Source organism: Hevea brasiliensis, chromosome 10 (assembly GCF_030052815.1).
Source record: "Hevea brasiliensis isolate MT/VB/25A 57/8 chromosome 10, ASM3005281v1, whole genome shotgun sequence".
In the NCBI taxonomy this organism is placed as follows: domain Eukaryota; kingdom Viridiplantae; phylum Streptophyta; class Magnoliopsida; order Malpighiales; family Euphorbiaceae; genus Hevea; species Hevea brasiliensis.
In genome coordinates this window covers 84,391,417-84,463,505 of record NC_079502.1, presented here as the reverse complement: position 1 = coordinate 84,463,505, position 72,089 = coordinate 84,391,417, and the positions used below count along the sequence as shown (strand labels likewise).

Here is a 72,089-nt window from a genome sequence, read left to right as displayed (position 1 = left end):
ATGTAACACTTGGCTCTCATATCATGCTCCTTCCACTTGTCCAAAGTTTCATGTTCCTCTTGAGTGGCCCCTGGAGGTAAGGGACTAGGAACATTTGAGTCTAGAACATATCCTATATATTTAAGGTTCAGGACAAGTTTCAAATTTCTTAGCCAATCAGATAAATTAGGTCCTGTCAACCTATTGCGATCAAGTATACTTGCAAGGATATTGGATGGTAGTGGTTGTTATGTGCTCATTATTATTAGAAAATTAATTGCATAAAATAACCAGATTAATTAGTAAATGTATCATATAATTAACCAAAATAATTATGGTCTTTTAATCAAATTGGTCCTCCCACTAACTTAGCGAATCCTACACTTCCAAAGTAGAAAACAAAAATCCTAGTTGGATGGATTTCTAGTGGGTGATTGAATTCTTATAATTCTATTGATCATCCTCAGGTACATCCATTATTGGAATTACAATAAACTATAAGTGAGTAACTCCTTGCCCATCACATCTCATGTGAGGTTCAATCCTTTACCTAGCCCCTAATGCTCAAAATCTCAGGTACATCCATTATTGACTTATCTTGCATTAGTTAAGTTGATCCTATTGAGCTAGTAATTATACAACTAATTTTAATGTCCTCAGGTACATCCAATATTGGCCACCAAACCATTTACATATTTACAACTTTAGGAATGGAAGCGTGAAAAACACAAGTTTATACCATTGAATTCAAAAATTTTCACCTAGGGTCCATGCATCATGCAAGATTTATTTTTATCTATTTGATTTCAATGATAAACAACATATTAAAACTCTTTTAATATGTTTTTGGATCTGTATTTGCCATTTAAGATTTTAAAATTAATCAAATTAATTTTAGAACCCTAGATTAAATCAAGAACAAATACACTAACCTCTTGATGCACTGCAGTGTATTTGCGCCTTTGAGATTCATCTTCAGGACATCAAATGTTATCTCTCTAGCTTGTCCACACCAAGAACACCTATGGCAGCCCTTGAACAGCTTCTAAAGCTTTTTCTATTATTTAGAAAATCAAGTTCTGCCTTTTAAGAGATTAAGGATGTAAACAGGACACTAGAAACAATTTCTGGTGTTCTTAATTCAAGAGATTGATGGCTAATCTCTTTGAATTGATGAGAGATGTATAGCTAGGTTAACACATTAAACCCTTGCCACATGTCACCCTCTGATTGGTTCTAGGTTTAATTGACCCAATCACATTGTGCCAAGTGTCAAACCTATATTTAATATAAATTTTAATCATCTTACATGATTAAAAGAAATTTGGCAAGCTTATGTGTAATGCCATGTGTCACCATCTCATGGTGCCACATGTCACCCTGTGAAATAACCAAAATGCCCCTGTGTCTTTATTTTGAGTTCTCAACCCAAAATAATTATTTCTCTTCTTCTAATCAATTTATATCAAATATAAATCAATTAATTAATCTTTATTAATTAATTTCTCATTAATTAAATTCATATTTAAACACTTTAAATATAAATTTAACTTATACTATACATCCAATAATCTAGATTTGGTTTCAAGTCATGCTAGGGACTTTGCAATCTAATTGCAAACCAAACCTATTTAATTAATCAATTAAACTCTTTAATTATTTAATTAGGTGATAACTTGTGTATGTGTGTGACTTACTAGGCTCATCACTAATTGGCAATGAGATATGATATCAACTCTTAATATCATCAGAACTCTTTCTTACCATAAATGATTTCTCTAAATCATTTTATGCACCTCATAGACCATGGTTAACACCTAGCATAGCATGCCATGGCCACCCAATTAATAATAAGGTTTACCTTAAATGAACCTATAATCATATGCTACCATGCATTGGAATCTCTCTGTTACAAAATCCCAACTCAAGCTGGAGTCATGGTTTATGTCAAACTCCATTTGCTATGAATATTATGTTCTCTTTTAATTCCTGTTCTTGATTAAAAAGATTTTTCTCATCAGAAACTCTTTTCTGAATAAATCCATCTGTCCTGGCCAGGAACTTGAAACATCAAGAACAATTAAATGAACATAGGATTTTATCTCTATTTACTTAGAGGAACAGATTCCATCTTGATCAACACCTAACTCCATATATAACTAGTAGGAGCCAACGCATGCCCATATACCCATACACAGTACAAGTATGAAAGCAGTATCAAACTCAAACTACCTATATACAAGATAACTATGCTATCTCAGGTCTAAAGATTATATGCACTGATATGATTTATGACAAAACATTGACAAGAGTAAACTCCATGTGCTTGTCATAAGTGTCACTGGTTCGGCCTACTTATCATTTGTAAGTGCCTATCATGCTTGTCATATGGCATAAGACTCACCATTCCATCTTATTTATATCTCATATAAATAACTTGGAAACAAACATGAATACAATCTTTCTGGATATGTCATGTCCTTATTATGAAGTATCCTCGATTGTGAACCTATTTATGATACTTTGTACTAGAAATACTGTCATTCATATTCTTAACAACTTAATAATAGAATTTCTAACAAAATATCAATGGACCTTTTCTATTACACATAAATATATTATGTAAACGGAAAAGTGGAAATGCCTTTTATTAATAAAAATATGTACAAGATACATACTAAATGATATGCTCTAGGGCATACTACTAACAACAACATCTCATGCTTAACAATTATTCTTAAGAAAATCTCTTAAATTAATTGCATCTTATGCAAGTATTTAAAATTTCTTAAAATAATTGCCTCAATGGAGGGCCCATGTTATAATTACTTTAATTATAGCATTTCCAACTTAATCATTTGTTTGGAAGATTTTATGGTCATCCTAATTACTATTAAGGTCTCACTTTGCACATTATCTATTTAGCATGTATATACCATATACTTGCATACATTCACATACATCTCATGAATTCATGGATAAACAGTAAATATGGTATGATCATGGACTTTCTAAGGGATTCAATTCTGAGCCACCAAGAATTGAATCAGGGCATTCCTAGGTGCATTTCATTCATTCATATTACAAGAGTTGCTGAAGGAATACATAATCAACACTTGATATTGAATTTCTCCCACTGGTCCCACTAATGCTATTGACCTCCTTGATCTTCTTGCAATCCAATTACATAGTAATCCTTGGCATACCAAGGCGAATTTACAAGAACTTAAATAAATGAAATTACAACCCAAAATTATTACAACCTTAATAATACATGCCCAAAATAAATTAAAATAAATTAATTAATTTACAATCCCAAAGAAACATAAAAGAAATAAATCTAATCACATTGGTCTTTTATAGTCTATGATCATCCATCATGCATATCACTATTTAACAATTAAATAAAACATACATACTTAAATTAAATTGAATATCTCATATTCAACTTAAAAATCTAGATTTGAATATGATTCAAACAAATTTAAAAATTCAGATTTGAATCATATTCAAACAAATTTAAAATTCAGATTTGAATCACATTCAAACAACCTTAAAAATTCAGATTTGAATCATATTCAAATAATTTTTAAAAATCATATTTGAATCACATTCAAACAATTTTTAAAAATTCAGATTTGAATATTATTCAAATAACTTTAAAAATTTAGATTTGAATATGATTCAAACAACTTTAAAATTTTATATTTGAATCACATTCAAACAACTTTTAAAATTCATATTTGAATCACATTCAAACAATTTTTAAAATTCTAATTTGAATCAAAATTTAATTGTGTGATTAAAACTCTAATTAAACAATTTAATTAGACATAGGATGAGCTTTTAGATCATACAACAATTGTAAATTAAAAAACTAAACCTTGAACACACCATGGGAGGAGCCAAACCATGCGCACCCATGGTGCACTCCACCCCTTTCATTCCAACCAGCAATGAATTGATCAACTTTCGATCAAATCATATAATAGAATAATCTAAATGGCAAATATAGTGGCTCTGATACCAATTGAAGGAGCGAAAGCATGAAAAACACAAGTTTATATCATTGAATTCAAAAATTTTCACCTAGGGTCACATGCATCATGCAAGATTTATTTTTATCTATTTGATTTCAATGATAAACAACATATTAAAACTCTTTTAATATGTTTTTGGATCTGTATTTGCCATTTAAGATTTTATAATTAATCAGATTAATTTTAGAACCCTAGATTAGATCAAGAACAAGTGCACTAACCTCTTGATGCACTGCAGTGTGTTTAGCACCTTTGGGATGCATCTTTAGGACACCAGATGTTGTCCCTCTAGCTTGTCCATACGAAGATCACCTATGGCAGCCCCTAAACAGCTTCTAAAGCTTTTTCTATTAATTAGAAAATCAAATTTTGTCTTTTGAGAGATTAGAGATGTAAACAGGACACTAGAAATAATTTCTAGTTTTTTTAATTCAAGAGATTGTTTGCTAATCTCTTGGAATTGATGAGAGATGAAGAAGAAGAGAGAATGGTAGCCTCAAGGGTGGTGGCACAAAGGGAGGCAACAGCTGGTTGTGTTTTGTTCTTTCATCCTTACACTTATATAGCTAGGTCACCACTTAAAACCCTTGCCACATGTCACCTTCTAATTGGCTCTAAATTTAATTGACCCAATCACATTGTGCTAAGTGTCAAACCTATATTTAATCTTAATTTTAATCATCTTACATGATTAAAAGACATTTGGCAAGCTTATGTGCAGTTCCACATGTCACCACTCATGGTGCCACATGTCACCCTGTGAAATGACCAAAATGCCCCTGTATCTTAATTTTGAGTTCTCAACCCAAAACAATTATTTCTCTTTTTCTAATCAATTTATATCAAATATAAATCAATTAATTAATCTTTATTAATTAATTTCTCATTAATTAAATTCATATTTAAATACTTTAAATATAAATTTAACTTATACTATACATCCAATAATCTAGATTTGGTTTCAAGTCATGCTAGGGACTTTGCAATCTAATTGCAAACCAAATCTATTTAATTAATCAATTAAACTCTTTAATTAATTAATTAAATCATATTTAATTTGGTGATTACTTGTGTATGTGTGTGACTTACTAGACTCATCACTAATTGGTAATGAGATATGATATCAACTCTTAATATCATCAGAACTCTTTTTTACCATAAATGATTTCTCTAAACTATTTTATGCACCTCATAGACCATGGTTAACACCTAGCATAGCATGCCATGGCCACCCAATCAGTAATAAGGTTTACCTTAAATGAACCTATAATCATAAGTTACCATGCACTAGAATCTCTCTGTTATAAAATCCCAACTCAAGCTGGAGTCATGGTTTATGTCAAACACCATTTGCTATGAATATTATGTTCTCTTTTAATTCTAATTCTTGATTAAAAGATTTTTTCATCAGAAACTCTTTTTCTAATTAAATCTATCTGTCTTGGCCAGAAACTTGAAACATCAAGAACAATTAAATTAACATAGGATTTTATCCCTATTTACTTAGAGGAACATATTCCATCTTGATCAACACCTACCTCCATATATAACTAGTAGGAGCCAACACATGCCCATATACCCATACATTGTACAAGTATGAAAGCAGTATCAAACTCAAACCACCTATATACAAGATAACCGTGCTATCTCAGGTTTAAAGATTATATGCACTTATATGATTTATGACAATACATTGATAAGAGTAAACTCTATGTGCTTGTCATAAATGTCACTGGTTCTACCTACTTATCCTGTATAAGTGCCTATCATATTTGTTATATGGCATGAGACTCACCATTCCATCTTATTTACATCTCATATAAATAACTTGGGAACAAACATGATTACAATCTTTCTGGATAAGTCATGTCCTTATTGTGAAGTATCCTCGATTGTGAACCTATTTATGATACCTTATGCTAGAAATACTGTCACTCATATTCTTTACAACTTAATAATAATATTTTTAACAAAATATCAATGGACCTTTTCTATTACACATAAATATATTATGTAAACGGAAAAGTGAAAATGCCTTTTAATAATAAAACATGTACAAGATACATACTAAATGATATGCTCTAGGGCATACTACTAACAAGTTCCTTTTCATCAGAATCACTAGTATCCAGGGCAATTATTGGTCCTTCAAAGTTAACTTTAGGAATATCAGAGTTGATTGGATCATTATGGTTGGTTAACGAAAATGGAAATGGGGCGGTTAAAAGAGTAGAATTAAGTGGTTTTATTAAGCAAAGAAAAGGCTAAACAAAAAGAAGTAACTGGATATGAAATTTTGGAAAAATGCGCTATTAATTTATTAATACTTAATAATGAGAGAAGGTCCATTCACAATTCCAATTGACACTTTGGACGAAGTGGTCAAGTGTTGGTAACCAAATATTCATTACTCGAAGAAAAGTATAGGGATATCCTTTACCCCCCAATTATCAAGCTCTTGATTTCCTTTTATTTGCACAATCAGCATTTCTGGTTCCAAAGCATCCCCTATGCATTCTATCATGTTCACATTGCCTCCTTTACCAGTTTCGTGGTTAGGCAATGGATTAGTTTCAACATTAGGAGTTGCACTTTCACTTTCTATCTTCAGCCACCCATTTCTAATAAGGGACTGTACCTTACCTTTGAGAGCTCCACAATTATCTATTGAGTGACCAATTGCCCCCCCCCCCCATGGTATTCGCAACGAGCATTTAGATCACACCTCATCAGATATGGGGATTGTAAAAGGTCAAATGGTATGGGGACTATCTGGTTTATGCTCAAAAGGTAGCAATAAATCTCGCTTAAGGGCATAGGCAGTGGTGGGTCGGGAGGGTAGCCTTAGATTGGTTTGTGAAGTGGGTGATCAGATGAACTAATTTGTTTGAGTCGGCAGATATGAAGCGTAAGCGGTTGGTTATGGGACTTATTGTGGTTGGGGATAAGAATGATTTGGAAACTGTGGTGGAAAATTGGCTACCATTAGGTTTTGGGAAGGAAATCGAGAACGGTAGGTATTTTGTGGGGGGCATGGTTGATAGGCTTGTTACATCACATTGTGCACTTCTCCTTCCATTTTCTTCCTAGAATTTGTCGTACTTTTCACTGAACTTTCTCTTACTGCTTCATGTTACCTCCCTTAGTATCAGATTTGCTTCAATTATCTCTCCAGTCTATATAATGTCGGTAAAGTTATTGGAGGTGTTCTCGATCATAAGGAGCTTTCAACAGGGAACAAAGCTCACTGTCCATCACTGGTGGATGTACTTCTATGGCTTTGTATTTCCACCTCTAAGCATATTCCTTGAAGCTTTCTCCTTCTTTTTGCACCAAGTTTTGGAGGTCCCTCCTTGTCATCATAAGATAGTGCTAACATCTTTGCTATATAAGTGACCAAATGTATGCGAGGATCAGCAGTGCCACTATGCTTCTCAAACTCGAGGATTTTGAACTTGGGAGGTATCACTACATCTAGTGAGCCATACATATTCAACCCTTCAATGGCTCTTATTTGCTCCTCTAGAGCAGAAAATTTCTCACTCTTCCTTTCTTTCACCTTATTAGCCCTAGTAGGTCCATACGCAACCCCTCTTAATGCTGGTGAATTGGTAACTGGTTGTGTTGAAGGGTTTGGTAGGATTATAGGATTATATGCTAATGAGTAATGTTCAATGTAAGGAATGCCCTGGGTATAAGGCATACTGGTGGATTGGGCCATAAGAGAGAAAGATGTCTCATTAGTCTGGAATATAAAGACATGGGGATTGGTTTAAGTATTAGCAACGGTTGTTGGATTAGTATTTAGTGGTTGGAAGGAGGTTAAGGGTTGGTCTTAGGGACGCTGAGCACTAGAATCTCTAGTCATTATTGAGACATTTGGGTTATGAGTGGGAAATATAGTTTCTTTCTTTTGGGCCGTCTTCCTCATTAACTTTATTAGCTCAGAAACTTGCTCCTTCAATTCAGAGACTTGACCTTATAAACTATGAACTTGTTCCTACTCCTCCATCCTTATCCTTCTTGTTCTTGCTCGAGTTAAGTAAACCTTTGACAGACCAGTTGATTGCTTCACCAGATCCACTTTGAATTGAGCAATGTTAGCTTTTCTTAATCTGTAGGTGGGCAAATATATTATTGTATTTACTTTGCTTTTTTATTTAGTTATTATTTTTATGATCAAATGGATATAGCGACAATTTAATTGTCATGTTTGCAGAAGGGTAATTTGAATCATTGAGCCAATGGGATCATCCAATAGTCCAACCATGAATGGCGGGGTCATGCTCATGACTTTTTGCCTAACTCTAACGAGGATTAATCCTGTGGGAGTTTTGCCATTCATTCATTATTGTGATCTTATCAGTTGACTAACGTGAAGATACCATTGAGTCTTCTCTTATTTACCCTTTACAAATGAAGATATTACGATACCTGATCATGTGAGGATAAAAATGAAAATACATGATTTAAGTAATCTCAAGTCGTACGGTTAAGGTAAATATTTTATATACATTTTTCAAGGTAGGAAGATGTTTTAGCCTACTTTAGCAGTATGATTCAAAATTACCTTTTCTTAAAGATGGAATATGCTCAAATGATAAATAAGGTAAAAGAAGAGAATGGGCATCCCTTTTGTCCTATGAATGGGAAACTCCTAATACCGGGTAGGTGCTATCTAATTGGATGGTTCTACCCTTAGAGATGGCTTACTAGAGCTCTTGACTAGCATGATGGTTTAGCTCAGATCTAGCTCTCTAAAGTTTAAAAGTTCCCAAATTGTCCCTACTGTAAACAGTAAAGCCTCATTCCACCACCATGATACTAATGGGAGAATTTTACGGGTATCATAGTAGATGGAACAAGTTTCAATCTGAGCAGAAGCCTTCACGGATACTAACGGGGTAAAACCCACGGGTACCACTACATGACTCCCTCCTATTTCCTAAAAGGGTAAGAAAGCCCGAGTATAGGGCTGAAGTGTGTGAGGACATTGTGTAAGTATTCAGTGTACGTAGGGACATATTTACCTCTTTCCTTTATGGGGGGAGTTTTTTTTTAGACGAAAATTATTGTAATAAATAAGACAATCAAAATAAGCAGAATGGTCAGAAAGAGATAACAAAAATTAACAAATTAAGACTTTCGAAGTTTGCACACTAAGGCCCCTAATTACAATTTTAATTTACAAGAGCACAAAATTAAATCTGCTTTTAGACCTCTAAACCAGGGTCAAGGTGAAAAGTAACCTCCCCAGTAGAGTCGCCAAACTGTCGCAAGGGTTTTTGTGGTCACCTGGACGAGCTCTCACCGAAGTGGGAAAAGTGAGGAGTCGCCACTTTAATTTTGAGGGAAATTAAAGAAAACCATTTGTAAAGGTGAATTAAGAAGAAACCACTTCGAAAACAATGATTCTAGGTTCAGGGTCCGTATGCGGGTGGGGAAGGTGTTAGGCACCCCACCTCATCCCTCAACGAGGGTAAGCAGATTTAACATTATGCTCTTTATAAATTAAAATTGGTAATTTGGGGGTTGGAGTGATGATGTTAATCCTTCATAAGGGTAAAAGGAATATTTGATATTTCACTATTCAGGGCTGCCCAAGGACATGAGTAGACATGAGTACATGAGATGACCCTTAGTGAGTAAGTGTCGGGTAGCAGATTTTGTTTAGGGGTTACTTTATGTATTGAAGTTGTGGTATTTTAATTCAGGTTTTAGTTAAGAGAATTCGAGTAAGGACTCTCTCCTGATCCCTTGATGTATTAATTTAAGTGGGAAGTTTCGGATAAGAACTCTCCTCCGATCTCCACATATATTTTTTTTTAAGGTTTTGGCTGAGAATCAGGTAAGAACTCTCCCCCGATCTCTTAAAGTATTCTGTTTAGAGTTTTTAAGCGAAGGATCTCGGATAAGAACTCTCCTCCGATCTCCACACATTTTTTGAGGTTTTGGCTGAGAATCAGGTAAGAACTCTCCCTCGATCTCTTAATGTATTCCATTTAAAGTTTTAAGTAAAGGATCTCGGATAAGAAATCTCCTCCAATCTCCACATATTTTTATTAAGATTTTGGCTGAGAATCAGGTAAGAACTCTCCCCCCGATCTCTTAAAGTATTATGTTTAAAGTTTTAAGCGAGGGATCTCGGATAAGAACTCTCCTCCGATCTCCATATATCTTATTATAATTTTGGACGAGAATCGGGTAAGAACTCTCCCCTGATCTCTTAAAGTATTATGTTTAAAGTTTCAAGCGAGGGATCTCGGACAAGAACTCTCCTCCGATCTCCCTATATTTTATTGAAATTTTGGACGAGAATCGGGTAAGAACTCTCCCCCGATCTCTTAAAGTATTCTGTTTAAAGTTTTAAGTGAGGGATCTCGGATAAGAACTCTCCTCCGATCTCCCTATATTTTATTGAAATTTTGGATAAGAATTGGGTAAGAACTCTCCCCCGATCTATTAAAGTATTCTGTTTAAAGTTTTAAGTGAGAGATCTTGGATAAGAACTCTCCTCTGATCTCTTTAATATATTGCGTTTAAGAATTAAGCTGAGCTCGGGTAAGAACTCTCTCCCGAACTCTTAGTATTTGCTAGAATGGCATTTTGTAAGGACTTTGAGACTAAGAATTCAAGTAAAGGGTCTCTCTTGACCCTTCTTTTTTAGGGGGTGGGGTACCGAAGACACAGGAAGTCCAGGTAAAGCTTTTCTTAGCCTACGGGACCCTATAACTAGATAGTGGATGAAAGACTGAACTCTTTGTCGATCTTCCGCCTGATCATTTTATTAGAACTCTTCGATTAGCAATATCTGATCTCTATTGTCGCTAGCCCGGGGTCCGATCTCATCTTAATTCCCAATCTATAGTACTTTTGCCTAGTTTTGTTCTGAGGCTCGATCTCATAACTTGTTTATTTGACCTATTCTTATTTCTAATTTATTCGACCTTTTGCTACGCCTATCTTTTGTCATTTTTATTCATTCAGGCCTGAAGCTCTCATGTTAAGATACTTCTACCAATATCTTTTAGCTTATCTACAAGTTGTCCTTGACCTGAACTTCTGTTCTTGAAGGAAATGAAAACTAAGAGGAGATAAATAGAGTTTACAAATGAATAGAAAATGAAGACTCGGGGAAATGACTATTGTCCTGGACAATCTACTTTGGGATTTTAGTGCGACTGAATATAAAAAAAAAAATTTTAACAATAAAAACAGAGAAAATAAAGCACGAGTATTTGACAAAATGACAGTATAGACACTTACCTATGAGAAGTTGAGGAGACCAATGAGCTAACTCCGGTGTCCCCAAATCTTGTAGAGGTGAAAGCTGACGGCCAAAAGACTAATGCTTACCCGAAGTAGCGAGAACCAGGTCAGAATGAAGTTGAACTTTGGAGCGTAATGTACTGATATCAGGGTAGTGAGAATGAAACTGAACAAAGAAAATGGTCTTATAGAGCAATGAACGAGCACTGAAAATGCAAATTTTAGGGTTCAGAACTCCTTCAATAAAGGTACTTAAGAAAACTGGTTTTTGAAGTTTCTCAAAAGCTCAGAATGGCAAAGTAGCAAGACTGAATCAAATTTCAGAGTCTTTCCACTATAATCACTACCACTTTTTTTATCCGTCCCCTCTACAGTATCGCATGCGGGTATTTATAGAGAAAGGGTGCTCACCATGAAGGGTCAGGATCTCATCAGGGGAGACGAAGGGTTTAGATTCAAAAGGACACAATCCGATGCTTGAGAATTAAAGAGAATCAAAATGGAGGGTTGGGATTCCATTCAGAATATCCGTCCTTTCTTCTTTTAATCCAATAGCTCAGGGTCTTGCCTTACAAGATGGATCCGAAGGCTAGAAATAAAAAGCACCGAACTTGTCGTCTGCTTTTTGATCCAAGGGCGCCGGGTCCATCCTTACAATTATGATCCTCGGTGGAGATCGAAATGTACAGGACTGCCATAACTGTTTTGGCGACTGTCAGCTAGGTAGGCATTTCTGCAAATGAGGCGTGTAGTGAAGATTTGATCACCCCTGCAACGCTTTAACCAACTCAACTCTGATTATGAAGAAAGTTGATTGAAAGTTATTCAATCTCTCCGTGCTTTCCGATCTCCCTATTGTGACACTCTACTTTTCCAATCTCTCTCGTATCAGGTCCTTTCTCATTTCCCAATCTCTCCCATTCTAGATCTTTCTTCTTTATCTAACTTGCTTGGTCAACGCAATTAATTCTTCGGTTACCGATGCATCCACTTCGGTTTCTGTATGCAATAAATGCCTAGCCCCAATATATATGCACCAACAGGGAAATCCCCTTCACACTTCACTTTTCTTCTTGAGTTTTTTTTTTTCAATGCTCTTTTCTCCAATTCAAGCTTTTTCGGTAAAAATTCTGATTATGACTGCTTTTGATCTTTTCCTGACAGTTTTCTTTGCCCTTCGCCTGAAAGTTTATGACCCTGGTGATTGGAGAACCATAAGGATGTTATCTGATGACATTGATGAAACCGAACTAATTTACCGATCAAAATCGAAAGTGACGAACGTGCCGATCTCGAATCGGTCTACCGGTGTAATGGGTGGACAGATCTCAGGCAAGAGGACTGCTAATTTCAATCTTAATGTCAATGTCTGCCACTTGAAGTTCATTTGGCCCCTCACCACATCGAGCATCCCGACTGCAGCTCGGTTCTGGTCGATGACATCAACGATGACTCCGCTCACTATCATGAGAGTCATAGTCACCCTATCTTAGCTACACATCTATCTAATACTTGTGGCTAGCTTTCTGATCAAACACATCTTTTGATTCAGCCACAAGACTAGGCTTTAACATAGGCCATTACTAGGTAAGATGTAGTGCTGATCTTTAGAGATCGCCCAAATGATGTAATCCGATCTTTTGGAAATAAAATGAAATTTTATTTGAAGGTTTTTATTTTATTATTGCATTAGTTATATTTTTGATCTATGATATGCATGTCCGATCTGATCCCTAAATGTATCGCCATTAGCCGATCCATGGTTTCAGAAGTTTGTTGGATCCGAAGACCTCGGCTAACCAATCTCTTTTATTCGATTTTTATTATGTTTCTGGAACCTTCTTGCGATGTGTCGAGGAAGCGGCCGATTCTGCTAACCGATGCGCCGCTTGGGACTTAGCAAACATTTAATGCTCAGATGAGTATAAATAGGGGTGAGGAGCGTCAGTCATTTCCTTATGTCATTTTCAGAACCTCTCTAGCAATCCCAGCATTTTCTCTCATTTTCTCAAGTTTTTTCGGAACCGATCACATTCTGGTAAGGATTTTTATTCTTTTCTTGGTTAACTTCTTTTTGTTTTCCTGAAAATGAGAGGCGCCGAAGGTCAGAGAGTTGTGAGCCCTCCTTCCGTTCACATTTCATGGGCGTTGGATGAAGTTGAGGTGGTTAGGCCAAGTGGACGACCTGAACCTTCTGCAACCTCTGTCCCAGCTCATGGTCGGGCGGCCCAATCCAAAGGGGCCTCTACTTCGGGGAAAGAAAATCTTCCCGTGGATGAGTTATCGTCGGTCCTTTAAGAAACCGATCTGCAGTCCACTAGTCAAGAGTATAACCTCCAAACCGACTCTTTTTGAGCTTATCCGATGCCAAGGGCGATCTCCAAGCCGATCATTTCTTTGAAGAAAATGACGTGATCATGGTGTATGAGGAGCAATTGAAGGCCGGACTTCAGTTTCCCTTGGATGATTTCTTTAAGGCCGTTCTGAAGCTTCATCATGTGAGCATAGCCCAAGTGCACCCTAATTCATGGCAGATCCTGGTGGCTTTCAGAGGGTTATACCGAGCCAAAAAGCTCGAGCCTACAGTAAAGGCTTTCGCTGAGTTGCATAGGCTCACTCATCGAAAGGACAACGAGTACTGGTTCTTCCAAGCCAAGCCGCACTATGTGCTTTTTAACAACCTCCCCTCTTTGCTGAAGAATTGGAAGAATCGGTTCTTTATATTGAGGAGCAAGATTCCAAATGGCTTCGAGGGTTTCCCACGTAGTTGGCAATACTTGGTCCCCTCGATTCCAAAGAAGGCCGCCTTGAATAGAGACGAGGACGCCATGGTAAAGGAATTGAAGAAGCAGGCAGCCACCCATAAGTATTCATATCTAGATGCCATAATGGCCGAACTGAAGTGGTGGCTTATGCAGATGATTGCCAATAAAGATTATGAACTGCAGCTCTCTGACCTCGGACCCAGGATCGGTATAACCTGAGTCTTTAGCCTCCTGACTTAGGTGATCTCACTAACTTTTCTTTCCGTACAGGTATGGCTAGAGGCGAAGGCGCGAAGGAGAGTCGTAAGCGAAAGAGAGAGGTCGCTCGGAAAGTACGGAAATGAAAATTGTTGTGGTATCCCAAACGCCAGGGCGGGACTCAGCAGAAGTGCCGGGCTCTTCGTCCCGTCCTTCGAAACAGTCGATCCCAGAGGTGGAGATCGCTCCTTCCCCTCCTCGACAGGAAGAACCGCCACCTCCGCCTGTTTCCTCAAGTGCTGAGGGAGGATCTTCTCAACCTGCTGTAAGGACCCTTTCTCGTAGCGCCCAGGTCCTCATTCACTCTCTCTAGAAGAATCACTTAGTTTGGGGGAACCCTGGTTTAGCCAAGGTTTTGGGTGCCACCATATGCCTCCAGGATGACCGAAATAGGCTGACCCCCGATAGTATTGATAATCTCCTAGCTCAGACGATGAGTTTGAGCGTAGAGAGCCTGGTGAATCAACACATAATCAGGGAAAAGGCTCATCTCCTGAGGCAGGAAATTCTGAAGGCGATCCAGGACGCTGCTTCGGCCCAGCCCACTTTCGTCCGCTCAGGACTATATCACTGAGATTGAGGGTCGGATGAAATCCTACGAGGATAGGTTAACCAAACTGGAGCATAAACTAGAAGAAGCTCGGGCCCTCCGAACTGCCGATGTCACTCGCCTTACCAAAGAGATCAGAGTGAAAGAAGAAGAGGCTGTGACGAGGGAAGCTGGTGCTTATGTGAATGCACATGGCGATCTTTTGGCCGAGCTCAAAAGGCGTCATCCTGAGGAAGACTTCTCCTGGATGGTGGATCTTGCTCCTAGAGATGAAGAGGGGAGTGAAGAGGAGCCCGAGAGAGAGAGAGAGAATGAGAGAAATGATGATGTACCTGGAGAGCAGGCTGGGGGAGACCCTCCAGCCGAATGACTTGTAAATTTTTACTTTGAAATTTATTGAAGTCCTCTTTTTTGTTCAATTTCTTAATGAGATCGAAAAGTGTCCAAATTGTATGAGTACTTAATTGTTTGAATGTATTGGGCATCAAACTTGAAACAACGATTAACCTAAGTATAAGAGATCAGAAAAATATTACATGTAAACATGAGATCGGACTATGCCATGACCAAATACCCGGTAAAACTTTAGGACACTAGAATTGTAAAGACTTGACATTGACTTGAACTCTTAAGATCGGAATCGTCATTAGACCGGATAGCAACCCCAACTTTGTTTTAAGGAATATCTGGGGCATTCAAGTGAGAAGCCCGATCATAACATTAACCAAATAAAGTTTTACAATATTTGTACAGAGGGATCTGAGAATATCAGTAGGCAGGATTGGATAGTCTAGAGACCGGATATTGTTTCGAACTCATCTGACAAACACCAAGAGGTCGAAGAACAATCTAATTTAAGCTTGAGGTCGGTTTGTTCCAAGGACGAGCTATCAACGAGTTCGGAAAAGCTATTCGCGATTGGGGACATCGATTGAGAGCGGATAAGAAAGTTAAAAGTTTAAAAGTTTCTTGACTTCGGAGGTCGGCTAAAATATGGTGTCTACACCTACATAAGTGTTTTATTCAATTTCTTAACAATTTCTCATTCATTTCTTAACAATTTCTCATTCACTTTAACTTCTTAACATGGAATAAAAAGAGAGATGTAAGAGTTAGCACTAACCTTATGTTGATCACTCTTTCAAGCTTGTAAAAACTTCTTAATTTCTTTTTTCAATTGCTGCCTAGAGGTGGTTTAGGGTATAAGGAGGAGTTTTAATGAAACAACCTTTGGAATTTATAGTGATTTTTCAAGAGAATTTCTAGTGAGAAGTTTGCATGAAAATGGTGTGAGGAGAGAAAAGAGAGAAACGGCTGAATGAAGGGGATGAGATGCAGATTGTTGTTTCATTTAATCCCATTTTATCTCTTTTTTAAGAACTTTAAATATGCTTGTTGTGTTGTGATTGATGGAGGCCTTCTTAATGACATCATGTGATGTCAAAATTTCAATTTTCTTCATTTTTCTTTTCTTTTCTACTCATTTTCAATTAAATTTTCAGCAATATTTATTCATATTTTATGTCATAATAATTATTTGCTTAACTGGACAAGTCGGTCAAAAATTATCTCCGAAGACGAAATGACCAAAATGCCCTCCGTTTGGCTTATTAAGCCAAAATCGTCTGTGCTGATCAAAAAATTTTTCTATGCTTTTTCTTGGCATTCTAATGCCATAGAAACCTCAATGACTCTTCTCTGGAGTCCCAAAAATTATTTCATGAATTTTCTCTCAGGTTTAGGGCTTCTAGCTGCGAAGACCGCAACTTTCCACTAAGTTACCCATCGCTAGGGCACCGACTCATTTAACTTGGTTGTATTTTATTTTTAAAATTTTTTCTAAATTTTTTTATTATTATTATTTGAGTAATTTATGACTCCTCACTCTAGTTTACATATAGTTCCAGTCATTCTAGCTATCCGGATAAACATTGGTCATCAGAACAGTAGAATACACGAAATTACTACAATGAAGGTGTTATAACTCTACTGTTTTATAGGCTTACGTGGCACGTAAATAATTCTTTAGAAGCTCACAGTACCATCAATAGTGTTTTCTGGGGTGAAGGCCTTCTTTAGCTCTATATCCTTGTGATACACTTGTATTATATAGATGTTTTTAAGTTCATTTGTATAATATTTCATAGTATTTAGATAAGTAATCTCATGCATAATCATCAATTTTGTGCACTTTTGCAAATTCCATTGTCAAACTCTGAATTCTATGTTTTTTGTATGTTTCCAGGTGTTTTGAAGAGGTTCCAAGGCATAGGAATAGAGTAGAAGACTTGAAAGGCCAAAGAATTGAGAAATGTTGCTGATACACCTTACACGGGTCGTGTAATCAAAGCCACAGACTCGTGTAACTTACTGCTAGGAGAAAGACAAAGAGCCAAGGAAGAATTAAAGTACACAGGCCGTGTACCATGCCCCATGTAAAGTATAGAGACCCGTGTAAGTCTCTGCTGGGCCAAGCTTAAAGACTTCCCTGAAGTACAAAAGTACACTGGCCATGTAACCAAGCCCGTGTAAAGTCCTGTCCCGATACAAGATGCAACAATTCAAGCTCCAATAGGTTACACGACCCTGGGCCGTATAGTGACACACGGGCCGTGTATCACACGACAATCCATTTTCTGAATTGGTTCCAGCTCCAGCTTTGACAGAGAGAAGAGACTCCTAATGCTTTGAGGACTCTAAAAACCTAACCCTAGATCATTCAATATAAAGAGAGGAGCAGCAGAAAACAAAGGGAGTTCCTTTTTGAGTTTTGAAGTTTGAGAAGAGACCTTGCTCATTCTTCACTCCTCTATCCTTCATTAACTTTCTAATTTTAGCACCATCATCCCATTTTCCACAAGCTGAATATACATTGGAAGGGGCAGAGCATGCTCCACTGTTGTCAGGCTCAATAAGAAGCAATCTCTATACAGCAACTTTTGCTAGATCAACAATTTTATAGGCCATGCAAGAAGATATAATAGTGAAAAGGTCTGGTTCAACAAGCATATTTTTTTTATAAAATTAAATGCTTTTTGCAACAACCCCACATCCATAAGCCTGTCAATGCATATATGATCAGGCTCAATATTAAGTGCAAATATCTTTTTAAACTGCTTTATAGCTTCTTCTCGAAGACCATATTGAGCTAAAGCTATAACTATGGAAGTCCAAGAGAAATATCCATGTTCCAATGCTTCTAACTTTCGCATACATTGTGAGCAGTGCATTGCATACATCCCCCAGCTTGACATAGATCCGACAAAGCTGTAAATGCTATGAGATGAAGGTCTGAAATCCCACTTCGCTTTACAACACATTGAGGTATTTCAACCCCTACAGACTTTGCATATATTGAGATTATAACATTTTGCGTTGCCCCATAGATATCAAACTTATCCTATTATGTAACTGTGGATTTGTTTCCTGAGATTCAAGTTCTCAACATTGGCACAAGCTGATAGAATGCATGCTAAGATGAACCTATCATGTTTCAGAGAAGAAGACTGCAACAAGTTGGAGAAGAGTTCTAGTGCTTCCATATCAAAACCATGCTGATTGTATCCTGCAATCATTGAATTCCGAGTAATTATATCCCGTTCACTCATTTGCTTAAATTGTGGTAGGCAAGGCCAACCCTACCACAATGCAAATACAAGGGAAAAATAATATTTTAGCTTGAAATGCTCCTCAATCTCATCCTATCATAAATAATTTGAGCCATAACCAAATTTCCAGTCTTTGCATACATATCCAGAAGTGAATCCCCTGCAGGAACATATTTATACCACAAAAAAAAAAAATCCCTACAGGAACATACCCACTAAGCGCTGATTTAATAATGAAGGAAAATGCTTAAAAAACTGAAGGAAAATGGGCTCCACCCATAATGAGTGGTTATTAAAGGAGAGATAGTGATTTTCTTAATCTGTAACAAACTCATCTATCTACACATATCTTCCAATCTGTTAGTAATCAGCCTTAGCTTGTATCTCATTATTATCTTGTAATCCTATATCAGCTATTTATAGTAGCAACAATATCTCAATAAAATACAACAGTTTGTTCAGAACCTTTAGTTATATGTGTTAATTTGTCCAAGGGAACTTATTTACTTAGGCTAACTTGAGCATATCTGTAGATTGCAGGTTACTTCAGGTGATTTTTTTTTAAATTAATTTTATTAATTTATGTTTTGGTCAAAACATAAGTTAATCGGGTCAACCTAAATGAGTTAGTTTTTAATAGAGCCATATGAGTCATAGGATTAATCCTTAATTGAACCTTTAATATTTTAGGCTATACTCACTTTGAATCAGGTAAGTTTGAATCTAGTTAGTAGGTTGGATCAAAATTTCTCGTCTCTAATAGTGTTATTGTTCTTTTCCTAAACACTCTATTAATACTCAAAAACAGGCCAAAAAAAACTTGATTAATGAAAAAAGAAATCATAATTACAACATTGAAATCAATCTTGAAAATATAAACTGAAAAAATAAAATTAAAACCCCTCTACATCCTTACCATATGATCACATACAACAACACTTCAATTTTAGCATAACAAGCTACTTAGTCTGTGGGTGTATGCATGTTACTGTTTACATAGGCCTACAGGCATTAGAATGGTTCTCTGCTGCTATATTTTCCCAAGTTCTGTGTTCCAATTTTGGTGGTTTTGGACTTCAAATGTAACATGTTGGTCTTGAAAAAAACACTTAACAGTACCACTCTCTCAAGTCAAAAAGCACAATGTACAAGCTATACAATTTTAATGAAGTTTCAAAAACCAGCAGGGTATCCTCCTTTTCTTGGATCACTAATTCCCACAAGTTTTCCAATAGATTTATTTCCTCTAAAAGCCTCCAAGTCTTGCACAATGAATTGGCAAATGGTCCCACCAGCTCGGCTTTCAAGGACATGTCCCCTCTTTTGAAGGAATGCCCTTGTATCAGCAGGAATTTCGAAGTGGTCATTATACACTGTTGTCCAATTCTCATATTGTACAATGTTGGGTATCAGCTGCATGCACATACACAAAATTGTATAAAATTACAATGTTTTGGTCGTCAAGGTTTTATTAGGCAAAGAAAAACTTGTGTATGAAAAGGAAAAAAAAAAAATGAACATAGGGCTTGATGAAAACCTGATGATAGATCCTTGGAGCCAGAACAGAAGAAAGTGGATCCATTCTCCTGGCAAAATGATTTAGAAACACCTCTGTAGTTCCAGCAATAATCATGCCTCCCCCACTGGCACCTACCACAGCTTTCAGTTGCTCATCCTGTACCTCATTGGAAAAGATTAAAATCCATTCTTGCATTCTCAGTTACAAGTTTAATACATAATATGATATGTCATTATGCAGAATTATGGCATATACCTTCAACACAACTGTAGGCGTCATGGATGAAAGCGGCCGCTTTCCAGGGCTAATAAAATTGGCAGGTGCTGGAGGTGTACCATTTGCAGTTTCATTCATAGGCATGGAGAAATCATCCATTTCATTGTTCAAGACTATCCCTGTACTTGGGGACAATATTTGTGCACCAAAGTATGAGTTCACAGTGCTGGTCATAGAAACAACATTTCGCTCATTATCAACAATGGATACATGACTTGTGCCATGATCATTAATCTGGTTCCACCTAAAAGGGAGCAAGGAGTAGTCAGGTCATATAGGTACAAATAATCAATGTACTGCCAATTCAAATAGCTCTTACCTTCCACCATAATAACCAGGATCAAAGGTCATGTTGTCGTATATGGTTTTCTTCAGCTGATGGGCAAAGCCAGGAGAAAGCATATCGGATAGTGCTTCAGTAATATTAACAAAATCGGGATCACCCAGATTCATTCTCACAGCAAATGCGTGCTTTAATGCTTCGATTTGACGATGGATCCCTAGGGGGCCAGAAATGCCTTCTGGAACTCCGAATTCAGCAAGTATGTTTAAAATCTATATGGCAGTAGAAACATTGAGTTAATCTTGGTTATTAAAGCCTCGGCAAAATCTATTTCCAAGCTCTTGAAACTTTTCTAGTTTTGAAAAGTAGTTTAATTTTTCAATTAAAATTTAAATTTCTATCATTTAAATTTTTTTGTCTCTGATACCATTATTTTTCTAAGTTTTTGAGGTTCTTAAATCCTAAATTTTTTGGGCTCAATGATACATAATTGAATAATAGAAGCTCAATAAACAAATGATGAAAGTTCAAGTACTGCAGAATGAGTTTTTTTTTTTCCTAAAGTCTATGGCCTGAAGTTTGCGCAGAAAGCATATAAATATACTTACAAGCGTCATTGAAGCTGCACCAGAAGAAGGGGGAGGCATTCCAATTATTTTAAGACCTAGAATGTTGGCAGAGATTGGCTTTCTAATTTTAACCTGATACATCTGCAAATCCTCTCTTGTTATTATGCCTCCAGCCTCTTGAATATCTCGTACCAAATTAGATCCTACTGACCCATTATAGAAGGCCTCCGCTCCATTTATTGCAATTATCCTGAGTGCCTCTGCTAGTTTCTTGTTGTAACAGATATCATTAGGCTGCAAGAGTTTACCATTTGATGTAAATATGTCACGAAGCCCCTTATCGACTAAAATCCCTGATTCTGATCTAACCATCTGGCTGTAGAGGTATGGCGAAATCCTGAACCCACTGCGAGCAAGCTTCTCAGCTGGCCTTACAAGCCTTTCCCAAGTAAGCCTTCCATGTTGTTTCCAGGCTTCGTGAAGTCCTGCAAGTTCTCCAGGAACAGCTATGGAGAGGGCACCCGAATCTTTTTTAGTAGCATTACCAGCATACATATCCTGAGAGAGAACAGGTGAAATCATTTTGATTTGTCAGGGTTTAACTCGGGTACTAAGAGGAAAACACCCAGCACTGAATTAGCAGCAGAACTACAAGCACATAAGAGTCTCAATTGCAATTTGGAGTACCTGGGAAGCTTGCATAGGTGCAGTTTCTCTCATGTCAAAGGCTTGTGCTGTTCCATTGGCAAGTCTGATGAGCATAAAGGCTCCTCCGCCGATTCCACTAGATGCAGGGCTCACAACTCCTAAGCAAAGAGCAGTAGCTACTGCTGCATCAACAGCATGGCCTCCTTCACGAAGAACATTCATCCCAATTACTGAACATCTACCATCATCAGCAGCAACAACGCCATGGTTTGCCACAACTTCTCGATCTTCATATTTAGTGGTTCCAGCATTTGATTTCTTATGAAGGGTTGCAGCACAAGGCAATAATGAAATAATCAAGAGAAATGCATGGAGCCATAGTAATAGCTGAGTTGCCATTGGTAACAATTGGTCCTTGAAGAAATCAAAGAATACACTTTAGATAAGATTTTTGGTATTTCATAAAAGAAGTCAGTTTCAACTTTTTCTCCTAAACTTTAATAGACGTTTTTATTAGATATTTTATTGTTATTAGCTAAGTTTTATTTATTTATTTATTTTTATTTAAATACATGATTTCTCTCGTTCAGACAAAATGATATTTTTTGCTATTTTTATTCCTCTAATAACCCCAGAAGAACTTGTTAAATTCTGAAGAATTTTCGCATTTTGAAATTATATACTTGTGAGGGAAATAATCCTTTTAAGAACATTAAAACGACAACGAATTAGCCTTGAGGCATTAAAATTTCTTGCAATTTCAATTCCTTGCTGTCTTGTTAAACTTTCCTAAAAATTATTGATCAAAACAGTAAAACGACAACGAATTAGCCTTGAGGCAGGAAAGAGGAACTTAGGAGGAATCATCATTTTTCTTTTAATAATTGTACGTACAATGAATCTGGCAATTGACTATGGAGTTCGCCCACCGACCACCGACCACCGACTCAGCACTCGAACCTTAACGCGTTTCTGCTGTTTGGGGGAAGCTCAAGCTGATCTTCCTCCTCAACGCGAATCTTGGGGAACCATGGGCTTTTCAAAAACTTGTAAGTAGTTATGTTTGACTTTAACTGCCAGGATTAATATATATTAATTTAAACCACCAACTTAATAAATTATTTTATGAAAGTACCAAAAGCACTTAAATGAGTGGAGGTGGACTTCATACGAACTTTACTTGTGAGGCCATTTTTGACCTAGCGTGAATTATTCAGATGTAAGAAAATCACGAGGTGCAAACTAAAAAAGAAAAAATATTTTATGAAGGTCCGCATAGGAGGGCAAGCAGTGGGAGAGCCTGCCTATTAAGGTTTGGGAGCCAAACTTAAATTTATATTTAAATTTTTTTTCTTGTACTATATGAATAATAAAATATAGGAAAAATCATAAAAAAAAGTACTATATAGATTTACTTATGACAAAGTGGTACTTTGAAATTTACAACATTATCAAATAATGACTTTCTCCGTCAAAAGGCGCTAATATAGAACATATATCTGCTAACGTGAAAGAGAAAACTACTGATGTAAATATAAAATAATGAGAAATTACAAAAAAAAAAAATACTATATGATGTCATCCATTTTTCACTTTAAGATTTGAGATTTACTTTGTGACAAGTGATGTCCTGTGATAATACTTTTTTAGCAAATCATAATATTTTATCTAATGTTATCAAATTTTGCTAATGTGGTATTAAAATAATATATTAAATTATTTTTAATAATAAAAAAAATAACTCACACATTGCAAAGATATTTCACGTAAGAAAAAAATTTTGTTCCATTTGGACACGATGATTTCAAAAGTGAATATATGCTAACATGGAGTTTTGCATAAAAGCCCTAACTTTTGGAATTACTATCAATAGATTTTTGAATCTGGAGTTTGCATCTTCATTTTTAGAATTATTATTAAGGATCATTGATGTGGTATAAACACCTTGGTGAGTTATTGAGTTAGTATTACTGAGAATTTGGGTAGAGGCAACAGTTCTGCCATTGAAGCGGCTATATTGAATCGGTGCTCTTGGCTGGCTAGCTACTTATTACTCCCTTCAATGTGGTGGCTGATACCTTTTTTGACTTTGGCCATGACTTCCATCAGCACTAGCTTGAGGAGTTTGTGGCTAAAGTTGCCCTTGAGCTTCCTAGCATTGTTGGACACCGTGTCAAATTTTTCCAGCCTTGGACTTGGCCATCAAAAAATACTAGAACTAGCAAATTGAGTTTTTCAAAGAGAATGTGCATAACATTTTCCATGATATTTTGAAACTAAACAATCTCAGATTCCAGCTTTTTCCTCAGTTAAATAATTCACTTGGGTTTGCTAACAATACAAAATTTCAAGGTACCAATTTGTCATGAAATGAACTAGACCCTGAAGTAAAAATAAATGAAATTACAAGGTATTTTTTTGTTATTTCTCCTTTTCATTCCACGTCATTAGATTTCTCTTCTATGTTAGTAGTTTTTTGTTCCATGTCAGCACTTTTTAATGGAGAGAAGACAAAAAATCATCATTTACTAAAGGTGCAAAATCTCTAAGTACTACTTTATTACAAAGTGAACTACAAATCTTGAAGTAAAAATGAATGGAGACACAGGGCATTTTTTGATAAATTCCCTAAAATATAAATATTAACATACACATGACAATTTATAAATTCACAAGTAGCAATAAAATAAAAAGGCAAATTGAGTAATTATATGTAAATAAAATTTTAAGAAGTAATGATAATTTAATAAATACTTATTTGAATGTGAATGATCTTTATCGTTGTAATTGTAAAAGCAATTATCAAAGGAATTTAATTTTTGAATATTAACTTTTAATTTATCAAAATAAATAAATACCGATGAATTATACATAAAAATGAAAATAATGAATTTTAACTTACTAACGTTGAATGAAATTTCAACTAAAGCATCCGCCATTGAGGGTAAGAAAATCACATGGTGCAAACAAAAATTATATATATTTTCATTAAGGTACGGTTGATAAATCTCATCTTGTCCCTCAATTTGGACATTTAATAACCTATACAAAGGCATTATTGCTATGTTCATGCATATTAGAGTTATTAGATTATATGGGTGTGGCTGTCTGAATACTCACCACTAGGGCTGAGCAGTTTCAGTTCTGGTTCCAATTCAGCTCTTTGTAAGAATCAAAACCAAAAGAGAAACCAAATTTCGATTCCGGCTCCAATTTAATTCTAAGTGCTTTCGATTCCGATTTAGTTCTAGTTTCAATTCTGTTTTTGGTTGCAGTTTCAATTTCAGTTTGATTCAGTTCTCGGTTCTTATATTTAAAATTACAGTATTATTGTATTCCTTTTAAAAGAACAAAAATAATTATATATTTTAATATCTAAATATCAATAAAAATAATAGTACTAATATTAAAATAATAATACCAATATCAAAATAAAATATCAATAAAGTAACATAAACATAATAACTTGTTCAAGAGAAATAATAAGATCAAACTAACAATTCATACATAAAAATACAAGATAACACCAAATATCCATAATGTTGACACTGAGTGACGATAGCTTAGTAGGCCAGCATCCTGCTCAGATCTCTTCAATCCATGGTGCTTAGACTGTTATGCTATAAGGGGTTAGAGTTGTGCTTCTGCTAAAAGCTTAAACTTTTATAATCATGATCCAGCTTATGGGCCAGACTGACACTAGGATCTGGGCCAGCCTAAAACCCCCGAAGCCCGTAGTAAGCCTAACTATTTCTTAACCCAATTCTAAGGCTCATATTGAGCTCAATTTCAAGAAATCAACCGAACAGAGTCTGGCCATAACATGGACCATCCAACGGGGAGTTTTTTACTCACCCGACCTGTAAGCATAAGATATATCAATTTGGAGAGCTCAGCTCACCCTCCATATACTCATCATGTCATAAAATCAAATGGGAGCTCAGCTCCCTCATCCAATCAAATCATACATGCGTTTAATAGATTTACAGATCTAACGTGGCATTATATTATAAACTCAAATCAAATAAAATACTTCTAACACATACGGAGTTCTAGAATTTAGTAAAGTTATACAAAACATAACCGATATTACTAAATGACCTACGAAGGAGAGAGGCAGGTTAAAACTGAACAAGAAATTTCCTGTATCTTAAAAAAATAAGGTGAACAGGAGTGAGCGCTCGACTCAGACAGTAAAATACTGATTTTAAGTACAATTTCTATAGCTTTCTAAGGCTAGTGCACCTTAAGGGATGGAATGCAACACCTTCAAAGATTTCATACAAGTCACATCACAGACAATAAGAAGGTAATTTGGAGCACTCACACACCCATATAATGTTCAAATAATATATATACATATATATGAGAGCTGATCCCCTAAACAGCTCTCTTAAATCCAACCTCTGCCAGCGAGTACATATCAAAATTGACTTTCTCTTAATAGTCCAAACGCGGGGACTAGCGAGATCAACTCGAGCCGTGCCTACCCTGTCTTAACCACAATAGTATCGGGTCCCAGTGAGTCAAGCTCTAGCCGCGTCTACACGTCCTACCCATATCCAATATCACCACACACACCCACTACACACACACACAGCTCCAAATTACCATAAAACAACATTCATATTCATTTCATCAATTAAAAATGCAATATAAAGGGTGCCTAATATTTGACTACGTAAATATATATTTATAAGTGATGCATGGGCATGCCTTGAATATAGATAATATTGAAATTATAATTAAAATTAATATTTTACTCACAGACGTAAACCGAGGTCACTGTGGTGGCTAGGCGGAGGAAGAATACTGTCCCAGCTCACCTAAACAATATATGAAAATTTATTAATAAATAACTTGAAACATAGTTTTAGAGAATCAAAAGATAGCCCTAAGGTTTTACTGAAAATCCGGCAGAGTTTTCCGTATACCTAAGACCTACCAATCCTGCAAAAAGGTTCAAATAACACTTTTAATTTCTAAATTTCCCCAATCATAACTCATCAATAATATATGGTCCCTCCTGAGCCCTCCAAATCAGTCAAAACTCACAATCTGAGAAAATTATATTTTAGTCCCCGGAGCTAACTTTTTAGCAAAAACTACCTAAACAAGTCTTAAAAATTATAAAATTTTGCCTCATGGGTCCTTAGCAACATTACTAAGCTAATACAAAATTTGCAGCTTGTCTATCCGACCTAAAATTTGCAGACTCGAGCAACTATCGAATTTCCGTGAAACGAGAGTACCTATGTGAAGCTCACAATACTAAGGGTTAGAATAAAATTGTTACAAAATTAAATAAGCTCATTTGAAGCTCGAAAAAATACTGTGAAGTCCATGGGATCTATTAAAAATTTGGTGTAGGAAAAATTATAAATTGGTGTCGTTGCGAAGCCCTCGATGAGTGGAGCATGCTGGTGATCTCAGATTTTTTGTAGGATTTACTGTTTGAAAGAGATCTAGGCTAGAAGTTAAAATTGACTAAAATTTCTGAAGCTTGATTTGCACAAATCAGGAAACGATACCGCGCAAACTTGATATCTACGCGACGCCCATGAAGAGAGGAACATTTTAACGCTAAGAACGCTAAAAATGGTGATCGAAGAAGAAAGTTATGGCTAGAAAAGAGAAAAGGAAAAAAAATGAAAAGAGAGAGAGAGAGAGAGAGAGAGAGAGAGAGAGAGAGAGTGTGGGGGAGGAGGGGGCACGCAGACAGCTTTAAAGCTGTCTTTTTTTTCTTTTATTATTATTATTATTATTATTATTATTATTTTATTAAACTTTCAAAATATTTAACATTAAAATACTATACCCACAATATAATATAATATAACTATCTTTATATATATTTTTTTATATTTTCATTTTTATTTTTATTTTTTATTATTATTATTTTTTAATTATCTTCCTTTATTTTAAATTCAATTCAAATAAATCCCATAATATTAATAACATAATATTTTCTTTTTATTTTATTTATAATTTAAAAATTGGGGTTGTTACATTTGTCATAGTGGTAAGTACTCAATCTTACAATTGGTATCAGAGCTAAAGTCATGTGTTCGAATCTCTGGCATGTGCTGGGGCTGGATTATTGGCACTGAGTGAGGATAGCTCAATGGGCCTGCATTTTGCTTAGATTCCTTCAACCCATGGCACTTAGGATGCTGCGCTATAAAGGGTTAGAGTTGTGTATCTGCTAAAAGTTTAAACTTTTGGTACGGTGGTAAGCGCTCGATCCTACACATAATAAGTTATATAATATTTTCATTCAAATTTTAAAATAATAGTAAATCAACGAGTATAATATAAGTTAGGATTAATGTAACTTAAGCAAAGAGCACAAAACTAAATAATTTTTGGCTTCAGAGAAATTCTTTATTATATTTTTATTCAACTCTTTAAAGTTAAAATTTTGTTGAACAATGTATAATTTTTACTAATTTAAATTTTGAATCACAATACTAAGTATTAAAAATAAATTTAATTTTAATATAATAGATGTTTATAAAAATTTTATAGATTATAATATAAAAAATTTTCAAATTAAAAATAAGATAGCTATTGTAATATTAAACTTAGTAAATTTAATTGTTAACATTAACTCTTAAATATTGTTTTGACCCGTACTCTCTACTATCACCACAAACCTTACAAAATATTTTATTCGGATTGTACCATTGATATTTTGAGTGGGTCATAATTCAATCATGTGAAAACAACACATAGATAAATTAAATCACTTCACAACATGTATCTTAATAAATATATTATATTATCTTATACATATTTTTCAATTATATAATTTTTAATAAGAAAGTATATTACATGATTAAAATGTGATTTAATAAGATAATTAATGATTATAAAGTGATTTAATGTATTTATTATTAAAAATAATAAAACCTTATATTAGGTTGCATATATACACTTATAATTAATAACAAATTAAATTATATATATAACAATCTTAATTTCATATAATATATGCAAATTTATTGAAATTATATATATATATATATATATATATATATATATATATATATATATATATATATATATATATATATATATATATATATTTGGTTCTTCAGTTTAGTTCGATTTTGGTTCGATTCGGGTTCGGTTTTTTATGAAGAACCAGAACTTAACCAATAAAAGTAAAATAACTTTGGTTCGATTCCTATAGTAACGGTTCTTTTTTGGTTTTGGTTCTGTTCAGTTTGGTTCTTTGGTTCGATTCGGATCCTCAGGAATCGTGCATAGCTCTACTCACCACAACACACCCATAGAGATATCACTACAAGATAAACATGAATTGATATCACTACATTAAAAATGCAAATTAGCAATGCATTTATTGCTAATCTATAAAAATCGATTACTAAATGATTTAACAATAGATTTGCAACCGATTTATGTCTGTTGTAGTGAGTCTTATTGCTAATTCACTTAGCAATGAATAACGCTTTCCATTGCTAATAATTCCATTATTGATAGCAACGAATAATATTTTTTTCATTGCCAATTTAAGTATTTAAAAAAATAGAAAATTGAGAAAAAATAATCTGTTGCAATTTGTAATTGATTTACCAACGAATTTCCATTGCTAATTGCAACCAATTTATAATCCATTGCTAATTTACATGTTGTTTAATATTATAAATTTTTAATTTTAATATTAAATTTTAAAATTTTAATATTATAACCGATTTATAAATTTTAATTGATACATAAATTTTCACTAATAGTTTATTATACCTTTTAATGAGAGTTAAAAGTATTATTTCAAAAAAAATTATGGTAAAAAAATGAATTGAAGGAAAATTATAATAATGAAAATGGAAAAAAAATAAATAATAAAAGTGAAGAAAATCATAGGAAAAGGAAGAAAATGAGAGAAATGATAGAAGAAAATGAGAGAGAATAGAAGAAAAGTGATGAAAATGATAAGATAAAATGGAAGAAAACAAGAGGAAAAGTGAGAAAATAATGAGAGAAATAGGAAGAAAAGGGAAGAACACGAAAGAAAATGAAAGAAATTATGATAGAAAATGAAATAAAAAGGAAGAAAATGAAAGAAAAGTAAAGAAAATGAAAGGAAAAAAAAAGAAAAAAAATTATATATTTAAGAAGAAAATGAAAAAAGAGTGAAGAAAAATTAGAGATTTTGGAAGAAAAGAAATAAAAAGGAAGAAATTGATGATAAAAAATCAATATAAAGTGAAGAGAATGAAGAAATGTAAGAGAATTATAAAATTGAGAAAAAAATGAAAGAAGGGAGAAAAAAGATTAGAAAAAAAATAAACGAATGAATGATAAAAGTAAGGAAAAAATACAGTGTTTGAAGAAATATATATGCGACTCAGTAATAAATTTATTTAAATACCAAAATTTATTTTTCCTCAAAAATATAGCACCAAATTCTGAAATCTATTGCTAATTAGCAATTAATTTCAAAATCCTTTACTAAGTATAATTATATATACTTTTGAATTTTTAATGACTTGATTTATTAGTATTGAAATTTAAAATTCATTGGTAATTAGTAACGAAATATAAAATTCATTGTTAATTTTAGAAAACAATTTTAATAATCGTTAACAAAATTTATAAAATTATTTTTTAATTTTACAAAAATAGCAGCAAGTTAATAAATCTGTTTTTGTTAGAAACGAATTTATAAGACTGTTGTAAAATCAACAATGGTTTTTCAAATAGCAACCGATTTACTGTTAAATTTATATTTAAATATTTTTACAATTTCAATTTGTAAGTAATTTAGCAACGAATGTTAATAGCAATGAATTTAATTACTGAATCTTGATTTTATTGCTAAAGTGTTGCTTCATATAATTTTATTCTAAAATTGCAATATAGTAAAAAAAAAAAAATCAACTGCAAAATCCTTTACTATTAACAATGGATTAGAATCCATTGCCAATCCACATTTTTCTTGCAGTGTATGGTGATGGCCTGAGTCGCTAATAACTTTTGTTATGCATATTTTAAATAAGGAGATAAAAAATAGTATATTACCCTATACATTATTTAATCATATATATGGAATTTCATTCAGAGAAAATATGTATAAACTTTTTCATGATATTCTGAGACTGAATGATCTCAGATTCCAGCTATTTCCTTAGTTAAATAATTCATTAACTTTGCTAATGGTATAAAACTTCAAAATACCATTTTGTCACAAAATGAACCTAGACTTTGAAGTAAAAATAAGTGAAATCACAAAGTACTTTTTTATTATTTCTCCTTTTTATTACATCTTAGTAGATTTTTTTTTCTATATCAGCAGTTTTTTTATTCCATGTCTGCACTTTTTAACAGAGAGAAGACAAAAAATCATTGTTTACTAACCGTGCGAAATCTCTGAGTACTACTTCATCGCGAAGTGACTACAAATCTTGAAGTAAAAATGAATGGAAACACAATGCATTTTTTCATAATTTCCCTAAAATATATACATTAACATAAATATGACACTTTATAAATTCACAAGTGGCAATAAAATAAAAAGGCAAATTGAGTAATTATAAATAAATAAAATTTAAAAAGGTAATGATAATTTAATAAATACTTATTTGAATGTGAATGATCTTTATCATTGTAATTGTAAAGGAAATTTAAGTTTTGATTATTAACTTTTAATTTATCAAAATAAATAAATGCGGATGAATTATAAATAAAAATGAAAATAATGAATTTTAATTTACCAACATTGAATGGGATTTCAACTAAAGCATCCACCATTGAGGGCAAGAAAATCACATGGTGCAAAGAAAAATTATATATATTTTTATTAAGGTACGGTTGATAAATCTCATCTTGTCCATCGATTTGGACATTTAATAACCTATACAAAGGCATTATTGCTATTCTAATGCATATTAGAGTTATTAGATTATATGGGTGCGGTTGTCTGAACACCCACCACTAGCGCTGGGCAGTTTCAGTTCTCGTTTCAATTTAGTTCTTTGTAAGAACCAGAACTAGAATCGAACTTTAGGTTTTTCATTTTTTGGAACCAAAAGAGGAACCAAATTTTGGTTTCGACTCTAGTTTGGTTATAAGTGCTTTCGGTTCCGGTTCGGTTATAGTTTTGATTCCGCTTTTGGCTGCAATTCCGATTTTCGATTCAGTTCTCAGTTCTTACACTTAAATTACAGTATTATTATATTCCTTTTAAAAAAACAAAAACAATTATATATTTTAATATCAAAATATCAATAAAAATAATAGTACTAATATTAAAATAATAATATCAATAAAGTAATATAAACATAATAACTTATTCTAGAAAAATACTAAAATCAAACTAACAATTATTACATAAAAATACAAGATAACACCAAATATCCATAATATTGGCACTGAGTGGGGATAGCTTAGTGAGCCAGCATCTTGCTCAGATCTCTTCAGCCCGTGATGTTTGGGATGTTATGCTATAAGAGGTTAGAGTTGTGCTTCTGCTAAAAGCTTGAACTTTTGGCACAATGATAAGCATTCGAACCTACAATTGGTATTAGAGCTAAAGTCATGAGTTCGAATCCCTGGTAAGTGCTAGGGGTGGATTGTTGACACTGAGTGGGGTAGCTCAGTGGGCTAGCATTTTGCCTAAATCCCTTTAACCCATGGTGCTTGGGCTATTACCCTATAAGGGGTTAAAATTGTGCATCTGCTAAAAGTTTAAACTTTTAGTATAGTGGTAAGCGCTCAATTTTATACATAACAAATTATATAATATTTCCATCCAACTTATAAAATAACAGAAAATCAACGAGTATAATGTAAGTTAAGATTAATGTAACTTAAGCAAAGAGCACAAAACTACGTAATTTTTGACTTCAGAGAAATTCTCTATAATATTTTCATTCAACTCTTTAAAGTTAAAATTTTCTTTGGACAATGCATAATTTTTACTAATTTAAATTTTTAATCACAATACTAAGAATTGAAAATAAATTTAATTTTAATATAAAAGATATTTATAAAAATTTATAGATTATAACTAAAACTTTTTCAAATTAAAAATAAGATAGCTATTGTAATCTTAAACTTAGTGATTTCAATTATTAACACCGACTATTAAATATCGTTTTGACTCATGCTCTCCACTATCATCACAAACCTTATAAAATATTTTATTTGAATTGCACCACTGACAATTTAAGTGGGTCATAATTCAATCATGTAAAAATAACACATACATAAATTAAGTCACTTTATAACATATATCTTAATAAATATATTCTACTATTTTATACATATTTTTCAATTATATAATTTTTAACAAGAAAATATATTACATGATTAAAAGGTGATTTAATAAGATAATTAATAACTATAAAGTGATTTAATGTATTTATAATTAAAAATAATAAAAGTTAATATTAGGTTACATATATACACTTATAATTAATAACAAATTAAATTATATATAGAACAATCTTAATTGCATATAATATGTAATTTTATTGAAACTATAATATATGTAATTTTATTGAAACTTTGTAATATATCTAAAATATATAAAAATATATATATGTATAAAATCGGCTCTTTAGTTTGGTTTAGTTTCGGTCCATTCTGGTTCGATTCTTGATGAAAAACCAGAACCGAACTAAAACAATGAAACAACTTCAGTTCATTTCCTATAGTAATGGTTCTTTTTTTTTGTTTTGATTTGGTTCAGTTAAATTTTTCGGTTCGGTTTGAATCCCTAGGAACCATGCACAAGCCCACTCACCATAGCATACCCATAGAGATATCACTACAAGATAAACACGAATTGATATCACTATTAGAAAAATGCAAAGTAACAATGCATTTGTTGCTAATCTATAAAAATCCATTGCTAAATGATTTAATAATAGATTTGCAACCAATTTATATCCGTTGCAACGAGTCTCGTTGCTAATTCACTTAGCAATGAATAACATTTTTCATTGCTATTTAGCAACAGATAATTCCATTGTTGATAGCAACGAATAATATTTTTCATTGCTAATTTAAGAATTTAAAAAAAAAAAGAAAAATTGAGAAAAAATAATCCGCTACAATTTCTAATCAATTTATCAACAGACTTCCGTTGCTAATTGCAATCGATTTGTAATCCATTGCTAATTTACTTGTTGTTTAATATTATAAATTTTTAATTTTAATATTAAATTTTAAAATTTTAATATTATAACCGATTTATAAATTTTAATTGATGTATAAATTTTCACTAATAGTTTGTTATAAATACATTTTAATGAGAGTTAAAAGTATTATTTCAAGAAAAATTATGGTAAAAAAATGAATTGAGGGAAAATTATAATCATGAAAATGGAGAAAAAAATAAAAAGTGAAGAAAATAATGGGAAAAGTAAGAAAATGAGAGAAATGATAGAAGAAAATGAGAGAGAATAGAAGAAAAGTGATGAGAATGATAAGAGAAAATGAAAGAAAATAAGAGGAAAAGTGAGAAAATGATGAGAGAAATAGGAAGAAAAGGAAAGAAAATGAAAGAAAATGGAAGAAATTAATGATAGAAAATTAAATAAAAATGAAGAAAATGAAAGAAAAGTAAAGAAAATGAAAGAAAAGGAAGAAAAAAGAAATTAGAGATTTAGGAAGAAAATGAAAGAAGGTGAAGAAAAATTAGATATTTGGGAAGAAAGGAAAAAAAAGGGAAGAAAATGATGATAAAAAGAAATAAATGGAAAGAAATTGATGATAAAAAAAAAATCAATATAAAGTGAAGAGAATGAATAAATGTAAGAGAGTTATAAAATTGAGAAGAAAATGAAAGAAGAGAGAAAAAAGATTGGAACAAAAAAAAACTGAATGAATGATATAAGGAAGGAAAAAATGTGGTGTTTGAAGAAATATATACGTGACTTAGTAAAGAATTTATTTAAAAATCAAAATCTTTTTTTCCCAAAAAATATAGTAACAAATTCTGAAATCCATTGCTAATTAGCGATTGATTTTGAAATTTTTTACTAAATATAATTATATATACTTTTAAATTTTTAATGTCGTGATATTTTCCTCATAAAATTAGTATCGAAATTTAAAATTCATTGATAATTAGCAACAAAATTTAAAATCCATTGTTAATTTAAGAAAACAATTTTAATAATCGTTAACAAAAATTATAAAATTATTTTTTAATTTTACAAAAATAGCAGCAAGTTAATTATTAATCCGTTATTATTATAAACGAATTTATAAGACAATTATAAAATTAGTAATGAATTTTTAAATAGTAATAGATTTACTGTTAAATTTATATTTAAATATTTTCATAATTTCAATTTACAAATAATTTAACAACGAATGCTAATAGCAATAAATTTAATAACTGAATCTTGATTTTATTGCTAAAGTATTGCTTCATATAACTTTATTCTAAAATTGCAACATAGTAAAAAAAACTTCAAAATCCTTTACTATTAACAATGGATTAGAATCCATTGCGAATCCAGATTTTTCTTGCAGTGTATGGTGATGGCCTGAGTCACTAATAACTTTTGTTATGCATATTTTAAACAAGGAGATAAAAAATAGTATATTACCCTATACATTATTTAATCATATATATGAAATTTTATTTATATTTATATTTATAAATTAATTATTTTATAGGAAATTAAATAGATTTGTTATTTTTACAAATTATAATATAATAATTATTTACCAAATATAAAATATAATTTAAAATATTCACTTAATTTAAGCAATTGTTTTAAGATTTATCATATATAAAATGTATAATTTTTCTTGTAAATTAAACTAACCTTTAGCGACATAATTCATTAATCTTAGTGAACTTGAAGACTATTGTAAACGATCCAAAAAGAGGAAGAAGTGAGTTTGCATTAATTCTAGCTCCTTAAATACCTTTTATTAATTTGATAATAAATTCAATACTTTTAATTTATATCATTATGATATTATTTTAAGACAACCTTAATTATAAATTATAATAAATTTTCTTTAAAAAATTACTCCCTTTATATTATAGACATCATGCATGAAAAATCTATGAACTAGAGCCCAGATTTCTTCAGTTCAGTTTGTAAATTAAATTGATTCTCCAATATCCTGCATTTTTCTTTCCAACAACATAGAGAAATTAAAGAAAGAGAGAACGAAATGATCATAACCAAACAGAGAATTTTCCTCCTCCTCCTTCTTATCTTCCTTCAAGTAAAATTATGTATTTTATATGAAAAATGTAAAGAAGAATGTTCTCATTTCATAAATAATACAAGTAAAAGAGGACAAAACAATTGTACGTATTAGGTGTCATCGATATGGCATCCTTAATTGCTTATATACTAACAAGATACTGTTTTTTGTTTTATTATTATTTTTTATATATAATTGACTATGAGACGTACTACTTATATAATCATTTTGCATTTAAAAAAATAATAATAAATTAATAAGGTGATATATTAAAAAATATATATATAAAATAAAAAAATATTTTAAAAAAAAATATTTACAAGAAAACACGTGAGGCTTTTTTTTAAAAATTTATTGCGTATCTCTTTTTCATAAATCTTTTTAATTATTATTATTATTAATTATATTTTTTTTATTTAATAATTTTTAAATTTTTAAATATTTTATTTTATTATAATTATATATCAAATACAATAATAATTAATATTTTGATTATTTATATTTTATTATTATTAATTTTTAATAAAATTATTTTTAAATTTTAATTAAATATTTATATTTTTATATATAAATTATGACTATATTTTTATATAAAAGTCAAATTTTAAAATATTAAAAATTTAGTTACACATAAATATTAAAAATAAGTAAAATTATGATATTAAAATTATAAAATTTATTTTTAAAAAATAGTAAATATTTTTAATATTTATTATATTAATAAAAAAATAATAATTTTTTAAAATTTTAATTTTTATAAAATATATTTATTTTATATTATAAATTTATATAAAGAAGTGGTAACTATTTTTGTTGAAAAATTATTTTATAAAAAATATATTAAATTAATTAAAAAAAAATTTACAGGTAGATATAGTGTTTTTAAAAAAAATATTAAAATATTATTTTTAATTAATAATAATATTATATAATTTTAATAATATTAAAATTAAATAATTCAATTCATTGTTAATAATTTAATTTTTTTAATATATTAATAAAAAATTATTATATTTATATATTTTAAAAATAATATTATTTACTTATTAATTTAATGTATTTTTTTATTTTATAAAAAATAAATATTGTCTAACCCGCCCCTGTCTAACCCGCCCCTACATCAATCCAACCCCAAGAGAACCAATCCAAGGAGAATCACCGGTAACCCTTCAGTGCACGGCACCAAAGCCACCCGAACACCCAAAAAGTACCACCGGATGGCTCTGATCAGAGCTAGAGAAGCAATGGAGAGACGTCAACATAATGAAGTAGACAACACAAGTATTTTGAGTCTTTGAAGCACCCAATGCATTCAGATTTAACCATACCAAAGTATTTGCTGGAGGAGAGTGGCTGAAATCAAAGAGGGCTCAAGGCATTTCAGTTTTTGTAGCCTTGGATCGGCCATATGCACTCTTGTTGGCGGATTCCCTTGCAAACCATCCACCCCCTTTAGCAGCAAAGGCCTTCGGCTAGCTAGATTAAATCCCCAACACAGGTTCCAACTATGGCTCTCACTTCTTTCTGCACCTGCTCAAAATCCAAACCATGGCCATTTGTACAACCGACCTCAGGGGAAAGTGAGTGCTTAACATTTAGCCTTAGTCGGAGAACCAAAACGAAGATCTCTTCCCCTACCTTAAAGGGCAGGGTAAGGCTATTCCAAACTGCTTGGCGGTGACGAGAAAACTAGACCCAAGAAATTTAAAGAAAAAAAAATCTCTTAAGCAAAAGAGAGAAAAAAACGCTTAAATATTAAATTAGTAAAATACCTTTCTCACAATGTTAAATTAGGATTCAAAATAGTTTAGTCCTTCAAAATTTTATAATTTTTTATTTATAATCTAAGACTTTATTAATCAATTAAATGAGAAAAATAAAATACTAAAAATAATTATGCTTAAAAATATAAAAATAATTAATAAATAATACAAGAATTAGATAAATAATTAATATGACACCACACTCAAATAAATTGGGTAAAGAAATTTGCTCGCATGTTATATGAACTAAATAATAACGATTATATTTTAATCCTAAACTAATTAGAGTTAACTACAAAGATTTTTTATTGCCATTTAACTTTTTTTTAGACAGTAAGTCTACATCAATTTCATAATTTACAAATTATTTAACACTATTTGTCTCCACATCATACTTTATCTCCCCATCCCCTTCTTACCCTTTATCCTACAAACTTAGGCTTTGTTTTGATAGAGTTTGATTAAAAAACTTCAAATTATTAAGAAATGTAAAAATTTATTTTATTTGATTGGCATTTTATCCCAAGTTTCTAAGAAGTCAAGTAAGCAATTTCCTTTACCCTATATTTGGAACGAGAGAAATAGGTAGAAGAGAAAAAAAATTCAATTTAATTTCCATTAATTTTCTTATTTGGACAGTAATTTGAAGATGAAAAGGAAGAAAAAGGAAGAGAAGAGGTACTTCTTCACCTACTACATCTGCTCCAAACGATTTCTCTCCAAATTAGAGGGGAATGGAGAAAAATTATTTCTGTTAATGTAGAAATGATTTTAATGCCCTTCAATCACTTTAATAAAAAAATAATTTTTCCTACTTTATGCTCCAAAAGAGTCTCACACTTTCTTCAAGGATATAAAAGATATTTTTATCTTTTAATTTAAGAAAGAAATTATATTTCACTCGTGTTCTAATAAACAATCCAAACAACAAAGAGGAAATTAGATTTCTCTTCTTTTCTTCTCTTCATTTCTCTTGTCTAATTTCTCCCCATTTCCCCTCTATAATTAAACACCCAAACAAATAGTTAATTTCCCATGATGATAAGTTACTTCCTAAGAAGTGAACTTCACAGGAAATAGAGAGTTTGAACCAAAAGGCTTCATTATACTTCTGTGCCAAGATATTTGATTCTTTACATTGTACAAGATCAAAACATCCAAAAGTATAGAACTACTTAGAAATTCAAAAACAGATGAAGTATTAATGGGCGAAGACAAAAATGACGTGGTTCTTCCTTTATTCTTGTATCTCTTTCCTTATTTCTCATAGTCCTCTCAATTATTGAAGAAAGTGGCGAGTTTGGTTTGTCATAACCACAAGGGGTCTTGGAAGGAAAGATAAGGCCACTAACCACCGTAGACCTTTCTTGCAAAGACTGTCCACTGTCCACCTTCAGCATTTGCATGGTAAGCTGGTATTGAAAGAGGAATGCAACTCCTAATGAACTGTCACAACAAAAGAAGCGCATCTCCATAAACAATGGTATAATTCTCCAGTTTGAAAAATCAAATCAATATAGCTTTTCATGTGCTACAGACTAGAGGTAGAGTTCACAGACAGTTCTCAACTTATAAGAAAATATGCTTAGATTGGCGTTTGAATACAGGCTGCACCAAGTTATAGAGGCAAATCACAGGTAGCCAAGTATACATTCAACTTGTGAACGTTAAAATGATGAGATAAGATGTTGTTCAAAGATAATAATTTGATAGTCTAGAGTAATAAATCTACCCCAACACATTTGATCCAATGGATCACAAAGTTCTGGCAATTTCATACTTTACAACATGTATAACAGTATAAGCAAAGGTCGTTGTGTATCAGTACTGTCAGATCATTAGGGTCAACCGTAATGCAAAAAAGTTGGAAGATCTCCCTTCCTTTGCTAAAAGATTTCTCCAGCAATTATTGACTGCCCTAATCAGCAAGTCTAGTCTGGGTCCTTGGGGAGGCTACATGACTCCTGCATACATAAGCACCATAAACAACAGTTTTGGGGATACCTAACCTGACAGTGTACATAAATAATAGAAGAAAATGTGGAAAGCAGAAGAAAAAGGAATCTGACATAAGGGGCTAAGCTCTTGGGATGCTAGAAGAAGACGAACAAATGAAAACGTGAATGAGGGAAATATCCATTAGATTGCTATGTGCCAAAAAATACGAATTTACAAAATTCAACATTATTCTATCACTGGATACTTCCCAAAATATTATTCGATACATCGTGGTAATGGTTGGGTTCAGTGCACAGTTTGAATTGCATGTCAAAGCAAACAAGAAATGCTGTTGCTGGAACAAAGAAGAACACTAAGCTAGATTGAATGTTCAGTTCAATAAAAAAAAAAAAAAAAATTGAAATGCAGATAAAGAAGTTCAATGCAAGAATGTTCAAGTAATAACTTGGCACAGAGAGATAAAAATGAAAATGGAATTGGAGGATTTGAAACCTCTTTTACAAAAACAAAGGATTGGCACAATCAAGAATATGGTAGGTTGGCGAATTAAAGAACAAAAAGTACATACCACATCACATGCCGACCAACTAATTAGATGGTGAGCCAGCCAACTGTTCCTTTGTAAACTGTAAGCTTTAGATTGAACGTCGCTTAGCTAGGAAAGGCAGAATTTGAACTTGCTGGTGAAGACTTAAAAGCTCCCAAAGCTTCCAGGAAGAACCTCTTATTGGGGACAATACCATTTCTGTCCATATTTTTAGCAGTTTCTGTACGAGCTCCTTCATGTTGACTTTAGTGTAGGCTTTATAAACGCTTTTATATGTTGATGAATCAGGTAGCACCCCAACACTATGTGCACTGTCAAATAGTAAATCTGCCCCCATGGGCAAACCATTCATACAGTAAACATCAAGCATGGCATTTAAGGTTGAAACTTTGAACTCCTTTCCAGATTCAACCATACCATCTAAAAGATCCCTAGCCTTGGAAACACAGTCACAAAAACCATATATCTCTCATATGTGACGAAGCTTCGTGTGCATTTCATTTTGGTCATCTTCTGAAAAACACTCTTTGCTTTCTCTTTCTGCCCAGTGGTTTCTCTTTGGAATGCAACAAACTCTTAAAAAACTTGCTCCATCTTATAAAATTCTTGTTCCTTTCCATAAGAGTCCATCAGCAAATTAAATGTAATAAAATCAGGGTTACATTGATTACTTATCATCCAAGAAAGTATAAATTCCATTTCTCTTATCATCCCATTTTTGCCACAGGCATCCATCAGACAATTAAACTATATATATCAAGGGAAACAATGCTCTGGTCAAGATCTTTAAACAAAGCATTAACTTGGTTCACATTTCCAGCTTGTGTGATATGAACTGCCTAACTCCGCTTAAAACTAACTCACAAGGTCTAGTTTGCAAACCCATATATATAACACCTAGGACCTACCCGCAAAAACCGATCCGCAAAAACCGATGTAGAACGCATCATTGAGCAAAAGCTCTCATCAGAATATTGTAAGTCGCAATACTGAGCATTCATTTTCTCAAAGTCACATTTGCTTCCATACTTGCAAACTCTTAATTAACGAGATACAGTTAAAAAGAAGAATAACCAAACCAAATCTAACAAATCTGTATTTAACACGAAAGACAATAATTGAAACAAAGGAGTCACAAAGTATTACCTCAAGACACTGAAGCTACTTATCACGCTTGTCCAGCTCTTCAAACAGATAAAAACAGTGTTCAGTCATGAGCACCCGAGCCAACTCTTCCGCCTCCGATTTCTCGGTAATGGGAACCGGTTTCTTCCTGGGTCGGACTGAGACACAGGAAATGTGGGTCCGTGGAGATTTTTCTGCAGACGCCATGGAAGAGTAGGATTGGGTATTTGAGAAAATTGCTGCGTGAAGCAAGAAGAGTTGAGCGCTGCTGAGTGTGAACAAGTGACATTTCTGATTTCTGGATGCTTTTAGAAGTTTTTTGGGGGGGGGGGGGGGAGAAAGAAAAAAATGGGACTTGAACCCGACGTGAATCGAACACGCAACCTTCTGATCTGGAGTCAGACGCGCTACCATTGCGCCACGGATCCACGTTGTAGCATCATTACTATTAAATATTTTAAATAGATAAATATAATATATTAGGATTTAGTCATTAAAAAAAAATTTAGGATTTAGGAAATGTTATTTTATAATTATTACTATGATGATAACATTGTTGATTGTATTTAAAAAATTTTAAAGTGAAAGAATTTAATTTAATTAACTTTTATATTTAAAAATTTAAAATTGTTTAAATTTGACTTTTTTTAAATTAAAATGTAATTCATTTAAATTGTGTTTGAAAATTTAAAAATAACAGAAATTTATTTTGTCCAAATTCAATAGTATTTTTTTTTTCAATATTCTTACTTACTTAGTTAATCTATGAGGACAGCAAATTTCACTAATCATGTTTGAATTTTCGAATGTTCTAATAATATTCTCTTTAAATTTTAAAATCTTTTAATATTAATTTAAATAATAGCATTAAAAAGATTCATTTGCGAGTGGACTGTGATGAAATCAAATTATATAGACATTTAGTATTAATATTCATTGCGTTTTATTAGTATTTAGCCTCTTTTATATTTATTTTTAGTAATACTTTAGAAAACTTATTAATTCAATACAATTCTTTAATTCTTTTATTTTATCAGGCATTTTTATATGATTTTAGAGGGAAAGACAAGTTTGTAAGAGGTCTGAAGGTCAAAACGTGAAAAATAAAAGGCTAAAAGCATTACACAGCTTGTGTAAACTACCCCGCACAATTTCCTGCACCTCGTGTAACCTTTTGGAAGAAAAAACATAAAAAAATTCAAGCTACAGAAAGTTGCATGAGTCACCCCATGTAACACTACATGCCCCGTGTAAAGTCATCTGACAGCAATTTTGACTCGATTTTTCTACCCTTGAACTTGACTCGAATGAACTTTTAAGGCTTTTAGGACTCTATTTATACCAGATATAAATATAATAAGTCAAAAATTGAGGGGGAGAACGAATTTATATTCAAGAGTGCACATTAACTTCAAAAAAGGCAAAGCAGCAACAAGATCTATAAGATTTCTTGAAGAGATTTTCAGTTGAAGTTCTAAAAGTTAAAGGCTGCAATTCTCCATCTAAGTTCTTTCATTCTATTTTTTCGCATATGTTTTCTTTATTTTATAAGCTTGATTGTGAAACTCACCATGTATGAGTAGTTTCTTTATTCTAAAGTTAGAAATGTAGCACTCTCAATTTAATTATAGATCTTATTTGATTTTATTTAATATATTGGGTATTTTATTCTTTAATTCAATATCTTGTGTTCTTAATTAATATTATGTGTTAGTACACACTTAATATTGATTCTAGATATTAATTGAAGGACTGAAAGGTGAAGATTAATATTAAAAAATCTAGATTTTGAACTTAGGATTCTTGATCTAGAGATAGGCTGAAATTTTATGTGGATCTAACAATTAATCAAATAACGTAATATGTTTTAATTAATTTAATAACTATGAAAATAGGGTTTAAGTTAATTAAAATACATCTTTAGTGCCTTAAGAGAGGATTTAAGATAACTTAAGATTAATTTCCTTCAAGATAATAATCTCTCATTTATTAAATGAATTAGATTGATTTTATAATTGATTGAAGTGTAAACTCCTAATATTTTTATTAATTAATATTTAAGTTTAGTTAATTGTTTTAGATTTTATTTCTTTTAATTTAGATTTAATTACTAATTCTATACAATTCGATCGTCTAGATAATTAAAGTCACTATAATTTAAACTTGTGAGAATGATACCCAATGGTCTTCATTCTCTCTTCTCTCCACAATGTGTCTTTACCAAAAAAATAAACTCTCCGATTCTATTAATTCTAAATTACCAATATCAATAATAACAAGACGAAACTTCTTAATTATAATATAAAATACGAATTAAAGATTTTAATTTTACAATTAAAAGTTAAAGAAAAAATTTCTAAATCTAGATTTTTTTGGACTATATCATTTTGTCCAGAGAATACTTAGCTTTAAGTCTTGTAGTGCAAAAGAATTGAAAATTGAATTTGAAAATTAATACTCAATTTTTTTTATTTGATTGTAATGTTAAAATAATATATATATATATATATATATATATATATATATATATATATATATATGTTTGTTTTCATATTTCAATAAAATTATTAAAGTTTCAAAAAAAATAAAAAATAACTTCTTTTTTTTTTTAAAAAAATAATTTAATTTTAGAAAATATAAAAAATATTTTTTAAAAATTATTTTCTATAAAACAAATAGAGTGCAAGTAATGCTATCTTTTTTGGTGGTAGCAACAAAACTAAAAAGATTAATTTCATTATTTCCTTCACATCCTTGAATGTATAAAAACATATAAAATGAGCACAATTACAGTTGAAAAGCTCTTTTTTTTGTCAAAGTTGAAAAGCTCTTTTAACTCACAAGAGAATGGGATAAATTTTCAGCTTTTTCAAGGTGCATCTGACCTTATCCTTGAGACTGAATATTTGAGTAAGCATTATAAGCCAAATAATTAGAATTTATTTATGTTTCTTGAAACATATGTTCCTTCTTCGATGAAATTTGTTTGAAAATTTGATATTCATTAGGAGGTTAATATTTAGTACAACCGTAAAAAGCTAGCACCCTTAAATAACATATCTCATCCAACTATGCATTTTAGACATCAATCTCAGCTTATAGTATTTGAATTTCAGCCCATATAAAATCTCACTAAAATACAATTTGGAAAAGCGATTATGCTTTAAAGATTTATTTCTATCCAAAACGCATGTCAAAATTGGCATGGAAATGTTGAAATTAACGGGGCAGGATTCTAACAAAAATTGCTGAAATGGCAAAGTAAGGTGGCAACAGATCGACCAAACAGAATGTGCTGATTAGCGAGATATGAGGCACCTTTGAGCTTCAGACAACAAATTTTAGGCTACATGTGAATCAGGTTAAAACCCGACATTAATGTAAAAGATTATCCGATGTCTTTGTGGTTGTCGGGGTTACATAGGGGAGTCAAGAGGTGATTGGTAAGGTTATTGTGGTGGCTGTAAAGTTGGAGTGTGCTGTTCCTATTTCAGTTTAGGGTCTGTCTAGGAATAGAACTGAATCGAAATTTTATTATGATTCCGATTCGATTCTTTGTTATTTTAGTTTCAATTTGGTAAGGTTCTCGATTATTCGTTTGGTTCAATTCAGTACAGATCCAATTCGATTCTCGATTCTTAAAATAATTTATAATTATTTTCATAAAAGTCATACTTGAATTTATATTTAAGATGTATATATATATATATATAATTTAAGATTAAATATATAATGTAGTAGCATAAGTATATCATATAATATACCTTATATACCTTTTAGCTATTTATTAGTTATGTAATATTTAATTATAAGATAAAAATATAATTATAAATTAAGTACATATATTTATTGTAACATTTTGAATTTTTAAATAATTATTTATGTGCAAATTATGATATTTTAATGTATTAAATATTATAATATTTAATTTGAATTTTTTGGGTTTTCAAAATCGGGTTTTCATTTTTCGAGACAATTAATTTTAATGATTTTTAAAAATTAATTTAAATACCATGTGACAAGTTTAAAAAATATATTTAGACTCCATAAATTTTTTTGGGTTTTCTGTAATTTTTTTGAGATTTTCTGGCCTCGTTTTGGGTTTCAGGGTGGAGGAAAAATCAAATTTTGGGTATATTGAATCAAACCAATCCAATTGGACCGGCCTTCTTTTTCTGCTCCATCTTCCAGCGCGTGACACCCCTCTTCCTTCTCTCCCCTTTTTCTCTCTCTTCTCCCTCTCCCACCGCCAGCCAACCCACCCTTGCTCCTCTACACTCTGGTGCACCTCCGGCCAGCCTCCCCTGCTGTTGCCACCCCTCCATCTAGACGAAAAAAGGCCCAAAAATCCCTCCCTTTTCTCATGCGCTGATTTGACTTTTTTAGTTGATTTCAGCCAATCCAGCCACCAATCAGACTAGGTTCAATTTCCTTCGTGTTTTACTCCTCGAGAGTTTTTCATAGACACATATTTTATCAATTTTTATTAGGCGGTTTGTGCTAATCAAGCTCAAGAAGTTTTAACCCATTTCAACTTTTGGGTTAGATTTCTCCCAAACCGTGAACCCCACTGAGATTCTGAGACCACTGGCACGCTCCACTAGTCGAGAGTTTTGCAACGACATCAATTTGGAATTTTTTGAAATTGAAAATCTAGTGGGTCCCATAAACATAGCAGTAATTTTTTAGGTCTTTAATGGGACTTTTTAATTAAATAAAAATTATGTTCTAACTCTTAGTATTGTGAGCTTTGCGTAAGTATTCTCGTTCTGAGGAAATTCCATGGGTGATTGAGATTACATTTTCGGGCCAGACAGGTGCACTGCCGGGCCCACTTCAAAAGTGGGTCAATATTATAGTGCTTTTTATCTTTTTTAAATGCCCTAGATGCATTCCAGGTGTTAGAATTGATGTAGGTAAACCCAAATTCCAAATTGTCCTTTTTACCTAATGCTAGGTTTAGAATAAAATTTATAAAATATTCGTGAGTAGCCAAAAAATTGTAATTCCTTTTTCAATAGTAAGATAGCGTTGCTAAGGACTGCAGGGCATGATTATAGAATTTTTGGGGTTAGTTTGGATAGTTTTTGCAAATAGTTAACTTTAAGTTTAATAGCTAAAGTGTGTAGTTATATGATTTTTGACCAGTTTAGCGGGCACAGAAGGGGTAATATGATATTGTTGTGATGTGAGCCTGAGGCCATTGAATTAGGAAGTGTTGTTTGAGTCGCTTTGCAAGTTGGGTAGGTCCTAGGTACAGGGAAAACTCTACTGGATTTTTGATATAAATTTAGGATGTCTTTGACTTTATTGTTTTGTTTTAATATTAATAAATCTATAACTATAATTGTTTAGGTGATCAGAGTCAACCCTCCTCCGCTTAGCCGCCTCAGTGATCTCTGATTAATTTGTGAATAGATATTGATTTTATTTATAATTTTAATATTATTATTATTATATATTCAAGGCATGCTCATGCATTCACTTATATATATATATATATATATATATATAGTTAAATGCTAGGCACACCCTTGTGTTGCATATTTTATTGATGAAATTATTGTGGATGAAGCCTTAAGATAATTTGGAGCTATGTGTGTGTGTTGGCGTGTGTGTGGTGTGGATATGAATATGAGTAGAACAGGTAATCGTGGCTGAAGTTTGACTCACTGGGACCCGATCCTTATATATGGATAAGTCGGGGTAAGTATAGCTTTGAATTGATCTCATTGACCCCCGCATTTGGATTACTAAGAGAAAGTCCGACTTGAGTTGACATCGCTAGTAGGTATTGGAATTAAGAGAGCTGTATATGGGGATCAGCTCTCATATGTATATATATGTTAATATGATACACTGATGTGTGAGTGCTCTAAATTATCTTTTGTGTAAATATTATTGAATTGTTTGGAATTATGCGTGCATGTTGCATTTCATTCATTGGAATACATTAGGTTTAGATAGTTATAGAATTGTATTTAAAATTAATTTCTTACTCTATGAGTCAAACGCTCACCCCTGACTATTTTTCCTCAGGTGATGGGTGGACTTATGGAGAATAACCTGTTTTCTTTCTCGCAGGTTATCAGAGAAGCTTAATTGTGTTTTTATTATCCTTGTTTCAAATTCTTGAACTCCGCATATACCAGTAGGGTAGCATTTGTAACATCCTCCCTGTACATGTTCTGTACGTTCTATTACTCCGGTAGCCAAATAACAGTCCAGGCAAGTCAGGATGTCTGGAACTACACTTCGATGATAGTGAACAGACATATAATGATGAAATAAATAAAAAGAAAATACAAGAAAAATCAAAGAAAAGTGAAAGAGAGAAAATGAAGCTAAGTTAAACGAGCCGGCACATAGGCGATGGGTGACTGGAAGGCCGTTGCTTCTCAGACCGCGGGGAACCCTCGGAATTTAATTTTGAGACATAAATAAAGGTTTATTGAAATGTAATTGACACTAGAAATATCAAAGAAAAATTAATAAATTAGTACAAAGAAAAACAAAAAATCGAGAAACAGACAAAAATCGGTGTTACCGAAAAATAGGGAATATAACCCGAAGTGGGGCATTTTGGTCATTTGACACCAAGAGCTGCCTTTTGACCTCAATTTTCATTAAAAATAAATGATATTGCACTTAGAAAATATCATGAAAAATTAAATTGTGATACATTATAAGAATAGTGAAAGAAATGGGGGGTAAACTTAGGATAATTAAAAGTTTAATTATATTTATATATATATTAAGTTAGTGGACCACTAGGGGAGTATTTTAAACACCTAAATGGACATGTGTAATCCCATAAAATCTTCTTCTTCCTCATAACTCATTTTGGCCGAATTCCATCTCCACCCAAAACCACCATTAACGTCACAAGCAAAAGCTTCACATCCACTATGAATAAGCCATAGTTTTCTCAAGCTCCTTCACTAAAGTTGGTCCACACCTCTTGGGCAGATTATAGGGAACAAAAAGGAAGAAATTTGGTGAAGTTTTAACAAGCTCCAAAAGCGGTAAGTGTCCAAAACCTCTCCCTTGCTTTAGTAAACCTTGTGTTTAGGTTGAGGCGAGTATTTTGGTGAAGAGAAATGAAGAGAATAGTGAGAAATGAAATGGCCCATTTTCGGCAGCCATGAATATGTGTTGTATTTGAGTTTTTCTTACCTCTAATGGATGGAAATTAAGGTTGATTAACTCAAATGGGAGATGTAGTAAGTTAAAATCTAAGTATGTGCATGTAGTGCTTGAATTAAGGGTGTGAAATAGAACCTTAATGCTTTGAGTAAACTGCCATGTTTGGTAGCCCATAATAGCATGAATTTGTGTGTGAATATGAAGTTTATTAATGAAATATGATAGTGTTAAATTGTGGACAGCATGTGTAAGTGATATTGAAGTATGAGTATAATGAAGTGTATGTGTAATATTGACATTAAGATATGTTGAATTTTGGTGGAAGTGAATGTTGAACTTAATGGTGAATTGTGTGATTGAACACTTGAATGTTCTGCCCAAAATTATTTGCTGGAATTGTGTACAATATATATATGGAAGTGTCATTGATTGAATATTGAAGTAATAAGGAGGAGAACGAATATCAAATTGGAAGTGTATGTGTTTTGTGCAGGTTGTGTATTGATGACAGTACCTAAATTAAGCCATAAGTGCCAAACTGTGAACCCAATTGGTATGAGGCCAATGGGGGGTGAAACTAGACACTAAATAGGCCAACTTTCATATAGAAATATTATCAAAATTCTGCCTAGAAACTGACCTTAAAATTGACCAAATCCGGAATAGCAACCTTGCAACCCAGATCTTTGACCATATGAACAGTAATCATTAGGATGACCATAACTCACTCAAAACAGGTCCAATTGACCTGAAATTTTTACCATGGTTAGCTTAGACATAGAGCTACAATTCTTATGAAGACACCAAAGCCCAGAAATGACTAGAACCAAGTCAAATAGCTTGCACAATTTCGGGTACCAAAACTGCCAGAACTAAAAGTGACCTAAAATGTACCAAATTTTGCACTAAAGGTGCAATCTGTCCAGCTTTAGTAAATTGACCATATCTTGGTCTATACTACTCGGAATGACCTGAAATTTTGCCCTGCATGCAATAAGACATAGAGCTACAATTTTGCTTCTTTGACCAAAAGCTAAAAACCAAGAGAAATAGGACTTTAAGCTAGACCAATCTAGCACACCAAAAATTGAGAATTTGATATTTACATACAATGATGCTTGAAGCAATTTGGCAATGAATGCCAACTTATAAAAATGGTAAATTGCACTATATTGGCAGAATATTGAATTACAATATGTGACATGTTGATGCTAGAAACAATTTATCCATAGTACCTAAAAAGGTTAACATATGCATTGACTTATGAATTACATAATAGCTAGTAAACTCAAAAAAATTGATGAATTAAACAATTAATTTGTAATGTGCCATAGTTTGCCTAGTTGACTAGTTTGGATAGGTTGGCATGCCAATAGGATTCTGACAGCTGTTCTGTAAATGGCTTCATGCCATACTGTGTTTTTATGGCTTATGCACTGTGACTTTAATAGCCTACGGCTATACATATTGTGTATTTATTATTGGCTTATCGCCAGATTGACTATATGGCTTTTTAGCCACACTATTTGCACACCGGGAGACACTTTGTGACTGATGGTATGACGGCCAGAGGTACTAGGTACTCAGTGCCAGTATATCTTTTTATCCGGTCTGGTCAATATATAGGCTACACGGGCAGTAATTCAAGTACTATTAAATTCAAATACCTAAATCCAGTCTACTGACATACAGCACCACCAAAAATTCGTAAACACTTTATTTACTTTATTTTAGTGTATATTTCTTTATATTTGGCACCACTAAGCAAAATTGCTTAGCGCATTGCTTTTATAACGCGTAGGTATTGGAGACACAGCTGGGGAGCCCAGCAAACCTACGACCGGGTGAGACATCAGATCTGCACAGGAGTCCAGAGTCATCTGCATTGCATTGCATACATGGTAGGACTTAGGATATCTTGTATTTTGTACTTTTGTTGTATTTTTGAAATTCGGCCCTGTATTTTGTAATGTTATGAAAGCTTTAAAGTTTGTAATATTTTGTACATATTAAATAATATGAAGATTTTCTGGATATATTTAAATTATTATGGACTGTATTATGGAACTGTTTAATGACTGTAAAAGTCTATTGACTTTACTGAGAAATAGAGACTGTGAAATATTTGAGATTTTGATATTATCATATTAAACTGTTTTCAATAGGTTTGGAAGGACAGTTTGTCCGAAATATAGACGGTACCTTGCCAAATTTTTATTACCAATCTTGAAACACTGATTTTATCAAAGTATGAAAATAGTATCAGCATAATATGAATATTATATAAAAGACTTCTTAAAATCAAATTGAGCTCAGGAAATGAAATAATCATAGACTAGGTGTTTAGGCACGCCGTGTAGCACGCCTTGCTTGGCTATTCTGTAGACGAGTGAGGGGTGTTATATTTAGTGGTATCAGAGCACGGTTTAGGCATTTCTGGACCTAGATAGATTGCATATCATGCATTGCACTGTAAGTGTTAAGATGACTCTAATGCAGATCTTTTGATTTGTTTTGTTATTTTGATCAGAATATGGACTCCACATCGCAGAGAGCGGTCGATGAGGAAGTGGAAAGTCATGCTCCATCTATGACTGAACTAGGAGACAGGAGGGAACCTGTTCCACCAGTACCAGGTGCACCAGCCACATTTCAGCAAATGGCTGAGTTCTTTAGACAGATGGCAGGAGTTATGCCACCATCACCACCTCCACATCAAAAATCTAATATGGAGAGACTAAGAAAGTTCGGAGCAGTGGATTTTCTAGGCAAAAGGGAAGATGATTCTGTCACAGCTGAAAATTGGTTGGACAGAACTAGAATAGTCTTGAAACAACTTCATTGTACTCCAGAGCAGAATTTGGAAGCTGCTATATCACTACTGCAAGATGATGCATACCAGTGGTGCGATACAGTAACTAGTGAGGTGCCACCAGAACAGATAACTTAGGATTTCTTTCTCACTGAGTTCAGAAAGAAGTATGTGGGCAGTGTATACCTGGAAGAGAAGAGAAGGGAGTTTATTACCCTACGTCAGAGACAGCTGACAGTGGCTGAATATGAAAGAGAATTTGTCAGACTGAGCCGCTATGAGCAGAAAATAGTCCCTAATGAGGTAGAGAGATGCAAGAGATTTGAGGAAGGACTCAATGATAACATTAAAGTAATGATTACAGCCTTGGGGATTACAGAGTTTGCCAAGTTAGTGGAAGCTGCACTGAAGGTTGAAAAAGTTAGAATGAATGAGCAGAACAGAAGGGAAAGACAGCAGAAAAGAGGTCAGGGTTAGACCGGTACATGTTTTTCCCCTAGTAAGAAATTCAGAGGTTCACCTACTCAGAGTTTCAGTAGAGTACCAAGTCAGGGTCAGTCACAGAGGCCCAAATCTCAGTTTGCACCAAGGAGAGGCCAGTCCACCCCTTCAATGGCTAGCTCTCCAGGGACAGGATTTAGGAAACCAGCCCCAACAGTATCTGTTGCTTGCCCACATTGCCAAAAATGGCATAAGGGCGAATGTTGGAGGATGATAGGTTCTTATTTACAGTGTGGATCTACAGACCACCTAGTCCGAGATTATCCTCGCAGAACTGCTACATCCACTCCAGTATCAACTGTTAGGCCTGCCCCTCTAGCTCCAAGGGGTAAAAAGCCGGGTAAGGCTGAGGTAGCCGGTACTTCACACAAACCTGTATCAGAATCTATAGAGAGAGCAGAAGGCAGAAAACCAGCTAGAGCCTATGCTATAAGTGCACAGGAGGAACATGATGCTCCATATGTCATCAAGGGTACGTTCCTCTCCTATAATACTTTTGTGTATGCATTAGTGGATCTTGGATCTACTCATTCATATATTTGTATCAAGCTGCCCGTAGAAAAGGAAATACCAGTAGAGGAAAGTGACCAAGACATCCTGGTCACAAATCTGCTAGGCCACAGTGTGGTAGTAAACAAGGTGTATAAGGGCTATCCATTGAAGATTCAAGGAAAAGAGTTCTCAGCAGACTTAATCGAACTGCCTTTCCATGAGTTTGATGTGATTTTGGGAATGGACTGGTTATCCCATCATCAGGCAATAGTAGATTGTAAATTGAAGAGAATCTCTATGAAAACTGCTGAAAATGATGAAATAATAGCAGTGGGTGAAAGGACAGATTTCTTGTCTAATATCATCTCAGCTACAGTTGCAAGGAGATGGTTGAGAAAAGGGTGTGAAGCCTATCTGGCACACGTGGTTGACACTAGGCAGGGTAAACTTAACTTGTCTGACATACCCATAGTAAGGGATTTCTTTGAGGTATTTCCTGAGGAATTGCCTAGTTTGCCACCAGAAAGGGAAGTTGAATTTGCTATTGAGATTATGCCGGGTACAGCTCTGATTTCAATTGCTCCGTATAGGATGGCACCTGCTGAATTGAAAGAGTTAAAAGTCCAGCTACAAGAATTACTAGACAAGGGGTTCATACGCCCCAGTGTGTCACCGTGGGGAGCTCCGGTACTATTTGTAAAGAAGAAAGATGGGACACTGAGATTATGTGTTGACTACCAGTAGTTAAACAGAGTAACAGTGAAGAACAAGTATCCGTTGCCTATAATTGACGATCTGTTTGATCAGTTGAAGGGAGCCAGTATGTTTTCTAAGATTGATCTCAGATCAGGGTATCATCAGCTAAGGGTTAAGGATGCAGATGTGCCTAAGACTGCATTTAGAACCCGGTATGGGCATTATGAATTCCTGGTGATGCCATTTGAGTTAACAAACACTCCAGCAACATTCATGGACCTTATGAACCATATCTTCCATCCATACTTAGATCGGTTCGTAGTGGTCTTCATTGATGACATCCTGGTGTATTCCAAGGATAAAGCAGAACATGATGAGCATTTGAGAATTATTTTGCAGACTCTAAAAGAGAAGAAACTGTATGCTAAATTGTCCAAGTATGAGTTCTGGTTGAATGAGATTGCATGCCTTGAACATGTAGTATCAGCTGAAGGGATTAGAGTGGATCCCAAGAAGATTGAAGTAGTGATGGAATGGAAGCCTCCCAGAAATACAACTGAGATCAGAAGTTTCTTAGGGTTAGTTGGATATTATAGAAAATTTGTAAAGGGATTTTCCCTGATAGCTGCTCCAATGACCAAATTACTACACAAGAATAGGAAATTTGACTGGAATGACAAGTGTCAAGCCAGTTTTGAGAGGCTGAAGGCTATATTGACAGAGGCACCAGTGTTAACACAGCCAATGTCTGGAAAAGACTTTGTAGTCTATAGTGATGCCTCACACAATGGGTTAGGATGTGTACTCATGCAAGAAGGGAAAGTGGTCGCTTATGCTTCTAGGCAGTTAAGGCCACAAGAAAAGAATTACCCTACTCATGATTTAGAGTTAGCAGCAATTATCTTCGCATTGAAGATATGGAGGCATTACTTGTATGGAGAAAAATGCTACATATACATAGACTATAAGAGTCTGAAGTATCTGCTGTGACACCCCTTACTCGTCTACAGTGTAGCCGAGCAAGTTATGCCACTCAGTGTGCCAGAGCACCAATTTATATTTCTATTACAATTTATCCCTTTTAATTCATTTATTTTTAATTTTGATAAATCTGAATTTATCCGTAAATTTTATAGAAGATCCGGCAGAGTGCCGGCTATAAATTGGAAAAACAGTTCTTCTGAACCTGTTTAAAAACACTTCTAAAATAATTTCCAAATCCAAACTCCATTATACACATTCAAGTCAATCTCAAAATCTCAATCTCAAATCACAATACTATTTTCAAAACTTTTCTGTTCACTTCATCATTTGAAGCATATTCACAAATAATTCTCAACATTTCATTTATCAACATACATAATGCAGAAAACCTCAATAATATGAAATTTCATATATTTACATTAATACATAATTACAGGAGTTTATAGTTACAATCCAAACTAATACAAAATGCAAAATACAAAAGGGCCACCTATAATCCTAATGTCCTACCATATACAGTGCAGATGTGAGGTGACTCTGGACCCCGGATGCAGCTCTGAAGGCTCACCCCGTCTGATGTCTGCTGGGCTCCCCAGCTAAATCTCCAGTACCTGCGCGTGGCAAAAGCTACGTGCTAAGCAATTCTGCTTAGTGGTGACAATATAATATAAAATAAAATATAATATTAACTTCTTCATGCATTTTTGTTAATTGTTTTCTTAATGATTTTGAGCTTCTTTGTAGTTTATTATAATCATTCTTGATATTTAATTTTCATATTTTCTTTAATAATCAGTTCAATTACAGTTATACTTTTCCATGCCCAAGTAAACTATACTAATTGACCGGACTGGATAAATGGGTAAACTAGCACTGGGTACCAGGTACCTCGGGCCGTCCCACCATCGGTCACAATGTGTCTCCCGGTGTGCAAACAGAATGGCTATTAAGCCATAAAAGCAATAAAGCATAAAGCCAAGTAAAACATCATAATCAGTATAGCCATAGGCTATCACATCACAGAATGGCAATGAAGCCATACATCATTACTGCTATCAAAACCCTATTGGCATGCCAACCTATCCAAACCAATCACATTAGGCCTACTAGGGCATTTTGCACTTTTAAGTTTCACAATTTTTGAATTTCAAGTTTGAATGTTACTATTCATTTCATTAGTAAACTAAAATGTTGACTTTTGCATAGACAATAGGTACATTAGTTTTAATACTCCCAACATACCACATTTTGCATTCAAAATTTGTTGGTATTGGTTGCCAATACCATTTCTAAGCTTAATGTTAGTTAGGCAGAATTTTCAGTTTTCATGCTTAATTTTTTCTATTCCATCAGTTATTTTTGCAGTGGGAATTTGGCAAAATGATTAACATGAAAGTTGTTCCTTATTTTGTCTAGTTGAATTTCTTTTTTTGAATCACTCCATTTGGAGTTTTGTGACTCAAGTTATGGTCCAAAAACCACAACTGGCCGGATTGAAATTTTTTTGGACTGACCATATCTACAGTGCAGTGAACATTGATTGCAACTCACTTGTTGGATAGGTTCTGGTCATAATTTGGGTTAGGTTCCTTCATGAAAGTTGTTGGTATATATCTCAGCTTATTTCTGGTAAAATTTTAGGTCAATTGGACCTTTCTACATTGAGTTATGGCCAAATGAACAATCACTATTCATTTGGTCATTCTACAGAAACATACTGCAGGTCACCCGGATTAAGGCAAGCTTTTGGTCCACTTGGTTTGGTTTTATGGGCATGGTTTCTTTACCAAAGTTGTGCCATTATGTGTCTAGTTTCATCTCCAATTAGCCTTGCACCAATTGAACCTCTACAATTCAAGTTATGGCTGCCCAAACCTGCTAGACTCATGTCCAATTCTGCAGGTCACCATGGGCAGCCACACTAATCTCAATTCCCACTACACAAACCACTTCATTTCTTGTTTACCCATATCCAAATGGTCACTAATTGACCATTAAAACTCACTTTAACCATTACGTGATCAAAGTCTCCATTTTATACCCAAACCCTAACTCAAACATTACCCCACATGCATTTTCACTTCATTTCATCAATCCACTTAGTAAATAGATGTTGTGGGAAGCCATGATAGTCTTTTAATTTCATTAAACTCAACACAATCAAACCCTAACCATGGCTACCAAAAATCTAGGGTTTACATACAAATGGTATTCAACAAATTTTTTCTTTGTAATTTACACTCATTCAAAATCCTTAACATGAATTTAAAGAAAAATTCATGGTTAGGTCACTAACCTTTAGGGAGTGAAGTTTTCCCACTTGCTAGATTTCTTTCTTTCCTTTTTTTTTTGCTCCCAAAAAAATCTCCAAGGTGTAAGAACACTTTTTTGTGTTGCTAGGTTAGGGTTTTGTGGTGTGGAAGCTAGGGAAAATTAAGCTTTGAAAAGCTTACAAATGGGTAACCATGGGGGATGTTCACGTCAAAGAAGAAAGAAGAAGAAGGAGTTCAGATTTTTCTTTCATTTTTCAGCCCATTTGTCTCTTTTAAATAGGTTTATGCCATGTGTCAACATTGGGTTGGTTGGGAGAATCTTAATGACATCACTATGATGTCATAATGCCATTTTCTTTCATTTTCTCTTCTTTTCTTGTCTAATTAATTTCAATTAAATTTTTAACAACATTTAATCATATTTTATATTATATAAATTATTTATTTAACCGGACAAGTTGGCCAAAAATCATCTCTGAAGACGAAATGACCAAAATGCCCTCCGTTTGGCTTAACGAGCCAAAATTGTCTGTACCGATAGAAAAATTTTTCTAAGCATTTCTTTGGCATTCTAATGCCATAAAAACCTCAATAACCCTTCTCTGGAGTCCCAATAATTATTTTATAATTTTTCCCCCAGGTCTAGGGCTTTTAGTTGCGAGAACCGCAACTTCTCACTAGGTTACCTATCGCCAGGGCACCGACTCATTTAACTTGGTTGTATTTTATTTCTAAAATTTTTCATAAATTTTTCTTATTAATATTTGAGTTAATTATGGTTCCTCACTTTAGTTTAAATATTTTTTCGGACGTTCTAGCTTTCCGGACCGACATTGGTCACCGGAACAGTAGACTGTACGAACTAGCTAAAGTGAGGATGTTACAACTCTTCCCCTCTAATAAAAATTTCGTCCTCGAAATTTACCTGACTTAAGTAATCGTGGGGTTGCTACCTCCTTGTTTCTTCACTTCCTTGTATCGCCTCATCAGTGTCTGGGTTTGGCTCTTCCTGAGCTTCCATAGCATATACTTGTGGTGCCACACTGACTTCGGGCTTTTCAATTGTCTCAGAAACAATCTTCTGTGAAATGTCAGCCGTTTCTGCTCTACCCGATCTTTTACCCCTTTGAACTGTAGGGGAAGGTCTATCAACTTGTAGCGGAGCTATTGAACCACTCCTCTGAGGGCAATCTCTTATGAAATGATCCGTAGCCCCACACTTGAAACACTCTCCAGTTAACAATCGACACTCCCCTCTGTGTCTCCTACCACAATGCATACATTCAGGCACTGGGGCTGATCCCCTTGTTATTGTGCCCGGGGAGCTAGCTATAGATATTCCAATCTGGCCTCTGTGGCCCTGTGTCTGATCTTGTGAACCAGAACCCTTAAACTTCTCACTATCAGTCGGTATACTTGACTGTCCTGGTCCAAATTCCCTCTTACGCTGCCTATCTTTCCTATTTTGTTCATTTATTCGGACCCTTTCCACTTTTGATGCTGCATTTACCAGTTTAGAAAAATCCGTGATCTCTAGTGTTGTGATCATGATTTTAATGTTGTCATTGAGCCCTTCTTCAAACCGTCTGCACCTCTCTGCCTCTTTAGGGACTATCTCCCTCCCATACCAGCTCAATCTGACAAACTCACGCTCATACTCAGCCACTGACAACTGTCTCTGTCTCAGACTGATAAATTTCCTTCTTTGCTCTTCTAAATACACTTTACTAACATATTTCTTCCTAAACTCTGTGAGGAAGAATTCTCAGGTGATTTGTTCCGGTTGCACCTCACTGGTTACTGTGTCCCACCACTGATATGCATCATTCTGAAGTAGCGACACAGCACCCACCAGGTTCTGCTCGGGGGTGCAATTTAGCTGTTTCAGCACTCTGATGGTTCTATCCAACCAATTTTCTGCGACCATGGGATCATCTTCCCTCTTCCCAAAGAAGTCCACAGCCCCATGCTTTCTCAATTTCTCCAGATGGGACTTTTGTGGTACTAGTGGAGGTTGTGGCTGTGGTTGTGGTGGTGGAATTGCCCCCATCATTTGCTGGTAAAACTCGGTCATTTGTTGAAATAGTGCAAACTGAGGTTAGGCAGGTGCCTCAGTTGCTGGTGGAGCAGATTCTACTCTGCCCACAGATTCAGCCCTTGGTGGAGCACGACTCTCCACCTCTTCCTCAACTTCTCTTTGCGAAGCAGGATCCATATCCTATTCAAAATAAGACAACAAACAGATCTGCATCAGTGTCACCTCAACACTTACAAATGCAATGCAATGGTATGTACTCTATCTAGGCCCAGAAACGCCTAAACCGTTGCTCTGATACCGCTAAATGTGACACCCCTTACCCGTCTACAGTGTAGCTGAGCAAGTTATGCCCTTCAGTGTGCCGGAGCACCAATTTATATTTCTATTACAATTTATCCCTTTTAATTCATTTATTTTTAATTTTGATAAATCTGAATTTATCTGTAAATTTTATAGAAGATCCGACATAGTGCCGGCTGTAAATTGGAAAAATAGTTCTTCTAAACCTGTTTAAAAACACTTCTAAAATAATTTCCAAATCCAAACTCCATTATATACATTCAAGTCAATCTCAAAATCTCAATCTCAAATCACAATACTATTTTCAAAACTTTTCTGTTCACTTCATCATTTGAAGCATATTCACAAATAATTCTCAACATACATAATGCAGAAAACCTCAATAATATTAAATTTCATATATTTACATTAATACATAATTACAGGAGTTTATAGTTACAATCCAAACTAATACAAAATGTAAAATACAAAAGGGCCACCTATAGTCCTAATGTCCTACCATATGCAGTGCAGATGTGAGGTGACTCTGGACCCCGGATGCAGCTCTGAAGGCTCACCCTGTCTGATGTCTGCTGGGCTCCCCAGCTAAGTCTCCAGTACCTGTGCGTGGCAAAAGCGACGCGCTAAGCAATTCTGCTTAGTGGTGACAATATAATATAAAATAAAATATAATATTAACTTCTTCATGCATTTTTGTTAATTGTTTTCTTGATGATTTTGAGCTTCTTTGTAGTTTATTGTAATCATTCTTGATATTAAATTTTCGTATTTTCTTTAATAATCAGTTCAATTACAGTTATACTTTTCCATGCCCAAGTAACCTATACAAATTGACCGGACTGGATAAATGGGTAAACTAGCACTAGGTACCAGGTACCTCGGGCCGTCACACCATCGGTCACAATGTGTCTCCCGGTGTGCAAACAGAATGGCTATTAAGCCATAAAAGCAATAAGGCATAAAGCCAAGTAAAACATCATAATCAGTATAGCCATAGGCTATCACATCACAGAATGGCAATGAAGCCATACATCATACGCAGTACTGCTATCAAAACTCTATTGGCATGCCAACCTATCCAAACCAATCACATTAGGCCTACTAGGGCATTTTGCACTTTTAAGTTTCATAATTTTTGAATTTCAAGTTTGAATGTTACTATTCATTTCATTAGTCAACTAAAATGTTGACTTTTGCATAGACACTAGGTACATTGGTTTTAATACTCCCAACATACCACATTTTGCATTCAAAATTTGTTGATATTGGTTTCCAATACCATTTCTAAGCTTAATGTTAGTTAGGCAGAATTTTCAGTTTTCATGTCTCATTTTTACTGTTCCATTAGTTATTTTTACAGTGGGAATTTGGCAAAATGATTAACATAAAAGTTGTTCCTTATTTTGTCTAGTTGAATTTCTTTTTTTGAATCACTCCATTTGGAGTTTTGTAGCTCAAGTTATGGTCCAAAAACCACAACTGGCCGGATTGAAATTTTTCTGGACTGACCATTTCTATAGTGCAGTGAACAGTGAATGCAACTCACTTGTTGGATAGGTTCTGGTCATAATTTGGGTTAGGTTCCCTCATGAAAGTTGTTGGTATATATCTCAACTTATTTCTGGTAAAATTTCAGGTCAATTGGACCTTTCTACATTGAGTTATGGCCGTTCATTTGGTCATTCTGTAAAAACAGACTGCAGGTCACCCGGATTAAGGCAAGCTTTTGGTCCACTTGGTTTGGTTTTATGGGCATGGTTTCTTTACCAAATTTGTGCCATTATGTGTCTAGTTTCACGTCTAATTGGCCTTACACCAATTGAACCTCTACAATTCAAGTTATGGCTACCCAAACCTGCTAGACTCATGTCTAATTCTGCAGGTCACCATGGGTAGCCACACTAATCTCAATTCCCACTACACAAACCACTTCATTTCTTGTTTACCCACATCCAAATGGTCACTAATTGACCATTAAAACTCACTTTAACCATTACATGATCAAAGTCTCCATTTTATACCCAAACCCTAACTCAAACATTACCCCACATGCATTTTCACTTCATTTCATCAATCCACTTAGTAAATAGATGTTGTGGGAAGCCATGATAGTCTTTTAATTTCATTAAACTCAACACAATCAAACCCTAACCATGGCTACCAAAAATCTAGGGTTTACATATAAATGGTATTCAACAATTTTTTTCTTTGTAATTTACACTCATTCAAAATCCTTAACATGAATTTAAAGAAAAATTCATGGTTAGGTCACTAACCTTTAGGGAGTGAAGTTTTTCCACTTGCTAGATTTCTTTCTTTCCTTTTTTTTTTGCTCCCAAAAGAATCTCCAAGGTGTAAGAACATTTTTTTGTGTTGCTAGGTTAGGGTTTTGTGGTGTGGAAGCTAGGGAAAATCAAGCTTTGAAAAGCTTGCAAATGGATAACCATGGTGGATGTTCACGTCAAAGAAGAAAGAAGAAGAAGGAGTTCTGATTTTTCTTTCATTTTTCAGCCCATTTGTCTCTTTTAAATAGGTTTATGCCATGTGTCAACATTTGGTTGGTTGGGAGAATCTTAATGACATCACTATGATGTCATAATGCCATTTTCTTTCATTTTCTCTTCTTTTCTTGTCTAATTAATTTCAATTAAAATTTTAACAACATTTAATCATATTTTATATTATATAAATTATTTATTTAACTGGACAAGTTGGCCAAAAATCATCTCTGAAGACGAAATGACCAAAATGCCCTCCGTTTGGCTTAACGAGCCAAAATTGTCTGTACTGATAGAAAAATTTTTCTAAGCATTTTTTTGGCATTCTAATGCCATAAAAACCTCAATAACCCTTCTCTGGAGTTCCAATAATTATTTTATAATTTTTCCCCCTGGTCTAGGGCTCCTAATTGCGAGAATCGCAACTTCTCACTAGGTTACCCATCGCTAGGGCACCGACTCATTTAACTTGGTTGTATTTTATTTCTAAAATTTTTCCTAAATTTTTCTTATTAATATTTGAGTTAATTATGGTTCCTCACTTTAGTTTAAATATTTTTCCGGACGTTCTAGCTATCCGGACTGACATTGGTCACCGGAACAGTAGACTGTACGGACTAACTAAAGTGAGGATGTTACATCTACCAACCCAGAAGGAACTTAATTTGAGACAGAGGCGATGGATTGAATTCCTGAAAGATTATGATTGTGTGATTGATTATCACCTTGGGAAGGCAAATGTAGTTGCTGATGCCTTAAGCAGAAAATCTATTGTATCATTAAGATCTCTGAATGCCCAACTGTCCTTAACTCACGATGGAGTTATTTTGGCTGAGTTGCAAGTGAAGCCGAATCTGTTACAACAGATACAGGATGGGCAGAAGACAGATGAGAAATTAGTGGCTGTTATGGTCAAAATCACTGAGGGGAAGGAAATTGAATATAAAGTGAAAGAAAATGGGTGCCTGTACTATAAAGAAAGAGTGTGTGTTCCAGATGATAAAGAATTGAAAGCCAGTATTCTGAGAGAAGCACATAACAGTGTGTATGCTATGCACCCAGGAAGCAAAAAAATGTACCATGACCTGAAACTCCGATACTGGTGGCCAAGTATGAAGAAGGACATAGTTGACTATTTAACTAGATGCTTGGCATGTCAGCAAGTCAAAGCAGAACATAAAGTTCCATCAGGTTTGTTACAGCCCATAAATATACCTGAATGGAAATGGGATCGAGTCACTATGGACTTTGTTAGTGGTCTACCTCTCACTCAGAAGAAGCATGATGCAGTATGGGTGATTGTGGATAGGTTGACCAAATTAGCACATTTTCTACCCGTCAGAACTGACTACTCACTGGAAATGCTAGCAAAATTGTACATCAGTGAGATAGTTAGACTATATGGAATTCCACTTTCCATTATATCTGATAGAGACCCGAGGTTTACATCTAGATTTTGGAAGAAATTACAAGAATCCTTGGGCACACAACTCCATTTTAGTATGGCTTTTCATCCTCAGACTGATGGACAGTCATAAAGAATAATCCAGGTCCTTTGAGAAGTTGTGTTATTGAGTTTGAGGGAAGTTGGGACAGATACCTTCCACTGGCAGAATTTTCATACAATAATAGCTATCAAGCTAGCATACAAATGGCATCCTATGAAGCACTGTATGGGAGAAAATTCAGAACACCTGTATGTTGGACTGAATTGGGTGAAGATAAGCTAGTGGGGCCAGACCTGATAAAACAGACAGAGGAAAAGGTGAAACTGATAAAGGCCAATTTGAAAGTTGCCTCAGACCGACAAAAATCTTATGCTGACTTGAGAAGAAAGGACATTGAGTATGAAGTTGGCGAGAAGGTATTTCTCAAAGTATCACCGTGGAAGAAAGTGTTGAGATTCGGGAAAAAGGGAAAATTAAGCCCTAGGTTCATTGGACCATATGAAGTTATAGAATGTGTGGGACCAGTAGCCTACCAATTAGCCTCACCACCTGAGCTGGACAAGATACATAATGTGTTCCATGTCTCGATGCTCAGAAGATACAGATCAGATCCTTCACATGTCATCTCAGCAAAAGAAATTGTGGTACAACCTGACTTGACATATGAAGAAAAACCAATTAAAATCTTGGCACGAAAGGTAAAAGAGCTCAGAAACAAAATAATTCCACTAGTGAAAATCTTATGAAGACACCACAACACGGAAGAGGCAACATGGGAGAGCGAGGAGACAATGAGGCAACAGTTCCCTCAGCTCTTCACATCAGGTAAATTTCGAGGACGAAATTTTTTACTTAGAGGGGAAGAGTTGTAACATCCTCCTTGTAAATGTTCTGTACGTTCTATTGCTCCAGTAGCCAAATAATAGTCCAGGCAAGTCTAGATGTCTGGAACTACACTTCGGTGATAGTAAACAGACATATAAAGATGAAATAAATAAAAAGAAAATACAAGAAAAATCAAAGAAAAGTGAAAGAGAGAAAATGAAGCTAAGTTAAACGAGCCGGCACCACAGCGATGGGTAACCGCACCAGGAAGGCCGTTGCCTACCCCAGGACCGCGGGGAACCCTCAGAATTTAATTTTGAGACATAAATAAAGGTTTATTGAAATGTAATTGACACTAGAAATATCAAAGAAAAATTAATAAATTAGTACAAAGAAAAACGAAAAATCAAGAAACAGACAAAAATCGGTGTTACCGAAAAATCGGGAATATAACCCGAAGTGGGGCATTTTGATCATTTGACACCAAGAGCTGCCTTTTGACCTCAATGTCCATTAAAAATAAATGATATTGCACTTAGAAAATGTCATGAAAAATTAAATTGTGATACATTATAAGAATAGTGAAAGAAATGGGGGGTAAACTCAGGATAATTAAAAGTTTAATTGTATTTATATATACTAACTTAATATATATATATATATATATATATATATATATATATATATATATATATATATATATATATATATATATATATTAAGTTAGTGGACCACTAGGGGAGTATTTTAAACACCTAAATGGACATGTGTAATCCCATAACATCTTCTTCTTCCTCATAACTCATTTTAGCCGAATTCCATCTCCTCCCAAAACCACCATTAACGTCCCAAGCAAAAGCTTCACATCCACCATGAATAAGCCATAGTTTTCTCAAGCTCCTTCACTAAAGTTGGTCCACACCTCTTGGGCAGATTATAGGGAACAAAAAGAAAGAAATTTGGTGAAGTTTTAACAAGCTCCAAAAGTGGTAAGTGTCCAAAACCTCTCCCTTGCTTTAGTAAACCTTGTGTTTAGGTTAAGGTGAGTATTTTGGTGAAGAGAAATGAAGAGAATAGCGAGAAATGAAATGGTCCATTTTCAGCAGCCATGAATATGTGTTGTATTTGAGTTTTTCTTACCTCTAATGGATGGGAATTAAGGTTGATTAACTCAAATGGGAGATGTAGTAAGTTAAAATCTAAGTATGTGTATGTAGTGCTTGAATTAAGGGTGTGAAATGGAATCTTAATGCTTTGAGCAAACTGCTATGTTTGGTAGCCCATAATAGCATGAATTTGTGTGTGAATATGAAGTTTATTAATGAAATATGATAGTGTTAAATTGTGGACAGCATGTGTAAGTGATATTGAAGTATGAGTATATTGAAGTGTATGTGTAATATTGACATTGAAATATGTTGAATTTTGGTGGAAGTGAATGTTGAACTTAATGGTGAATTGTGTGCATTGAGCACTTGAATGTTCTACCCAAAATTGTTTGCTAGAATTGTGTACAATATATATATGGAAGTGTCATTGATTGAATATTGAAGTAATGAGGAGGAGAAGGAATATCAAATTGGAAGTGTATGTGTTTTGTGCAGGTTGTGTATTGATGGCAGTACCTAAATTAAGTCATAAGTGCCAAACTGTGAACCCAATTGGTATGAAGCCAATGGGGGGGGGGGGGGGGTGAAACTAGACACCAAATAGGCCAACTTTCATGTAGAAATATTGCCAAAATTCTGCTTAGAAACTGACCTTAAAAATGACCAAATCCGGAATAGCAACCTTGCAACCCAGATTTTTGACCATATGAACAGTAATCATTAGGATGACCATAACTCACTCAAAACAGGTCCAATTGACCTGAAATTCTTACCATGGTTAGCTTAGACATAGAGCTACAATTCTTATGAAGACACCAAAGCCCAAAAATGACTAAAACCAAGTCAAATAACTTGCACAATTTCGGGTACCAAAACTACCAGAACTAAAAGTGACCTAAAATTGACCAAATTTTGCACTAAAGGTGCAATCTGTCCAACTTTAGTAAATTGACCATATCTTGGTCTATACAACTCAGAATGACCTGAAATTTTGCCCCGCGTGCAAGAAGACATAAAGCTACAATTTTACTTCTTTGACCAGAAGCTAAAAACCAAGAGAAATAGGACTTTAAGCTAGACCAATCTAGCACACCAAAAATTGAGAATTTGATATTTACATACAATGATGCTTGAAGCAATTTGGCAATGAATGCCAACTTATAAAAATGGTAAATTGTACTATATTGGCAGCATATTGAATTACAATATGTGACATATTGATGCTAGAAACAACTTATCCATAGTACCTAAAAAGGTTAACATATGCATTAACTTATGAATTACATAATAGCTAGTAAACTCAAAAAAATTGATTAATTAAACAATTAATTTATAATGTGCCCTAGTTTGCCTAGTTGACTAGTTTGGATAGGTTGGCATGCCAATAGGATTCTGACAGCTGTTCTGTAAATGGCTTCATGCCATACTGTGTTTTTATGGCTTATTATGTCACAATGTGACTTTAATAGCCTACGGCTATACATATTGTGTATTTATTCTCGGCTTATCGCCAGATTGACTATATGGCTTTTTAGCCACACTATTTGCACACCAAGAGACACTTTGTGACTGATGGTGTGATGGCCCGAGGTACTAAGTACCCTTGTGCTAGTATATCCGTTTATCCAGTCTGGTCAGTATATAGGCTACACGGGCAGTAATTCAAGTACTATTAAATTCAAATACCTAAATCCAGTCTACTGACATATAGCACTACCAAAAATTCGTAAACACTTTATTTACTTTATTTTAGTGTATATTTCTTTATATTTGGCACCACTAAGCAAAATTGCTTAGCGCGTTGCTTTTGTAATGCGTAGGTATTGGAGACACAGCTGCGGAGCCCAGCAAACCTACGATCGAGTGAGACATTAGATCTGCACAAGAGTTCGGAGTCATCTGCACTGCATTGTATACATGGTAGGACTTAGGATATCTTGTATTTTATACTTTTGTTGTATTTTTGAAATTCGGCCCTGTATTTTGTAATGTTATGAAAGCTCTAAAGTTTATAATATTTTGTACATATTAAATAACATGAAAATTTTCTGGATATATTTAAATTATTATGGACTGTATTATGGAACTGTTTAATGACTGTAAAAGTCTATTGACTTTACTGAGAAATAAAGATTATGAAATATTTGAGATTTTGATATTATCATATTAAACTGTTTTCAATAGGTTTGGAAGGATAGTTTGTCCGAAATATAGACGGCACCTTGCCAAATTTTTATTACCAATCTTGAAACACTGATTTTATCAAAGTATGAAAATAGTATCAGCAATAATATGAATATTACATAAAAGACTTTTTAAAATCAAATTGAGCTCAGGAAATGAAATAATCACAGACTAGGTGTTCCGGCACGCCGTGTAGCACGCCTTGCTCGGCTATTCTGTAGACGAGTGAGGGGTGTTATAGCATTCTTATTTGAGATTGTAATAACTAAACTTTTGGGATTGTAAACTAATTTACGTGGAAAAGTTTGGATGCATGAGATATTCATTTCTGTGGAATGAAGGAGCTGAGCTCCCATTTGATTATTTATCTGCTTTGAGGATTGTGAAGGTGAGCTGAGCTCCCCATATTGTTGTTTTATTAGTTTACAGGTCGGGTGAGTTAAGGCTCCCAGTTGGATAGTCTAATTTATAGTCAGACTCTATCTATTTATTTTCTTGAAATTAGACTACATTTATGGACTTTATGGTTGAGCTAAATATAGTTAGGCTTACTACGGGCTTCAGAGGCCTTATGTTGACCTAAGTCCTAGTGTCGGTTCGACCTAGAAATCAAGTCTTGACAAAGTTAGAATCAGAGCTTAGGCTTTAGAATTATGGGAAAGTGTGTACCTAGAATTTTAAAAAGAGTCTTCTTAGGAGGTTACATGCAGAGTATAGGGTCCATATTCGTTCTTATTTTATTATCCTTGCATCTAGTTTCTGCTTTGTATGCTTGCATGCGTTTATGATTGTACAGACATGTATAGTATATTATTTTGGTTTTGTGGGCTAATACGATTAAATTTTAGGAAGTATGCATAGAGGTAGGAGAGCTGCCATGGTACTAGAGTGAGAAGTGCCAGATAAGATATCGGTACAGGATGAGGCACCAGCTCCTAGAAGGCGTGGTTAGAGACCTAGGGCTGTTTATATGGAAGAGAAGCCACAACCACAGGAATAGTCATATATGGCCCAGGGTCCTATAGATCTAATGGTAGCCACCCTTGTAGGTCTGCAGAGGACCATAGATATAATGGCCCAGTATATGACACACCCTCTCCAGCAGCCCCTAGTTCAGAGAGTCGAGCTATACAAACAAATAATTAATTTTAGAAAGTTGGTGCCTGGGGTAAATGACAGCATAAAGGATGAATATAGGTTTTTGGGTTCTTGCAAATCGGCAGGAGTGGAACTACAATTGTCAGAAAGGAGACTGATTGAATGTGTACAACATGTTATGGGTCCTGTGCCGAGACAGTAGATGATTGACTATGTACTCCCTCAGATTGAAGGGCTATCTTGGGCACAGTTTATGGAGCTATTTATAAATAGATTTGTGCCAGAGAGCTTTAGGGATTAGAAATAGTGGGCTTTTGAAGCTTTGAGATAGAATGGGAGATTAGTAGATGAGTATGCATATGAGTTTCTATGTAACACCCTCATATTAGGTAGTTTCGTACATTCTACTATTTCGACAACTAATGTCTGTTCAAATAGTTAGAGTGTCTGGAACCATACTTAAATCACATAAAAAATCCATAAATTAAATTAATAAAGATCAAATGAGGTTGGATGAAAATAAGAGAAATGAAGTATAAATTGATTAAATGAGCTTAAGTCCCCAGCGATGGGTGACCTATCTGGGAAGCGACTGTTAGTTCAGTTGCTACCCTAAATTCATGTGGATTCCTATAGAATCCTTAACTGAGGATTTATTGACGAATTATTGGGAATTAATAAAGTAAAAAAATGAAAAGGGAATAAGTACAAATAAGTGAATCAAAACCTAAGGACTCATTGGGCATTATGAAAAAAGATGGACTATAACCCGATGAAGGGTATTTTTGTAACACCCCTTACCCGTTTACAGTGTAGCCGAGCAGGGCATGTCACACTTGGTGTCGGAGTATCCTATCTTATCTTATCTCAATTTATTACTTCTTAATTATCACATTCAATTTTTTTTTTCATTAAATTTAATCAATTGTTCATTTATTTTATTTTTTTTTTCTGAGGAGAAACTGACGGAGTTTCCCCTCATTTTTTAATAAATTGACGATTTTTCCACCTGTGTAAAACAATTATCTTTGCACAGATTCACAAAATCGCTTTCTCATTCAAAACATTAATAAATTTCACTCATATAAATACATAAGAAAATTTAAATAATTTCCATACACATACAATTCAAATATGAAAATTTTAAATTGTATTAATTTACATCATATGCACATTTCATGTACAAAAATACATAATTTACATTAAATCTCTAAAATTTGATTACAATGATCAAAAATAAAATATAAGCTGCTGGACACTACCAATATATGCACTGCTGAGGAGGTGACACTCGGGACCTAAATGCAGATCAAAACTTCTAATCTCTCAGTCTATGGTCTACTGGGTTCTCTGGCCAAATCTTCAGTACCTACGCGTTGCAAACAGCGACTCGCTAAGCATAAAGCTTAGTGGTGCCAATAATATAAGAAAATATAATATACAAATAAAAGTAAAAATTTCCTAGTTATTGTACTTATAAGAAAATAAATAATTACTAATTCATTTTAAGTTGAAGGCTAATTACATCTTATGCTATTAACTTTTCCTAGCATTTTATTAATCATTCTTATGATGATTTTGAGCCTCTTTTTATTGAAATCATTCTTGTTCTTTATCTTGATATTTAATTTCCTTACTTCTTTTAACAATCAATTCAATTACATTTATACTTTTCCATGCCCAAGTAACCTATACAAATTGACTGGACTGGATAAACGGGTAAACTAGCACTAGGTACTAGGTACCTCGGGCCGTTACACCATCGGTCACAATGTGTCTTCCACTGTACAGGCAGAATGGCTAATAAGCCATAAAAGAAATAAGGCATAAAGCCAAGTATAACATCATAATCAGTATAGCCATAGGCTATCATATCACAGAATGGCATGAAGCCATATGCATTACTGCTATCAGAACCTTATTGGCATGCCAACCTATCCAAACCAATCACACTAGGCCTACTAGGGCATTTAACATTTTTAATTATGTAATTCTTTAAAATTGAATTTTAATTATTACTATTCATTCCATTAGTCAACTAAAATATTGACTTTTTCATATACAATAGGTATATTGGTTCTAATATCACCAACATACCACATTTTGCATTCTAAAATTATTGGCATTGGTTGCCAATACCATTATAAAGCTTAGTGTTAGTTATTTTAAAAATTTCAGATTTCAAGCACTAAGTTTACTGTTCTATTGGTCATTTGTACAGTAGCAATTTGATAAAATTCTCTTCATGAAAGCTGTTTCTTTATGTGTCTTTAATTTACTTTTTGAATCACTCCATTTGGAGTTTTCTAGCTCAAGATATGCCAATTTGAATAAGGCTGGCCGGATTGGTATCTACTTAGAATTTCTGGGCAGAATCCCATTCTGCCAGATTTGGTAGTTCAACTTTGGCTAACAATTTCCTTTGGTTAAGTCTAGAATTAGAGTTTGTGTTCTGCATGAAAGTTGTTGTAAATTGTCTAAGCTTTTCATTGATATAAATTTTAGGTCAATTAGACATTTCTACACTAAGTTATGACCAAATGAATGAATACTGTTCATTTGGTCATTTTGCCCAGGCAGAATGTGTGTTATCCGTATTTGGTAAAATTTTAAGGCATTCTAAGTTTATTTTCTAGACAGGGTTCCTTCATCAAAGTTGTGCCATTATGTGTCTAATTTCATTTCCAATTGGCCTTGCATCAATTGAACCTACACAACTCAAGTTATAGCTACCAAACTTGCTGGACTCACATCCAGCCCTACAGGTCACCTAAGGCAGCACATCTAACCTCAAATCCAAATCTACAATTCACTTCAATTCCTCATCATACACAGCTAAATGGTCACTAATTGACCATTAAAACTTCCATTCACCAACACATGAGCAAAACCCTAGGTTTCCCCCAAACCCTAACTCCACAATTCCAATTTGCTGAAACAACATACAATCAAGTGTCTTAATCATCAATTCCATGTTCAATGGCATCTATACATAATTATAATTCACTTGAATCATTGAAACTCTATGGTATCTTAAGGCTACCAAAATTTGAAGGAGTTCAAACATGTAAAATTTGTTTCATTCAATCCAAATTCAAGCTCAATTCCTAACCTACACAAGGTAAACTCAAAGATTCATAAGAAAAATGGCACTAACCTCTTGGGTGCAAAATTTTTCCAAGCTTTATCTTCACTTTCTCTTCAATTCTTGGCAGCCAAACACTTTCCCAAGAGGAATTGACAAGGTTTAATGAAGGAACTTAGGGTTTAGTGGTGGAGATTCAAGGTTTGGAAGATAGAAAATGGAAGAAATTTAATGGAGGTAGAGAGGGAAAAGGGAGCCGGCTGGAATGGAGCTAGAAGATGACAGAATTTTCTTTTCATTTTTCCTCATTTTTATCTCTTTTAATTTGGTTTAAGAGTGCTTGTTGAAAGGTGATTGGTGGAGGCAATATTAATGACATCATAATGATGTCATAATTCATGTTTTCCTTCATTTTCCTTTTTTTTTTTATTTTCTACCCATTTTCAATTCAATTTTAGCAATATTTATTCACATTTAATATCATATAAATTATTTATTTAACTGGACAAGTTGGCCAAAAATCATCTCTGAAGATGAAATGACCAAAATGCCCTCCGTTGGCTTATTGAGCAAAAATCGTCTCTACCGAGCTAAAAATTTTTCTAACCATTTTCTTGGCATTCTAATGCCATCGAAACCTCAATGAATCTTCTTTGGAGTTCTAAAACTTATTTTATAAATTTTCTCCCGGGTTTGGGGCTCCTAGCTGCGAGGACCGCAACTTCCCACTGAGTTACCCATCACTAGGGCACCGGCTCATTTAACTTCATTATAATTTATTTTTAAAATTTTTCCTCGAATTTTCTTATCATTATTTGAGTTATTTATGACTCCTCACTCTAGTCTAGATATAGTTCCAGACATTCTGGCAGTCCAGACAGACACCGGTCATCGGAACAGTAGAATGTACGAAATGGCTACAGTGAGGGTGTTACAATTTTGGTCAATTCATCCAAGAGTTGACTTTTAACCTAAATATCCATTAAAATGAGTGAGATTAAAATACTAAAATGAAATTAAATTAATGGAGAGGTGTATGAAAATTATAAAGGACATACATGGAATTTATTAAATTGTTATAATATTAATAATAATTATAATTCATTAATATATATATATAGGATAAATTGGAAAGAAGACAAAAGGCATTTAATTCAAGCTCATTTTCTTCCTCTTCGTTTCCCTCATTGCCGTCCCACTCCCCTCACTCTCTCCTCCATTGTTGTCATAAGTTCAAGCT

General features: G+C 33.8%; 1 protein-coding gene, 1 non-coding gene and 1 pseudogene across 3 annotated transcripts; all 3 read right to left on the bottom strand.

The window, feature by feature from the left end:
* Positions 1-17,896: 17,896 nt before the first annotated feature.
* On the bottom strand, positions 17,897-22,252 carry LOC110631844 (glutathione hydrolase 1). Of its 2 annotated transcripts, none has more exons than XM_021779842.2 (6): positions 21,804-22,252; positions 21,156-21,674; positions 20,584-20,819; positions 20,244-20,508; positions 20,007-20,144; positions 17,897-18,426 (listed from the first exon to the last, which is right to left on the bottom strand). In XM_021779842.2, exons 1-6 carry the CDS (start codon positions 22,161-22,163, stop codon positions 18,391-18,393), a joined length of 1,554 nt encoding a protein of 517 aa, XP_021635534.2. In that variant the 5' UTR covers positions 22,164-22,252; the 3' UTR covers positions 17,897-18,390. The 2 variants fall into 2 exon arrangements, with proteins under 2 accessions (XP_021635534.2, XP_021635525.2); XM_021779833.2 differs by lacking the exon at positions 17,897-18,426 and adding an exon at positions 19,277-19,882 and having other exon boundaries at positions 21,804-22,248.
* Positions 22,253-38,806: 16,554 nt separating this feature from the next.
* On the bottom strand, positions 38,807-41,567 carry LOC110632005 (pentatricopeptide repeat-containing protein At4g39620, chloroplastic-like; annotated as a pseudogene).
* Positions 41,568-41,716: 149 nt separating this feature from the next.
* TRNAW-CCA (transfer RNA tryptophan (anticodon CCA)) lies at positions 41,717-41,788 on the bottom strand. Its single transcript has one exon. It is a non-coding gene; the product is annotated as a tRNA-Trp (tRNA).
* Positions 41,789-72,089: the final 30,301 nt, after the last annotated feature.

What these genes read in the sequence shown, in the direction of transcription:
- LOC110631844 (XM_021779833.2), bottom strand. Translation starts at nt 22,163, where the DNA reads ATGGCAACTCAGCTATTACTATGGCTCCATGCATTTCTCTTGATTATT. An exon ending in CACCTATGCAAGCTTCCCAG is followed by an intron (nt 21,675 to 21,803) that starts GTACTCCAAATT and finishes GTTCTCTCTCAG; the next exon opens with GATATGTATGCTGGTAATGC. An exon ending in CCTGGTTATTATGGTGGAAG is followed by an intron (nt 20,509 to 20,583) that starts GTAAGAGCTATT and finishes GCTCCCTTTTAG; the next exon opens with GTGGAACCAGATTAATGATC.